General features: G+C 42.7%; 1 protein-coding gene and 1 long non-coding RNA gene across 4 annotated transcripts; both read right to left on the reverse strand.

Moving 5' to 3' along the window:
• Nucleotides 1-7436: 7436 nt before the first annotated feature.
• On the reverse strand, nt 7437-8365 carry LOC124263447. The gene is made up of 2 exons (XR_006894844.1): nt 8085-8365; nt 7437-8030 (listed from the first exon to the last, which is right to left on the reverse strand). It is a non-coding gene; the product is annotated as an uncharacterized LOC124263447 (long non-coding RNA).
• A 2080-nt stretch (nt 8366-10445) lies between these two features.
• Nucleotides 10446-36714, reverse strand: LOC124263448 (probable methyltransferase-like protein 24). 3 transcript variants are annotated; one of them, XM_046698095.1, is made up of 9 exons: nt 36487-36714; nt 35523-35657; nt 29015-29086; nt 28439-28516; nt 20303-20370; nt 15678-15806; nt 14606-14680; nt 13044-13179; nt 10446-10804 (listed from the first exon to the last, which is right to left on the reverse strand). In XM_046698095.1, exons 2-9 carry the CDS (start codon nt 35601-35603, stop codon nt 10508-10510), a joined length of 936 nt encoding a protein of 311 aa, XP_046554051.1. In that variant the 5' UTR covers nt 35604-35657; nt 36487-36714; the 3' UTR covers nt 10446-10507. The 3 variants fall into 3 exon arrangements, with proteins under 3 accessions (XP_046554051.1, XP_046554050.1, XP_046554049.1); XM_046698094.1 differs by having other exon boundaries at nt 29015-29089; nt 35523-35635; nt 36489-36713; XM_046698093.1 differs by having other exon boundaries at nt 29015-29089; nt 36487-36712.
• Between the last annotated feature and the right edge of the window lie 33840 nt (nt 36715-70554).

A 70554-nucleotide genomic window follows, 5' to 3' on the forward strand; every position in this document is an offset into this window, starting at 1 on the left:
CTGACCACCTAGTCCTGTCAGTGACATCTTGTTTAACGCCACATTGAGTAATATCTGGACCAGACAATCCAGTAATCAACAGCATGAACATCCGTCTGAGTGATCAGGGAACGATGACATGTGTCAACCAAGTCAGCAAGTCTAACCACCTAGTCCTGTCAGTGACATCTTGTTTAACGACACATTGAGTAATATCTGGACCAGACAATCCAGTAATCAACAGCATGAACATCCGTCTAAGTGATCAGGGTACGATGACATGTGTCAACCAAGTCAGCAAGCCTGACCACCTAGTCCTGTCAGTGACATCTTGTTTAACGCCACATTGAGTAATATCTGGACCAGACAATCCAGTAATCAACAGCATGAACATCAATCTAAGTGATCAGGGTACGATGACATGTGTCAACCAAGTCAGCAAGCCTGACCACCTAGTCCTGTCAGTGACATCTTGTTTAACGCCACATTGAGTAATATCTGGACCAGACAATCCAGTAATCAACAGCATGAACATCCGTCTGAGTGATCAGGGAACGATGACATGTGTCAACCAAGTCAGCAAGCCTGACCACCTAGTCCTGTCAGTGACATCTTGTTTAACGCCACATTGAGTAATATCTGGACCAGACAATCCAGTGATCAACAGCATGAACATCCGTCTAAGTGATCAGGCTACGATGCCATGTGTCAACCAAGTCAGCAAGCCTGACCACCTAGTCCTGTCAGTGACATCTTGTTTAACGCCACATTGAGTAATATCTGGACCAGACAATCCAGTAATCAACAGCATGAACATCAATCTAAGTGATCAGGGTACGATGACATGTGTCAACCAAGTCAGCAAGCCTGACCACCTAGTCCTGTCAGTGACATCTTGTTTAACGCCACATTGAGTAATATCTGGACCAGACAATCCAGTAATCAACAGCATGAACATCCGTCTGAGTGATCAGGGAACGATGACATGTGTCAACCAAGTCAGCAAGTCTAACCACCTAGTCCTGTCAGTGACATCTTGTTTAACGACACATTGAGTAATATCTGGACCAGACAATCCAGTGATCAACAGCATGAACATCCGTCTAAGTGATCAGGGTACGATGACATGTGTCAACCAAGTCAGCAAGCCTGACCACCTAGTCCTGTCAGTGACATCTTGTTTAACGCCACATTGAGTAATATCTGGACCAGACAATCCAGTGATCAACAGCATGAACATCCGTCTAAGTGATCAGGGTACGATGCCATGTGTCAACCAAGTCAGCAAGCCTGACCACCTACTCCTGTCAGTGACATCTTGTTTAACGCCACATTGAGTAATATCTGGACCAGACAATCCAGTGATCAACAGCATGAACATCCGTCTAAGTGATCAGGGAACGATGAAATGTGTCAACCAAGTCAGCAAGCCTGACCACCTAGTCCTGTCAGTGACATCTTGTTTAACGCCATATTGAGTAATATCTGGTCCAGACAATCCAGTGATCAACAGTATGAACATCCATCTAAGTGATCAGGGTACGATGACGTGTCAACCAAGTCAGCAAACCTGACCACCTAGTCCTGTCAGTGACATCTTACGACAAGCATGGTTGGTAAGGCTAATACTAAGACAGACCTTCACGAGTGACCTGGGAGTGGATTAATATCACACTGGAGGATGCGGAATAACAATTCAAATACAACGTGTCAGTGCTAAAAACAAAATATTTATTTCGGCTTTGACATGCATTTCATACTGCAGCGAGGGGCGTATACAAGGCTTATTATATACGATATATGATTATATAAGAACGTATCCACAGTCTCGAATGTTCAGCGTTTCTTCGAGTAATTATACCCCAGAAAGTCTGCTGGTTTGGGATGTGTTTTTATTTGTTGTTTACATTTTAGAATTTGATGCAGTCTCGACTTTTGTCTTGGATACGAAACTTTCACACTGAAAGGAGGCGTATGTGCTGTTTGATCTGACCCCATATATTATCACACACTAGTTTCAGAACAACCTGTGATAATCAGTAATGTTACTGTCCTTGATGGGGACATTGTTATATAAATGGTGTTTCTTTTATTACTATATAATATATATTATGTTTACAATCACAAAAAGATGAGGTTAGTGAAGCTGTTTACAATCACACAAAGATGAGGTTAGTGAAGCTGTTTACAACAACACAAAGATGAGGTTAGCGAAGCTGTTTACAACCACACAAAGATGAGGTTAGCGAAACTGTTTACAACCACACAAAGATGAGGTTAGCGAAGCTGTTTACAATCACCCAAAGATGAGGTTAGTGAAGCTGTTTACAATCACACAAAGATGAGGTTAGTGAAGCTGTTTACAATCACCCAAAGATGAGGTTAGTGAAGCTGTTTACAATCACCCAAAGATGAGGTTAGTGAAGCTGTTTACAATCACACAAAGATGAGGTTAGTGAAGCTGTTTACAATCATACAAAGATGAGGTTAGGCCATGATCATACTATTGTAAGCTGCTGTACCTGCAGTCATACGATGATGTATATTGCTCTGGACTGAAGAGCCTTTATAATACAATTGTAAGCTGCTATATGTGCAGTCATACGATGATGTATATTTCTCTGGGCTGAAGAGTCGTTATAATACTATTGTAAGCTGCTGTACTGTATATTGCTGTATATTTCTCTGGGCTGAAGAGCCTTTATAATACAATTGTAAGCTGCTATATGTGCAGTCATACGATGATGTATATTTCTCTGGGCTGAAGAGTCGTTATAATACTATTGTAAGCTGCTGTACTGTATATTGCTGTATATTTTGTCTGGGCTGAAGAGCCATTATAATACTATTGTAAGCTGCTGTATTGTATATTGCTGTATATTTCTCTGGGCTGAAGAGCCATTATAATACAATTGTAAGCTGCTATATGTGCAGTCATACGATGATGTATATTTCTCTGGGCTGAAGAGTCTTTATAATACTTTTGTAAACTGCTGTACTGTATATTGCTGTATATTTCTCTGGGCTGAAGAGCCTTTATAATATAATTGTAAGCTGCTATATGTGCAGTCATACGATGATGTATATTTCTCTGGGCTGAAGAGTCGTTATAATACTATTGTAAGCTGCTGTACTGTATATTGCCGTATATTTCTCTGGGCTGAAGAGCCTTTATAATACAATTGTAAGCTGCTATATGTGCAGTCATACGATGATGTATATTTCTCTGGGCTGAAGAGCCATTATAATACTATTGTAAGCTGCTGTACTGTATATTGCTGTATATTTCTCTGGGCTGAAGAGCCTTAAATAATACAATTGTAAGCTGCTATATGTGCAGTCATACGATGATGTATATTTCTCTGGGCTGAAGAGTCGTTATAATACTATTGTAAACTGCTGTACTGTATTTTGCTGTATATTTCTCTGGGCTGAAGAGCCATTATAATACAATTGTAAGCTGCTATATGTGCAGTCATACGATGATGTATGTTTCTCTGGGCTGAAGAGCCATTATCATACTATTTTATGCTGCTGTACTATATATGCTGTATATTTCTCTGGGCTGAAGAGCCATTATAATACAATTAGAAGCTGCTATATATGCAGTCATACGATGATGTATATTTCTCTGGGCTGAAGAGCCATGATAATACTATTGCAAGCTGCTGTACGTGCGGTCATACGATGATGTATATTACTCTGGGCTGAAGAGCCATTATAATACTATTGTAAGCTGCTGTACGTGCAGTCATACGATGATGTATATTTCTCTGGGCTGAAGAGCCATTATAATACTATTGTAAGCTGCTGTACGTGCAGTCATACGATGATGTATATTTCTCTGGGCTGAAGAGCCATTATAATACTATTGCAAGCTGCTGTACGTGCAGTCATACGACGATGTATATTACTCTGGGCTGAAGAGCCATTATAATACTATTGTAAGCTGCTGTACGTGCAGTCATACGATGATGTATATCGCTGTGGGTTGAAGAGCCATTATAATAATATTGTAAGCTGCTATATTTGCAGTCATACGACGATGTATATTGCTCTGGGCTGAAGAGCCATTATGATACTATTTTAAGCTGCTGTACGTGCAGTCAGAGCATAGTGCGTGGACTGGACGCTGTCATGATACATGAGGCGCTTGTGTCCTAGTAGAATATGTCAACGCATGTGTCAGTATAAATGTACTTATTGTGGGTTTCCAGGTTGCGATATACAGATACTCGATTAAGTGATGCAACTGAAATCTACTGGTTTAGTTTAATTGTGTCAGTCACCTATGTCATGGTTATATGAGTACCAAGTACCCAGGATATATGAGTACCAAGTACCCAGGATATATGAGTTAGATCACATGTATACTGTAAACCCTCAGGTAGTTGCTGTCTGCATTCGTTGAGGGAACACTGTGTTGAATTTTTCCAGCATAAGGGATAAATATTTCAAAGTAAAAACTGTTAAGGATCTTTTTTAATAATGTCAATTATCATTTTAAAGAAATAGAACTGATAGATGAATTGTGATTCATATGTTTTGTACATACAGGCATTTTGAGTATTGGTGATTTAAATGAGAAACTGAATTTGTGAGTGGCTGTACCTTCGAATATTGTCGTCTTGAGATCGTACGTAAGTCCCAAAACATTTCAAGTAAATTTAAGTCTACCAGGTTTTTAATCGTAGTATTTTTGTCATTTTAATGTAAGGCTAAATCTCAGCATAAACGCCAATGGCTGAAGGGATGGTGTAAATCCAACTAGGGTCCATGCAGGTAGCAAAGGCACTGTAAGTCCCCATGGTCCCTAGTATGGTGATCTACCTTTAGTGGTTGGCGATTACTAGCCCATTTTTACACTGTATTGTCCAAAAATAGTTTTCTACTTTTAAATATATATACTAGCTAGTTTAAACTGATTTTGTGATAATCTAGTAATTTTGCTGTGCTTCGTTGACAGGGTTTTATATAGTATATGTATGTATTATGAATTAAGAACTAGTTTTAGTCACGATATGGCTGAGATATTGCCGATGTGACTTTAAATTTTAACTCACTCACTCGTTGAGGGAACACGGTTCCAGAGTATTTTCTCCATGAGGGTTGTTTTTCTCTGGTTTTACGTGGCGGGCAACAGGCAGATAATGAGGTGAGGTGAGGTGAGGTGAGGTGAGGTGAGGTGAGGTGAGGTGAGGTGAGGTGAGGTGAGGTGAGGTGAGGTGAGGTGAGGTGAGGTGAGGAGGTGAGGTGAGGTGAGGTGAGGTGAGGTGAGGTGAGGTGAGGTGGAGGTGAGGTGAGGTGAGGTGAGGTGAGGTGAGGTGAGGTGAGGTGAGGTGAGGAGGTGAGGTGAGGAGGTGAGGTGAGGTGAGGTGAGGAGGTGAGGTGAGGTGAGGTGAGGTGAGGTGAGGTGAGGGAGGTGAGGTGAGGTGAGGTGAGGTGAGGTGAGGTGAGGTGAGGTGAGGTGAGGTGAGGTGAGGTGAGGTGAGGTGAGGTGAGGTGAGGTGAGGTGAGGCGGAAATTGCGGTGCGGTGCGGTGCGGTGCGGTGTGGTGAGGTGAGGTGAGGTGAGGTGAGGTGCGGTGAGGTGAGGTGAGGTGAGGTCAGGTGAGGTGAGGTGAGGTGAGGTGAGGTGAGGTGAGGTGAGGTGAGGTGAGGTGAGGTGAGGTGAGGTGAGGTACTGCTTGTACTAGCCCAGACTGAAGCTGGTTTTATAGTGCTAGCCCACTGAGATACCATGCCGCAGTGAAGCATGAATACCCCACTCAGACACATTATACTGGCTCCGAGCCGACCAGTCCTTGTTGTACCCATTATTGCCGAGCGCCAGGCAGGGACCAACAAGTACCATATTTTAACGTATTTTGGTATGACGCGGTCGGGGATCGAACCCGCGACCTTCCGCTCTTCTATTGTGATGAGACGTATGTAATGAATGTATGTTGCAGTTGTCAATAAATCTCGGTCATGCAACGCACAGCGTGTCCATACTGTTGCATGTGTTTTTGTTATGTTGCGTAACGGTTGGGTATAGGAGAATTTACATCGAAAAGGAGATCTAGTGAAAAAGAAATTGAAACGAGGAAATTGTAGACTTGCTTCATTTAGACTTTTGCATCTGAAACATCTGCAATTTCTAAAGCAGGTCAGGGAAAGTCAACACACATCTGAATGGTCTTCGGGGAGGGCTTATAAAGTTATAAAGTTATCTTTAAAATTTACAAACTTTATATTGCACACTGGGACAAAGCAGCATGTGGTCACTCAAACAATACAACTGCCGCATTTATACTCGATTATATCATTTGTAAACGTCCACATGTATTCATATCCTGTTTTAAAATTACATTGAATTCAATTTAAGAACTTGTGGTGTCCCTATGCTTCTGAACTTCCAAATCTTTTCTCGAATGAATTGAAAACCGCGAAATTGGTTCTTATCGTAATGGATCAGATTTTGGAGTCATTGGGAAGTCAAATTAAATATTCTTCTAAAAATTCATATTACTCCTTTTTGAAGATCCATTTTGTTTTATTACTTACAGAAAACATTTTTAAACCTTTACTTTATTTCAGAACAAACAATCACAAATAACCAACTGAGAAGTGATGAAAAGTTGTAAAACATTTCTCAGAGATTCTGTACATTATGTACATTACATGCCCATCATGTTGTTCACTGAATTGTCTGGTCCAGACCCGATTACTTACAGACCCCTGGAATATAGCTGGAATACTGGAGTTCAAACAAACAAAACAACAATCATTATGTAACAGGTTGGCTACAACTTGCATCATTCATTAGGATGAAAAATACGAACGGGTTAACGTTATTCATTAATTTAGTATTAGGTGAAATGACTTAATATGTTTCGACGCAACGACATTAGAATCTATGTCGAAACGTCGCCTCCACTGAATAAAAGAAGTTGTATATCCATAAAAAAAAGTCATCATTCTTCATCAACTCAAACCCGTTAAGGTCCGGGTTAGAAAATTGTTCTTCAGTAACCCATGCTTGTCGTAAAAGGCGACTAACGGGATCGAATGGTCAGGCTCGCTGACTTGGTTGCCACATGTCATCGGTTCCCAATTGCGCAGCTCGATGCTCATGCCGTTAATCATTGGATTGTCTGGTCCAGGCTCGATTATTTACAGACCGCCGCCGTAAAGATGGAATAGTGCGGCGTAAAAATAAACTCACTCACACTCACTCAACAACTCAACTTCTAACATGCCCATCAAAGAAACGTCAAGATCGTGTTGGGAATAATTGGATACATGTTCTGAAAACATTACCCAAATTTCTAAACCATGTAACTTGGTGATTCCTCTGAGTAAAATAAAGGATAATTACAGAAAGAACTGGGTGGAGGGGGAAGTAATATGGTTTAAGGATGTCAGACTCCTCCCCCGTCTAGTGTGTCAAGTCAAGTCAAGCCAAGTAAAGCCAAGTCAAGCCAAGTGTGTTTATTCACGTCTTTAGACCGTTGGCCAATATACATGTTCATTGCAATAGGTATATCATACATAATATTTAGAATAGTTACACATTCAATAATGTTTGCCTTCTTTTAAGGCTATGAGACATATGTTTACATACTTTGAGCATTAGTGTATCATTGTCTGTCACCATGAGGAACTTAAACTTGAAGATGTTCGGATTATTACAAAAATACAATGTCCTACCCACCGTTCACATCCACTCAAATATAAACAACGAAACAATACTAATACTAAATTCAAAACTGCAATGGCGTTGTCATATTGCAAACCATTTAACAGGCACTTTAGGGACGTGCCTACACTTAACGTTTTCGGCAATTCACCACTATGCCCGTGACATCAGCATCAAGCAATGAGCAGAATCAAGACGTACAATGGGGGATGTCCGTATGTCATCACTTGCACTATCAATGTCCACAGAGACAGTAAACACAGACCTTGTCATTGAGCAATTTGCTTCTCGGAAGACGAAGCGCATGGGTTTCATTTAAGACTGTACATAACGTGCTGACAGCAATAATGAATGAGTTTACTTTTACGCCGCTTTTAGCAACGTTCCAGCAACACGACGGCGGGAACACCAGAAATGGGCTTCACACATTGTGCCCATGTGGTGAATCGAACCCGGGTGTTCGGCGTGACGAGCGAACGCCTTAACCACTAGGCTACCCCACCGCCCCGCTGACAGCAATAAAGTTTTTCTTTCTATTTCATCCACAAAATTGTCATTTGTTCAAATTATGTTATTGGGTTATCATGAGCAAGTATTCAATATGCATTCACTATATGCAACACTACATATGACAGACCCGTGAGGATCCGGGGTAGAATATGTCTTCAGCAACCCATGCTTGCCACAAAAGGCGACTATGCTTGTCGTAAGATCGGATCGGGTGGTCAGGCTTGCTGACTTGGTTGACAAATGTCATCGGTTCCCAATTGCACAGATCGATGTTCATGCTGTTGATCACTGGATTGTCTGGTCCAGACTTGATTTTTTACAGACCGCCGCCATATAGCTGGAATTTTGCTGAGTGCGGCGTAAAACTAAACTCACGCACTCACTCACTACATATAACAACTGGCTTCAGCCAATGTAACTAGCACTATAGGCTATAATGTTTATCTTATATGAATATAGATTGTATACTGACTTCTGTCAACCCCATAAACGCCCCCAAGAAAATGCATGGAAGGTTGTTTTTTTACATCTGGTACATAATATTTTATAACACAATAGAATAATGACTTTTGCTGAAAGAGCTATTTTGTCATTGCTTAAATATGGTATTAAATATTTGTTTGAATACTAAAATATAATCAATTAATTTCAGTAATTTCCCTGTGAAAATATATTTTTGTGAAAAGTTTGAAATATGTTTTCAGGAAAATATAGCAGCAAATGCTGTAAAGAGCAACCATTTTTGCAAAACATTATTCTGGACGGTCCAGCGATAGGAGTAAACCAGGTGAAGTCCTTCGTCAAGTCTGCCCAGACTCGGTCATTTGTGGAGAAACCATTGCATCGTGTGTACGTGCAATACGCGGAACAGAATAGCAATCCCACCGACTCCTTCGCCGGGATGAAGTCGCCTGGTCTTAAATGTGAAACTGAGGGCTTTCTGTTTGCGGCTCAGGGCCAGTCACTTCCCATTCGTTATCGCCAAAATGTGATTCTTAAAGAAAATATCAATATGAAATGTCTACTTTGCAATGAATTCACAGAGACTGTCTTACACCTTGTCAGTGGATGCCCTTCCTTGGCACAAACTAGCATATCTTAAACAACATGATGGCATGGCTCGTTGCTTCTACTACCGTCTCTGCCATGTCTGTGGCTTTGACTCCGAGGTCCATCCATGGTACGACCCTGAACATGTCCAGGGCATCATTGAAAATGCTGCTTTCAAACTTCTGTGGAATAGACCCATATGCAGCCTCAGAAGAATTCCTGCCAACAAACCTGATCTTGTCCTTTTTGATAAAGCCAATGAATGTATTTATATCATTGAATTGTCTGTCCCTTTTGACAGCAATGTGATTGGCAAGATTCAGGAAAAGCATCCCAAGTACACTGTCGTCAGGCTCCCGATTTTTCTCGGTGCCCTTGGTTTGGTACCTCCTGGTCTCTTGGCGTAGATCTGGAGAGTACCCGGGTTCTCCACCGGGAGGACAACCCTTCTGACACTCTAGGTAATGCAGAAGACTGCAGTGTTGGGATGCCTTCATATTCTCCGGAAAGTTTTTGTTGGGTTCGACAGTGTTTCCTGGGAGAAGTTCCATTCGCTGTTTGGGATGCGTGTAGAGGGGGCTAGGGCCCTGAGCTGATTATGATCTTACCAGCCTGACTGCGCCAGGATCACCCAAACCCTCTCTGCTGCATTTGTCATCTTAATCTGTAAAACAATAATAGTATCGTCTGCTTGTATTCCGCTTAAACGCCATGCATAGCGTGCTATGGTATCAGGGAAAAGGTGGGTAATGATTTTGCGTTCAACGACAGAAGCCAAGGCCGTCGCCTCACCAACGATTACGTCGACGATGAAGAATTGCCGTCCGACTTCTGCATGTGTGTTCGTGACAGAGCGGATCTCCCTGGGAACATTGGCCACTCGGTCCCGGTGTGAGATCTGTCACGTGATAACTATCAACGTCTACCATTTGGACCCTAATTCCCCCAACTATAATAAACATGACTGCTGTCGTTATAAATTCCTCGACTTCTGTCTCCCGTCCGTTGTCCATCACCTGACAACGATACTAACGCTCTTGACCTGACGCAAACTGAAGTGGTGGGAAAATTACTAAACATGGCCGCCGCGATGTTGCTTGAATATTGTTACAAGCGGTGTAAGACTAAACTCACTCACTAAACATGGCCGCCGCGATGTTGCTTGAATATTGTTACCAGCGATGTAAGACTAAACTCACTCACTCACTGAACATGGTCGCCGCAATGTTGCTGGAATATTGTTACAAGCGGTGTAAGACTAAACTCACTCACTCACTAAACATGGACTTCACTTAAGCTTGATATTAACGTAATGAATCTCATAGCAAAATGTCCTTATGACTGGAAATAAAGCATTAGTAAGTCCACAGTTATGATTTTTGTGAACATAAAACTTCCTGAATCCTGCATCATGGACGTCTTTCAATATTTTCAGTTTGCTGACGCAGTCATTCAAGTTGCTACAAGGTCCGTGATATTCCACGAGAAACTGTCCGACGTTCGACAGTTCGCCGGATGACACCATGTTGGGTAGCGAGGGCCATTCTGAATTTTCGATGTCCATCTTTAAAACATCAATATATTTCTGGAAAAGAAACAAAGAGGCTATAATGTATTAAACGACATCCTAACACATTTCCTGACAATATCAGGAACAGCAAAGCAGTGAGTGAGTGAGTGAGTTTAGTTTGGCGCCTCCATCAGCATTATTCCAGTAATATCATGGCGGGGGACACCAGAAATCTTCGCACTTTGTACCCATGTGGGGAATCGAACCCGGGTCGTCGGCGTGACGAGAGGACGCTTTAACCACTAGGCTACCCACCGGCCCCAAATACAAAGGAATGAAATGAAGAACGTGTTTGTTGTGTTCAACATGATTCACTTAAAGGGACATACATCCATGTATAGTTGTGTCTCGTTGTGCTAGTGCTGACTTGTGTGTGTTTGGTAGTGTAGCCAAATTAGAAAGCACCTTAATTTGTCCCTTTTTTCCGGGCGCCAGGCAAGGTAACAACAAGTAACACAGTAATCACAATATAAGTTGTATGCCTCTCTCGAGGGTAATACGGTCTGATGTACGCCTGTTTGTAGCAGTGTCACCCGAGCCGGTAGACGAGGGATGATACTGCTACAAAGAGGCGTACATCTGACCGTATTACCCGAGGGAGAAGCATACAACGTATTTATCTTACCGCCATGTTAAATGTACAAAGCATCATTTTATTTTTATGTTAAAGATCGCGACCGACTATATGACAAGTAAACAAAATGGCGTCTGCCTCTCGACTGGATTTTTAAAATCAGTGAAACATATTCTGACAAGATTAAAACTGCTATAAAAAATGGTTGATTATGTTTAAGCTGAGTGTGCAAACGACTCAATGTATAAAATAGTTTAAATAAAGCAGTGAAAGTCGGTAAAATACATCTGTACAAAGTGAACACAAAAACAGCTGATCGAACGGTTATCGAACTCCGGGCACGGCATGCGTCATATTAATACGTCATACGATTGTTAGCACTTCAGGTTCTTGGCGAAGAGCTTGGCGGTTACCGTGGCAGCGGGTAATATTTTATACAGTTGTCACCACACGGAAAATTGTTAAAGCGTCATTGACCAGTGAAATTAAAGTATTTTACATGAAGGTAAGATAAAGTACGTGATCTGAACTTCCATGTTTTGGAGGCTGAGTGGGTGGGATCGTTCACTTTCTGAGCAGGCGATTTAGGTGCCTCACTCCGAGTGTTTTGGTTCAAATTCAGGATGGGACTCAGCCCACAAATATAATAGAATCTGTAATTTACTAAGAAAGTGTAATTCCAAATATAACATAAGTTCGATATAATTCAGTGTTGAAAATTGTTGATTGCCTGTAGGTTCAATACCGTGTCTTTCCACCATCAAAGGGACCAAGAAACCTTTTGTGATTAAGAGTGCAGGTCCTAGTAACTAACAGTAACGAGGTGACCAAATGGACTGGTTGTTAGTACAGATCACTGTATCCTGATGGCGTGCTAATCACTGGATTGTTTGACCCAGGCTCGATTATTTACTGCTGGGATGTTTCTGCATGTGGCTTTTAAACTGACCCATAGATCATCCTGGTGGGTATGCCAATCACTGGGTCATAGAGCTGGGATGTTTCTACGGTTTATGCACTATTTACTCTGAAGTTATCGCTTTGCTAAGAGCATCAGCAGTCACCTTCTACTCACAGTAGCAGATGAACTCCTTGTTTTGACAACTAACAGGTTGTCCCACACTGGCCCCCACGTTCACATCTTCTTAACGAGTTGTCCCGGAGTGGACACTAAATTTGGTTATTACGTACAGAGGCCACCGATGGAATATACCGTTTCTGCTTGCGGCTTTAAACAACTGACCCATAGATCATGCGAACCTTGACCCCCTTTATGGGCCAATTAATTATATAATTTCTTGATACTTATGTCGCTAAAATGACCTGTGCTGCGACATTAAAAACAACTATAACTAAATTCGAATTACAATTATTACCAACTCTGGAACCTGAGTGAACCCAGCCGAGAGTACGTGATTTAAAATACCAGTTGTGGAAGCCGCGATGGCTGAGGGAGTCGCTGATTTTGCATGGCGATTTGAACTCTGTGAACATGGTTCCGAAGCCCAGATAGGACTCACCCCCAACAAATTAAAAAACTCAACTTTAACACTTGTTACGTTTGACCACTTTCTAAATGACACATAATTTAGAGAAGAGAGAAAATTCCTAGTTCACGAGGAGCAAATTTCCAAATATTTGTAAAATATATAATTTCAGATTATTCAAAATGTCACTGACCCCGGTGTGGTTCAACATTTTCTTGATGGTTGTCAATGTCTGTAAATCCCAGGAATTGCTCTTCTGGTCTTTTCCGCCAAGGCCTGATTTAAAAAACCGGACACGCGGTGACCTCTGGTAGGATGCCTGGGTCATACTGAAATATGATTATTATCACTATTATTACTATAATACAGCATCAACGATAATAGGCGATGTTTATGACACAGTTTGTCCAAATATCAACAATAATGTTAGATACAAATGGTAAACTCATCGCACGTGAGGTATGTTATTCGAATATTAGCTGGTGCGTGTGAAGTGATGTACATATGTCAGCCTAACGGCTGAGGGTACATAAGGATACATACTGGTACACACAGGGTACATCACATATGCGCGGATTGATCAGATGACCACGAAGTTATTTTAAGGACATTCTTTCACCCAGTTCCAAAGCTACATCCGCAGATTCGTTGCGTTACCAAAATCCGTAGCAGGCGACGCAAAACGAACGGGAATACCATCCTGTACCCAAAACATTTTGATACAACTAAAAGAAGGAAAACAAAGCAGTTGTTAAACACATATTCTTATGTAACTATTATCGGCCGTTCACCTAAAATTTCCAAATGTATATTTCTGAATAGGGTTTAAGAATCATACATGGGATTTGCTTTGTAGAATATGCAAATGATATAATCTTTTTCAGCTACATAAAATTTAAAAAACACAGATACTCAAAAATGACTTGAAATACTTTCCAACTGAACACTCGTGAAACCTTGTGAAACATTCCCAGAAATGTAATATAATGTAGTATAAGCCCAGTGTCAAAGATTAAAGTTGATTACGTATATTAACATATTGTTTTTAAATTCGCAGCGATATATAATTAGATTTCCTAAAAAGCAGACGTACAATCTACAAAACCAGCCCGCAAGAATGTCGTGCGTGTTCTTGAATCTGTTACCTTTCATGGCATTATTCTTATAAAGCTTCACATTAGGGGTAGCCTAGTGGTTAGGGCGCTCGCTCGACACGACGAATACCCAGGTTCGATTCCAAACATGAGTACAATGTAAGAAGCCCGTTTCTGGTGTCCCCCGCCATAATATTGCTAAAAGCGGCGTAAAACCATTCTCACTCACTCACTCATTGTATAAGGCGGATATAGGCCTCTTATTAGACCACCTTGACCAAAACATATAACACCACCACCACCACCAGGGATTTCATAGTGGTCCACAGAAGCCAGTTCTTGTTGTAAGAGACGACATAGTGGATCGGCTGGTCAGGCCTGGTTGATTGCGTCGTCGTAATCCGCCATTGCTCATAATATCAGCCACTGGTTTGACCAGGCTTGCTTACTCAGGACATCCGACATATAATAGGAATATTGCAGAGTGTGCAATTAAGAAACGAACGAACGAACGAACGAACGAACGAACGAACGAACGAACGAACGAACGAACGAACGAACGAACGAACGAACGAACGAACGCCGAACGAACGTACGAACGAACGAACGAACGAACGAGTACATAACGTACCAGCAGACATTAACAAGCGTATATACAAACCTTGGATCAAAGGAAAAGACATTACACTCGTAGTTTTTGGCCGTGTCATCGTCAAAAGAAAAATCGTTGCTGATTCTGAAGTAAAAGAAAAACACCACTACTTCGAAGTTATTTCTAAATTACATACATGCCATATAATTCAACATGAAGGAACATTTGTAACATATGTTACATTAGGGATTACACTTTCTTTGTAAAGAACCGATTCTGGTATTTGTTTTGGGTTGAGTCCCATCCGCGGCCTCGCGATGGCTGGGTGGGTTAAATTGTTGACTTTGTGTGCTGGCAATAAGGTGCCTGACTTTGGGTTCGAATCCCGGATGGGAGTCAACCTGTCAAAAGTACCAGATTTGGTACTTTCCTGAGAAAGTGTGATCCCAAATATAACATATATATATGTTTTAACTGACCACTTTCTAAGCGGCATTGTGTATTCATGAAGGAACATTGCCACAACAGTTTCGCGTAATATCTTTAAAGTCTTTATTTCGGTAGATACATCTATTTGACAGCCAAACGAAAGTGAAGGATGCACGGGCCCTTGAGACAATCACAATTACAAATCTGAAACAGGGCAACGCTGTATAACTGAATATTTGTGGCCATTTGAAAAAAAAAATATCCGTTAATGCTCCACATTCAAATTCGATTTTCCCCATTGCCTGTCATGCATAGTAAAACCACTCACCCAAATGAGTACACGATACAGGGCTTTAGTGGACTGTATTCGGCGTCTGTGTCTTAGACTAATAGGTATTCCAGTCAGTTGATTACTCACCCAAACGAGTACACGATACAGGGCTTTACTGGACTGTATTCGGCGTCTGTGTCTTAGACTAATACGTATTCCAGTCAGTTGACTACTCACCCAAATGAGTACACGATACAGGGCTTTACTGGACTGTATTCGGCGTCTGTGTCTTAGACTAATACGTATTCCAGTCAGTTGACTACTCACCCAAACGAGTACAAGATACAGGGCTTTACTGGACTATATTCGGCGTCTGTGTCTTAGCCTAATGCGTATTCTGTTTAGTTAACTATTACGTATTCTAATCAGTTGACTACTCACCCAAACGAGTACACGATACATGGCTTTACTGGTCGGTAGTTGGCATCGTCACAGATCTCCCAGCCTCCATCTCCCAGTTTTCCCATGCGCAACTTCCGGTAGCACATTGTATCTACGTTGTCAAGGTAACTAAATAGCCAATAGAGTCAGACATTAGTATTCATATAGTCATTAATTATTGAGGTGTCAATCACAGGATTATGGTCAAGATTGCTTACTAGTCCACTTTATACAACTTATATATTTCTGGGCCAACAAATCCCACAAATTGGCACCATAGGTTCATAGTGGCTGCTTCTTCTCAATGTCTCGAGACTCAAAACAAATCAATAAGCGAGAAACATTCTGTGCTGAATATGTCCTTAAAACTGACAATGTCATTTCCGACACGAAGATACCTTGGCGAATGCGTAGAGAGTGTTGTAATACTTTGATATGATAGATCATCTTCGCTAATCCAGTGCATATTATCAATATTTCATGCTGATAAATACAGGATTCATTGTCATTTAGGAATATCAACCGAGTCTTAGCTTATCGGTACTTCCTAAGCCTTTGAATTTCACATTACTGTTTAACTTAATAAAAATATTGCTTCAAAGTTAACATTGAAATCTTACGTATACATCGCATGTAGTGATACATGTTTTCTACTGTGAACCGATGCAAACAACCTGTTAACGCCTTTTGGGTATATTCATTTGGTTAGAAAAGATTTCCTCTAATTATTGAAAAAAACAATACTTGAAAATAATATTGCAGAATAATTGAAACTTTGGTCAACAGAACGATTCGGTGCCATTTGCTTATATCTCTGGTACAAGTTCACTGATGTTTAGATTTTGAGTACACCGGCGAATCCCACTAATCTAATTTACATACACCGTTGCGGTATGACGTAGATGATATTATGTGATACGCTTATGTGTATGCTACGACCGGATTTGCAGACATTTCCAAGTATGAATTGAAAAGTTGGTACTTCAGGAAATGCATGAACATAGAGTATTACCAATACGTGCCTCTCAATTGTAATCGGTAATGAAATTTCTTATCTTTTCTAAGTTTACCAGTGTTACGGTCAAAACACTTATTTACCTGAAAAAATTATTTTATAAATCATTTTCCGTTAAATTTCTATTTTGCATTCAACCATGTGTCATTTAACTCTTATGTCGTTTTATTCCTTTGCCACTTTTCAATAACCCTCCCAAGAGAGGTAACTGCCCCAGGGCATGTCATTGATGCCATGTGCTTTTGCCTTTAGAAGAGTTTGGCAAGGGGCAGTACAGCCACTTGCTCAGTTTATGCAAATTAAATTCTGTTGGTAATTTTATGGCTTTATTATTTCCTAAAACCTATTTAGTTCTTCTATTATTTTCAGTTAATCTACAGTAAAGTCATTCTGGATTGCAAGAGTATGTATTAGAACAGTTTAGAAGAGAGAGAGAGAGAGAGAGAGAGAGAGAGAGAGAGAGAGAGAGAGAGAGAGAGAGAGAGAGAGAGAGAGAGAGGGAGAGAGAGAGAGAGAGAGAGAGAGAGAGAGAGAGAGAGAGAGAGATTATTAAATCATTTTTTTCTTATATCGGATACACACATGGTTATAGGAGGTGTCCTTTCGCATAAAATATACTTACAACAAACTATACTAATGATAACAATTTTTTAACAATACTGTAATATGTAGGCTCTGCATTGAATTGATATCAGGCTTTAACTAAATAAAGTCTTACAGAGAGTATAGGACATATTTGATCTGAAATAGCGGTATAAGTATTTGATCTGACAAACTAATGACAAACGTGTTGGAACACTTCCTATCACGTTAGTGATATATCACGTAAGTGATATAATTATTTGATCTGACAAACTAATGACAAACGTGTTGGAACACTTCCTATCACGTTAGCGATATAAGTATTTGATCTGACAAACTAATGACAAACGTGTTGGAACACTTCCTATCACGTTAGCGATATAAGTATTTGATCTGACAAACTAATGACAAACGTGTTGGAACACTTCCTATCACGTTTGTCTCCACCATAGGGGGCCATTCTTAAATAATCTTATGACTGAGTTGCGTTGATCCATGTGAGTATGTTTCCATCAGCGTACAAATAATTCAAACCGGGACATCCGCTACCTCCATAATATCATAGTCAGTCAAAACGTAAATTTATCGGTATTTTTCAACATAAGGCAGACACATGGTTTTAGTCCGGTTTTGGGTTTTGAAATTGAAGGATACACGCCACGACGTCGTCACGAAGGATACATTAAGATGTAATCGTTATTAAAGGCTAGGTTATGCTGTAACACAACGTCAGCTCTCATGTTTCATTGAATATTTTAACATACTTATAATTTTCATTCAGTGCTTTTCTAGAGTTTCTACAGAACAGTTGTCTGAGATTAAGAAACCTGAAATCCACACATGTTTGGTGATACTTGGTGGAACTGCATGTTTGTTATTTTCAGAAGGATATTTTGTTGTTATAATTGAATGTGTAAGCTGTGCTTCGCCATAAGAATATCACAGGTGATGTTTCAATCGTTTCCCCCAGCTAGATCAAAATTAGTGGAGTACATTTGTCCCCGATTGACCTTTAAACACAGTATATGGGGAGCTTGCAATAAATGTCATAAGATGATTCAGACCCGTGAAGATCCGGGTTAGATTTGATCTTCAGTAATCAATTTGTAGAAAGAGGCGACTAACGGGATCGGGTGGTCAGGCTGGCTGACACATGTTATCGTATCCCAATTGCGTAGATCGATGCTCATGCTCTTGATCACCGAATTGTCTGGTCCAGACTCGATTATTTACAGACCGCCGCCATATAGCTGGAATATTGTTGACTACGGCGAAAACTAAACTCACTCATAAGGATACATACGATTTACTCCACTACTAGTATCGACTACGTCATATTAATTTTTGGTTGGGGTAAAATGACTATAATCATCTTGACTTCTGATTTTGGTAAGGTGTTCCACTGATGCCCGTTGGCTGTTTGGCTGGGTTGTGAGCATTCGGGACCTGGTTGGGGATCTCAAAAGCCTTCGTTTTCGACGTGTTGGCTGCATTTCCAGATAAGAAGAACCACTTACAATTATCAACATGATGTCCCACCCCCTTTAACCAGTTGTCCCCATGAATGTCTATTCTGGTAAACAACTGACTTACCATTGAAAGAGTTTACGTGTACCGACGGTGGGGCGAGGTGACCTTGACTTTTCTCGAGCACCCCGTTTAATCAATGGTTGGGTAATTATTCATGCCTAAGACGCTGAGAGGGTGCAGTTGACCTGGAAATGTAGTATTTTTAATATTATCCCAGGACAGGTTTTGTCGCTTTTGTCAAATGTTAAACAGGAGATAACATTATTTTTTATTTTTTGTCAAGGGAATGCATGTTTTTATGTTAACATGTAATTTATCGTGAAGAGGCCTAACCAATCCTGTAGCATATATATAATTATCAGGTTCATGAACATGAAATGATACACCCTACATCTTTAAGGGTTGACTGAATATGTATTTTTATAATAGGCTGGGCATAATGTACTGGGGTATATTGTACGCCAGATATGTAACGATGAATGTGTAATAACACGATGTGACCACGGGATCTACAAAGTAAACATTAGGTTACAAAAGTAACAAACTGCAGGTAACTAACTGCAGGTAACTAACTGCAGGTAACAAACTGCAGGTAACAAACTGCGGGTAACAAACAATCAGTTTTGGTCAATGAGCTATGTCGTACTGTTATGTTTTGATTTTGATTTTTGGAACATGAATATTTTAATTGCGTGACCTAATGGTTTTCTTCGGGAACTCAATGAATGCTGTTCAAGGAAAGAATCACCTTTTTTGCAACATAAGCATTGGATGTAATGGAGGATGCGAGAAAAACATTTTCTGTTATGAATGAAACAAGAATTAATCAAACAGAAAGCCAGTTCACGTGGGATATGAGCTTGAAAACTACAGGAGATAACAGGGAGAAAACCCGTACGTGCCCTAGTTAGGAGGACTAACTTCATTCGCATAATTGTTTTCAACTGAAATCTAGCTCAGTTTGAAGTTGATCGGGAACAATTCCACTCAGTTAATTGTGATCGACCTGGAGGAATTAATATAGATTGAAACATCACTTGGGTTGGCAAAATCAAAACATGGTAATTTGGCCAAGAAGTTTAACTTAAGCTTCAGGTTTATTGATGATTTAATATCGATCAAATAGCCAATTCACTTCCACTGATTTACCCACCTGAGCTTGAAATTCAGGAGACAGGTGAGACCGCCTTTACTGTTTCATATTTGAAAAGTCTGTACGCTCGGGTAGAATAGGTCTTCAGCAACCCATGCTTGCCACAAAAGGCAACTATGCTTGTCGTAAGAGGCGACTAACGGGATCGGGTGGTCAGTTTCGCTGACTTGGTTGACACATGTCATCGGTTCCCAATTGCGCAGATCGATGCTCATGCTGTTGATCACTGGCTTTTCTGGTCCAGACTCGATTATTTACAGACCGCCGCCATATAGCTGGGATATTGCTGAGTGCGGCGTAAAAAAAATTAAACTCACTCACTCACTCACAAAATGTATACTATACCTGTGGTATGTTTTGAACGCTTGACTGACGGTCATTTTCGCTATAGCATCTTTCTCCGGTAGTACAATCTGAATCAAAGATTCACATATCTTAATATATAATGACGAAAGATACTGGTATAGACTCACTTTCACGATCTATTGAGGCAGAATGCCTGTTGTTCGTCCGCGTGTTACAGCAGTAAAACAATATAGGATATAACTCCGCTTTTAAATTGAAGGTATGTCTGTTGCGAACCAGATAAACCAGTGACTAACATCATTCGCCTCGCAACTGGGATACGATGACATGTGTCAACCAAGTCAGCGAGCATGACCACCCGATCCCGATAGTCGCCTCTTACGACAAGCATGGGTTACTGAAACAACCGGCGCTATAATGTTGATGTTGATTCTATACGAGTCATATCAACATTATAACCGATCCATCATGTTCTTGTGGATGTCTCTGTGAAAATGTATATCATTATTTCTTGGATTGTCCCCGTTATAAAACACATAGAGAAACTTTGTTAGCTAACATAAGTGATATTTTACAAAGTAGATATTTACTAGATATATGTCTTATTTTATATGTCAATGCAGACCTCTCAACCGAAGAAGATCTGAATATCTTCAAATCATTACATCAATCAAACTAAACGATTCCTCTGTTCATACTAATCTGTTATATTCTCAAATCAAGATCTTTCATGTATATGTTCTCTGTTTCTCATGTAAATATAATTGTTGTAAATATTGGGAGAGGGCGTCATTAAGTTGGATAACTTGTGCCCAATCCTTTTCTTCAATGAATAAAATATGTTTTACTCAAATCAACCGACACTATTCAATCTATACAACTGTTATAGAGACTTATTCAGGACAGCCTTCGACCAAATATTTTAAAAGTCCAAAACCTATGTAGTCCAGATATGTGAGACTTTATTGTAATAATCTATATGACGCTAACCTGTATTCTTAATCAATACTGTACATCCTTATCACTACCGCATTGTACATTGACTTGTCAGCCCATTAATTATTGTATAAGACATTTATAACCTTCATTGGTAATCCCCCTTGGCCGTGTCTGCCATCACATCAACTGGTCAAGGAAGTGCTTTTGTTTTTCTGTCTGTCCATTGATGAGTCGTCGCCTGTCCATTGTTGTCAAAAACTGTATATATACTTAGTATGCTCACATCTAGACAGCGAAGGAGTACGAGTTCGGTATTTGGACTGTCTGTTGGGACGACCACGAGCAGGATAATGCCGCTCGTAGGAAACGCCCTGGGATTGAGCAGGTACTCCGCTCACCTCGCTCATGTCTTGTGTATGTGTTTGTCATGTACTAAAGACGTTTGAACTCAACTATGCCTTCGTCTTCATCAACGCACACTTCATCTTAATTATGAGCTAATTCCCCAGTCGACGCATATATACCACGCGTTGACACAAACATTACCACTGCAGAATTATTAGCTGTGCTAACTGCGCTGCACTTAATACCAACTTCACAGCACTCTTGCTTCCTACTCATCTCCGTTGACACAACCATTACCACTGCGGAATTATTAGCTGTACCTCCTGCGCTGCACTTAATACCAACTTTACAGCACTCTTGCTTCCTACTCATCTCCGTTGACACAACCATTACCACTGCGGAATTATTAGCTGTGCTACCTGCGCTGCACTTAATACCAACTTTCCAGCACTCTTGCTTCCTACTCATCTCCGACTCACTGAAGCCAGATACATAACATGCACTCAAGGTCACGAAAGGACACTATACACAACATCATCACTAAAATTCATACTTTAATTCTTTAAATTAAAATATAAACTCCCTGTGGATTCCTGGACACACAGATAATTCTGGTAATCAAATAGCAGACACAGCAGCCAAACTCGCCACAACACATAAATCACCAGTTATAAATTTCACACATAGATGTATTAAACGCCCACCCGGCCAGTCAATATGCATAATTATTTTGTCTACAAAACGACTCAATGAAAAAGACAATTTTTATAAATATGTGTGCATATACATTTCATGAAATATATGAAATATATAAATAATTTGCATTAAAATTGTCTCCACACAACACAAACTTTCAGGACAACATAAACAAAAACAAAACGACACTTCCATCATTACAGCCCCCAACCCCATAAAAATCCCCACATTATCAAACACCAAAGTACTAGACGAATGCATAACGAGACATATCACAGTTTGTTTACTAACTTTACAACGTAAAGACGTCAGTTACTTTCACAATCCGATTCACTCTCGCTACCACTCTCCACACACAGTTCAATTATCACTTTTTCTATTTCATGTTCAACTGGAATATTGCTGTCCTGGGCCAATAGTCGCCTTAAAGCCCAAATCGGAAACATTAAACCATCTTTAGCTTCTTTTTTAAAGAAAGTTGGGACATTGCTGACGATTTCTCCACACTGAGATGTCAAACGCAGACCTTGTCTCGGCTGTCAGACAATCAACTCACAAGGTGCACAATAATAGACCCAACTAGTTGTGACAAGGTCACGCAATCATCAAGTCACGCTGAACAAGCTGTAGCTTTGTGACAAAACCTAACTAGGGAGGGACACATAAAACCCCATATACCCTGAATCAAATGCTGCCACGAATTTATCTTACCGAATGCTTAAATCTCTCTTTAGTAGATATAACATTAAAACAAACTGAAATTCAATAATATCTAATTTTTTTACTAACATGGTATTGACAAGTCGATCCGAACCACCGGTTCACGGTTCATTGACTGCAGTGGGCGAGCGTGCAAAATATACATTATGTTGGAAAGCGCAATGTTGTATCTCCTAATAATCATCTGACTGATTGTGCCTGTTATTGAAGTGACTCAATAGACGTCTTGTGACCGCCTCCGTGGTGTAGTGGTTAGAGAGTCCACCCGGAGAGCGGAAGGTCGCGGGTTCGAAAGACGTTAAAATATGGTCCCTGCCTGGCGCTCGGCATTGATGGGTACAACAAAGACTGGTCGGCTCGGAGTCAGTATAATGAGTCTGAGTGGGATATTCATGCTTCACTGCGGCATGGTATCTCAGTGGGCTAGCACTATAAAATCAGCTTAAGTACAATGTGTGCTGCCGATTTCTGGTGTTTCCCGTCGTGATATTGCTGGAATATTGCTAAAAGCGGCGTAAAACCATACTCAATCTCTCACTCACTTACAAGTCTATTCGGGTCAATATGAGATATCCTTTTCCACAACCGAACGACTTCTATACATTTTTTTTAACGTTGACGATGATACTCAGCGTATCTCCTACACAGATTTTGAGAACGGTCCGCATATAGCATTGTACGGTAAGATGCTCGAGAGAACGTTACGATCAATCACATGGACACAAAGCTACAAACACAACGCGATAGTCTGTGTTGTAATCTGACACGGAAGAGATAATGCTAATAAAGTCTTGCTTGTAACCCAAGTACACTGTCGGCCGACTCCCAATTGTTCTCGGTGGCCTTAGTTTGGTACCTTGTTAATCTGACACGCAAGGGCTGAACAATTAAACCTGAGAAATAGAGATATGAATCAAGAAATGTGAGGAGCTTGATAAGGTGGTTACCTCGCCGGAAATTCCGATGTTACAGAAGGACGTTATTTGGGCGAACAACCGATGGCAAAAAGCGTTAGGTTTTCGCCCATGTAGAGAAAGAAGACGACATTTTTGTGTTTGCGGTGAAATGTTCACATTGATGGCAATTGTAGTAACAACCTAGGTCTATAGTTTACCCGCACTAAACTTTAAACGTAACGAAATTTGTTCGTCAAACTTATCTTTTACAAGGTACAATTATTTCAGAGCAGAGACGACCGCCTCCGTGGTGTAGTGGTTTGAGCGTACGCCCGGAGAGCGGAAGGTCGTGAGTTCGATCCCCGACCGCGTCAGACCAAAAATACGTTAAAATATGGCACTTGTTGGTCCCTGCCTGGCGCTCGGCATTAATGGGTACAACAAGGACTGGTCGACTCGGAGTCAGTATAATGTGTCTGAGTGGGGTATTCCTGCTTCACTGCGGCATGGTATCTCAGAGGGCTAGCACTATAAAACCAGCTTAAGTCTGGGCTAGTACAAGCAGCCGCACATACACATACACACGCATGCACGTCGTCATATGAGCGAATATTCTCCAGCACGACGTTAAACCCAATTCCACCATCATAGCAGAGACACCAGGGCCCTTATTCTTAAAACGTTCGTAGCTCTAGGAATTCTTATCGTAGCCAATGTGTTAAGAATGGGATTAAGAAGTTCGTAGGGCTACGAATGTTTCGAGAATAGCTAGCCAGTACTGATGTCATAATCTCACGTTTGAGCATGCGCTACTCAACAGCATAACTCCATTATAGTGTTGATAGTAGTATCATGTCCATGGGCGAATATGTACCCTTGCTCTGACGTAATGTTTCAATGTATTTTAACTTAATTAAACAACTGTCTGGTGTTAATATCCCGCCCGAAGATGAAACACTTCTAAAGACCCATGTGCAAACATAATGGGCCACGAAAATGGCTTACTTATAAGTCAAACAACGGGAATGTAGAAACACAATTTGCCGTTGACAAGTGATAGTTGTGTCAATAAATTCACCGCTCCAGTAATAGCGATTTATATCAGTGGGGTGCCACGTCTTATCGCAGTACAAAAAACCAAAACAGACCCAGACACAAAATGTACTTCATTGATTATCTGAATATCGTATCAATGTACTTGGCTACACTTACCTCTATAACGTTCTCAGTCCAGACAATTTCAAATAAGTTTAGGATTCAGATATAAAACAAAACCTTTAAAATATTGGTCTAGGATTAAATACTTTTTTGTGGAGTAGATATCAAGCAGATGTCTTACCGGAAGAGGAAGTGCCCGATGCTAATTTAAAGACAGAGATGAGGCAATATTACAAATAGTTAGTGAGCTGTGAATTTGTCTGAATAAATATACCAGAAGAGTGAATGAGTATGGGTTTACGCCGCTTTCAGCAATATTCCAGCAACATCACGGCTGAGGACACCAGAAACAGGTTTACACATTGTACCCATATGGGGAATCGAACCCAGGCCTTCAGCAAGACGAGCAAGCGCTTTCACCACAAGGCCACCACCCCTTTACAAGAAGAAGCTGAAGAAAATCTATGTGGAACCAAACCACTATCCATCCTAACCTCTACATCCTCCTATAATTGATTTCTCCAACATAACACCGTTACATACAGTAACAAGAAAACACAGTCATGATCAATATTGGGACATGCTGCTCATACTGATTATCTTGGGTTTGCATGGCGTGATACTGGTGGTGATATATGCTATTACAAATTCTTAGTCTTACCGTTTGGTCTGACTTCAGCTCCTTAGGTATTCACTAAGGTTACACGTCAGTTAGTGACGAAGTGGCGTTCTGATGGACACAACATTGTTGCGTTTTTGGACGATGGTATTATGTCCGGTGCTTCACAGGATTTAGCTTTATCACAAGGTGCAGTCTTTACAACCAATCTCGTGTCTTCAGGGTTTGTCCCCAAAGTAGAGTCTCTTAATGCGCCAATCTGACTATCAATAGAGGATTGTAGCTCTTCTTGTTGTTTCAAGAGGGCGTCAAGTTTAGCATTTGCGTCCATCATAAAGTGGCCGTGGTGTACTTTCAGCGAGAATGACCAAATCTTCTTCTTCTTCTTCAGTTAGGTGCTTTTGAGGTCGCCTTCGCCTGTTGGCATTTCGGCAGACCTAAATACCAATTCAAATTGAGTAACTCTTATATATCCTTGACAGTGCCACCCCGCGGGGCAGGTAGCTCTCGTTACACACCGGTAGGAGAAAACAATTTCCTACTAATTCATCCTTCAAATGTAGGAAATATAATAATGCAGAAATTGAAAGTGTGGACCGTTACAAATATCTCAGTGTTAGTTTAGATTCAAAACATTCTCGTTTCAAAACATATCAATCACATTTACAAAAAGACCGGCCAACAGCGACTATATTTTCTTCACCGCTTAAGAAAATTTCCTATTGACAAAACCATTATGACCGTTTTTATCAAAACTTTATTCAAAGTGTGTTGACCTACAATTTTCTATGTTGGTATGGGGGTCTGTCTGCTCTCAACATAAACAAACGTTTCAAAAATTTTAATACTGCCAACAAAATTGCTGCAGTGTCTTTCGAGTATATTCCCTTTATCTTTGAGTACCGGATTGTTAACAAATGCAACTAAAAATAGAACTGATGGTTCCCATATTTTATGTCACCATTTTGAACAACTTTCTTCTGGACGCAGCTTTCGTTTACTTTCCCTCAAAACAAACAGAGCTCGGCAGTCGTTCATACAATCCAGTATTCGTGAATGCAACACATGTTTTGAATGATCATGATGTGATAACCACTAGAATTATCCAGCCTCTTTACCTATGTGGTTCATTGTATTGAATCATGTCAGTTTTATTGTGTATATGTGCGTAACTAGCATTCGTTTTGTACATGTAATTATTGTGCATATATTTTGTGAATTATGTTTATATTCATTTTGAGACCATTTTGATGAAAAAAGAATTTGCTCCGGGATATTAAAGTTTTATCTTATCTTATCTTATCTTATCTTATCTTATCTTATCTTATCTTATCTTATCTTATCTTATCTTATCTTATCTTATCTTATCTTATCTTATCTTATCTTATCTTATCTTATCTTTTTTCTTATCTTATCTCAACAGAAACATTGCGGCTATTCTGTCATCTTCCTTTAAAAGACCTGAACCAGATTCAGCCACCCTCAGGATATCCATTCCCTACATTGGCAAACCATCACATTAAATCAGCAGACTCCTAAAACAACAATCAGGCCCCAGTCACCAATAAACTGGACTGACATCAGCATTCTTGCGAACAATCAAATGGAATTCACAAAACGCAAACTCACTGAAGCCATTCACATCGAACGCCAAAGTCCACCTTCAACCGAGCTCAAGGACATTTCATTCTGCTTTTGATGAACTCCTCCACCAAGCCCAATGTTGGGGTACATCGCCCAATAAACTATGTCTCTGGCTTCAGCATTGTTACATCTGTATAAGAATCAGTATCAAAACATCCCACTCACAAAAAAAACGAAGAAGTTGTTATCCATAAGGTTTTTTCAAGATTATACTTGTTCGTACTGTTTTAATTCATGTGCTGCATTACAAATGCAAATTTGGCGGCGAAAATTGTATGTACATTTGAAACGTCGGTCATATGGGCCCCGGATGATACGTTTATTTCCTCCCATCTGGCAAATACTGTTCCTTCCTTTGGTGTAGGTCCCTGACAAGGTATGTTTGTTTCCATTTGAGGATTATATTTAAAATTTATTTATAACGTTATATATATCAACATCGGGCTCCACAGTGCTAGTCTCCCTGTAGGGATTCCGAATGTGGGTCCTTGACAAAGTATGCTTGTCTCCAGATTTCTCCAACATGTTCATATGAAAGGTTTCAGTCACAACATTTCAATATTTGGTAGTTAGGATGTGAATCGATCTGTATTGTTACATATCAGTTATTGCTTGGTTATTTCAAGTATAAAAATTAGCATACCAGACACTAAATGTAATATACCCAACACACACACAATGTAAAAACAATATTGGTTGTAACAGGCAAGGCAGTGAGAAAATGGTTCAACGTGAAACATGCTTTTGCAGAGTTGCTTCCCTTATCTGTGCCAGGATCCACCTACTGAGATAGATCGCTGCACTAACCAAACACGCGGCAATCGTGACAGATCATCCAGTATGTTCAAAGTATCCAAACAACAAGACTATGTGAGCTGTAAGTGAGTGAGCGGATTTTCTCTATCTCGGCTGTGATCAGTGTCGCTTCACAGATACCTATAGCCAAGAGTATACCGGGATTCGAACCCAGGTTTCCTGCACGCCCAAAGTGATGGAGATGTTACAGTTTTACCCATGATGCAGTGCACATGTGTATGTTGCTGACAAACGTGATAAAGTCACGCGGGAACTGGCTCTTCAAAGGGAGGCAACTCTGCACGGCAAATTCGGGCGCAATTTGCTTGGAGATGATGATATGATGCAAGGGGAATTTCATACCTGTCCCTGCTGACGGAGTTCCTTGAGTGGTCCATCCACGTTTCTTTCTGCATTCAACTTCCAGTCTGATTTTCTTTGCTGAAGTAAAGATAGGAATACAGTGCTTGTAGTTCTGGATGTTGAATAGAGAAAACGAATCATATGTTACTTCTATGAAATGATGAAAGGCACATTTTGTTTTTTGGCAACAGAAATTCTGTTTGCAGTAAAATCTTTTGAGCGTCCAAAATCTGGAGCCATTTAATGTTTTTCAACATGATTAATTCGATATACCTGCTCAAGCTCTTACAAACGGCCAATTCAGTTTCATCGTATATACTTCCAAGCTAATTAATATCCTCCTGGAGTGTCTTACCCGTGAAGATCCGAGTGACAATACAAAAAAAACCACCAAAAACAAACAAAATCATGAGCGTATAGAAACTTAATATTGTTTTTAATCAGTATAAACCCCTCTTTGGTAAAAAACCGCGTTGCTTGTGAATTTACCTGTGGTACAAACAAGATGGCTTATCTTAATGACAAAAATTGGATACATAATTTATGATTAATAAAATAGACACTCCTTTAATTTACCATGCTCGGCATTACCACCACGTTAGACACCGTATTATGTTCATTGGGTCCATCCTTCCTATCTGTGACTTGCTGCTGTAAAAAGAATTGATTTTAAATGCTTCAGAACCTTGGGGGTTTTGGGGGTTGGGGGTGGGGGTTGTTGTTTTGTTAAGGATGCATAATTATATGTGATATGGATGTGCATTGGAGTCTGGTTTTAATTACCGGTCTTTGCGGCTGGTTGAGTTCAATTGTTCAGAGATGCTATCCTTCCCAAGCATAATTTGTTTTGTTTTGTTTGTTTCTTTTTGCGTTTTATTGATGTCAATAAGTAAACAATATGCAAAATCAATATTCAATATTCAACCTGATCAATATTCAATAAATAAAGAAAATCATGATGTGGAAAATATAAAGACCAATAATCAAAATTGAGTTTGATTTCAAGGCAGGACAACACAAACTGCCCCTAGTGTCCTTAGAAAACAATTAACTTTTTATCTATTTATACTTTTTAAAATACTTTCTTTTTTGTTTTGTCGCCGCACTCAGCAATTAGATATTTCTAACAAGGGCAATACGAACACTAATAACTTGAAAAGTCACTTTTACTACAAACATTTGTGTCAGTAACATGGTATGGCTTTTTTAGATATTTCTGAAATACAATCTTTCAAGCACTAGAACGTGCTATCACATGCACCCGCAAATATTGAACGAGATATATGTTGTGTCACAGGTTGAACTGTTCATATAGCACAGCAACCCAAACAGACGTCACAAATTCACAATTTTGTCCCTAACAGCTTGCCATACAGATGAGCTGGCTGCCAGCAGGTACATCCTGGTCTCTGGCACATTTTGCTCCTGCAGTCTGTGCACTCAGGTGATGTACAAGCTGCATGTATGTATGTACCTGGCATTCACCATGATGGAAGTGGCAGCCCTCAACGTGTAGTTTCCTTATTTACAGGTATACAAGTTTGTTTGCAAAAAGTTTAAGACTTTTATTGCGCTAAGAAACCCTAGTACCAATCCGAATAAACAGTCTACAATCAATCCATTGAGACTGAACATCTAAACTGATAGTTATTTAAAACCAAGCCGTTTGTAAACATAATGACGATATCGGTTGAAACACTCGTGGTATCTGAAGAGCGAAGGGCATGTCGTGCTTCTTAATGAACAATAATATTTATCATGCTATCATTTACAGCTTCAACATATTGAATGAGATGTATGTTGTATGATTAAATGTATCAGAAAACATTACAATGACCTAAATGATGCTTAATGACACATGTACACTAACAACTAGTCTCTGAAATGAGCAGATTTTACAGGCGAAAAAGTCATAATATAAAAGTTAAATATAATGAATGAGACTTTCTTTCTGAAACTGTGGAAATCTAGACTTGCCACATATCCTAGACTTACCACATATCTAGAACATATCCTGGACATATCCTAGACTTGCCACATATCCTAGACTTGCTACATATCCTACTTGCCACATCCTAGACTTGCCACATATCCTAGGCTACATATCCTAGACTTGCTACATATCCGGACTTGCCACATATCCTAGACTTGCATAGGCTTTTTGGATATGCTTGTTACACGGTCTGTATGACAGACTGTGACACATGTAATGATGGGAAATATATAATTAATATGCATTACAAATTGGTACAGGAATATTAATTTCAGTCAGATACTCAACTGACGAGGTTACTTTATCAGTTAATCCGTTATCACCCCGGACAGGCATTGCCCACCATTACTCAAGGAGATATCCCACTGAGGTATTATGAGGCAGACATTAGCAGGTGGTTGTTTGTTAAGTAAATCCTGAAGAACAATCGTTATGTTAATCCGTTATCACCCCAGACAGGCATTCCCCACCATTACTCAAGGAGATATTCCAATGAGGTATTATGAGGCAGACATTAGCAGGTGGTTGTCTGTTATGTAAATCCTGAAGAACAATCGTTATGTTGGATTTGGCCTGTGTATGCTACACGAATGCCATAATACATTTTAGAAAAGTTCTACTTTATAATACTACTATTTATTACCTACGAGGGCGAACATATCGGGGTTCATATTTTTCGTACAATGCCCTAGGGCAAATATCACTTTGTCATGGTGACGTGACGTGATGAACAATGCTTTGACGTCACGTTTCTTCTGTGACGTTGCGTTCTACACGCGTCGACGGCGTGTAGCCAGCCTATGTTTGAAAGTAGATTCGGGTTTATTTTCCTCAACTTCGGTTATAAACAAAGTATTATATTTGTGTATATTATATTATATGTACTCGTGTAATATCCTCTATATAATAATATAATAATTAATTCCATCTTAATTAATCCTAAATTAAATAACAAACATGTGACCCCTGACACTACCGCATCCCTTTGATTCAAGCCGCACCGTCTGTAAACGTGTGGAAACAACCTCAGTTTAGAGGGATACTTGCCCATAAAAGGTAGGTGAATATCGAGTTTCTTTGCAAATATCGAGTTAAAAGGGTAATTTAGCTGGTTCGGACCGAGAAATTATATCGAAATATCCGAAATATCGAGACATCTGTATCGAGTTAAAAGATATTGAATAATGATACATTATGAAAGATTTTACCGGTACAGAGATCACCATAGATGTTATATCGAGACAACCGAGATATCGAGTTATCCGAGTTCGACACAACGGTGCTCGACTGTACTGTACAGTTTATTTATCAAGGCAAGAATTGTATGGATGTCAACTTCTTAATTGTGATTTATATGGTATTTATATGGAGTGAGAGTTGTCAGTCGCGTCATTGTAAAAATTGGAATTTTAGTGTATGCTCTTTTTTTACCCAGCATGGTATGGAACTGTATTGTAATGTAAATGTATTTTTACCTTGTTCAACTGTTGATCTTATGATAGAAATGTACTCTGCAAAGCTTGTTCAATCGTGGTCTGAAGATGTATCCAATACCACGGGTAAATTACGTACATATAAACTTTTTAAAACTGGTTATTTTACTGAAAAATATGTTGATATTCTTATGCCAAGATGTTATAGAAGCGCTTTTGCCCAATTTAGATGTGGGGTTGCTCCAATTAGACTTGAAACGGGGCGTCATGAAAAATTACCTGTGGAAGAACGCACCTGTCCGTTGTGCAGTGATAACTGTATTGAAGATGAAGTGCATGTTTTACTGAAGTGCTCGATGTACGATGACCTGCGATCGGAATTGTTTACCAATATTTGTACTATCTATGGTGAATTTTTCAATCTTATCGAAGAACCGAAATTTTGTTTTTTAATGTCAAATTATGAAGTTGTTAGTAGTGTTGCCAAAACCATATTCCTTATTCTATCTAGGAGGTGATGGTTGCTGTATAGCAGTTAAATTGTGTATAGACATATATTTTATTTTTTATTTTTTTAGCGCAAGCGCTTTCCTATGATTTTTAGTAGCTTGTATATATTTTAGATTTAGTCTCTCATAATTCCATAAGGAATGTAGCATGTGCATTTACTGGTCATTTGTTATTTTGTCTAAAAAAAATTATGATGCACATGCAGTGAGACGTTAATAAATTATCTGTCTGTCTGTGGTGGACACGACGTTCCGGGGTATATCCTTACTCCTTTATCAGGTGAATCAGATTCCATACCCCCAAACGTCGTGTCCATTACAATTAAGTTGACATCCATACAAGTCTTGCCTTTATGTGTATCCCTTCTAAATGCCATTCAAAGACTTAATTGTATTGGAAATCCTATACAATCCTACACAAAAGATCAGCTTCTTCACATACATGCCTGCACACATGCATAAACACAAGGCTCTTGTTCAGGATTATGCATGCAATACCACAGAACAAAAGGTTCCCGGAAGAGCACTCGAGCTTGAGACGAGCAGCGATATAGCGAGACAGCGAGCGCGCTATAGTGATATAATTGCTCCGCGGCGGTCAGGTTTCGCTGGTTGGGACGACGCCCAGTAAACTGCATTGTACCCAAATGTCAAAAGATTGCCATTCACCAACTGAAAACATGAACATTCCCGGGTAGATGTCACTTATACTGCAACAGACAGTATGGGGATACATAACGAACATTTAGGGATAAAAACTCCTTGCTTATTGCATTGAGAAACGTTTTGGAGACGAAAACCACACTAATTGTATTGTATTGTATTGTGTATTGTGTATTGTGTATTGTATATGTATTGTATTGTATTGTACGCCATATAGCTGGAATATTTTATGCCTGAAAGAGAAAATGATTTTCATGAAAAGATTTTTTGCATGTACAGGTGTTTAATACATAATTATTTAACTGCCACTATTTATTCATGTCTTTATACAGCCTTGCAATTGTAAACAATATGTTTGTCACATTGAATGTGATATGGATATCGATTGACATCTACAAATTAACTCCCGAATATTGATAAATTTATATCAATTTACTTGCAGGAGTCCGGGAATACCGTTATGCTGTGTTTAAATATCGTTGCAACCTTGGCCCTCAGCCAATCTCGCCCCTACACCAAGAGACAGTTTCGTGAAAAAATGACATGGCAATATGGACAAATATGTAAACCTGTGCCTCACTTTCACGCATAAAACATCATTTAATGGATGTATACGTGCCAATGATATCTGTATTCAAAACAACACGTTGATCTGATCCAGTGATGTGCCGATGTTGATATTTGTATTCAAAACAACACTTTGATCTGATCCAGTGATGTGCCGATGTTGATATTTGTATTCAAAACAACACGTTGATCTGATCCAGTGATGTGCCGATGTTGATATTTGTATTCAAAACAACACTTTGATCTGATCCAGTGATGTGCCGATGTTGATATTTGTACTCAAAACAACACGTTGATCTGATCCAGTGATGTGCCGATGTTGATATTTGTACTCAAAACAACACGTTGATCTGATCCAGTGATGTGCCGATGTTGATATTTGTACTCAAAACAACACGTTGATCTGATCCAGTGATGTGCCGATGTTGATATTTGTATTCAAAACAACACGTTGATCTGATCCAGTGATGTGCCGATGTTGATATTTGTATTCAAAACAACACGTTGATCTGATCCAGTGATGTGCCGATGTTGATATTTGTACTCAAAACAACACGTTGATCTGATCCAGTGATGTGCCGATGTTGATATTTGTACTCAAAACAACAGGTTGATCTGATCCAGTGATGTGCCGATGTTGATATTTGTATTCAAAACAACACGTTGATCTGATCCAGTGATGTGCCGATGTTGATATTTGTACTCAAAACAACACGTTGATCTGATCCAGTGATGTGCCGATGTTGATATTTGTACTCAAAACAACACGTTGATCTGATCCAGTGATGTGCCGATGTTGATATTTGTATTCAAAACAACACGTTGATCTGATCCAGTGATGTGCTGATGTTGATATTTGTATTCAAAACAACACGTTGATCTGATCCAGTGATGTGCCGATTTTGATATCTGTAATCAATACAACACGTTGATCTGATCCAGTGATGTGCCGATGTTGATATTTGTACTCAAAACAACACGTTGATCTGATAGAGTGATGTGCCGATGTTGATATTTGTACTCAAAACAACACGTTGATCTGATCCAGTGATGAGCCGATGTTGATATTTGTATTTAAAACAACACGTTGATCTGATCCAGTGATGTGCCGATGTTTAGGTTATTCGTGTGGATAACAGTTTGATAAAATCGAGTAGCTATCACAGTTGATATTTTCATGGTGATCAAAGCCACGACTAAGTCTTAAGAAGTTCGTATCAAAATACGAGATACACACCATTTTAATCTCACAGGACAATGGTATATTTATCGTAAGCTACGTTTTTAACGAAATCAAAGGGACGATTAATTTTAGTTAGTTATAATCGTGTCCCTAACACGAATTTGACTGATGTTGACATATATGCCTCGTCAATATTGAACAATATTTGATATATTTTCATGTTAAACAGCTGGGCTAAGTAAAATCTATACTTCAAACATTCATTAATACAACTCAAAACCATTGTGATACTGAATCCCCTTGTAATATTACTGCGGGCGAATCGTATAATACTGACCAGTGTTATTCCCTTGAATAAACGATCATATATACAGATATATACAGATATATACAGATATATACAGAAATGGGTTTGACAATTGAGATAAAATAAACTAGCTTTCATATAAATATTTCGAAAACGATCGAATAGAATCGCACATTCCAAATCACTAACAAAACGACCACATGTGTCACAATTTTGGCGTGTAATATGTGTATAAACTGAAAAAAAACTGTAATTCTTTTCCATAGCGAAAAGTGTTAAAATTATGTGTACTCGCTGCCGCCACTTACATGTAAAATGCTCTGTCATTTCGCTTTGAACATTCAATACGCCCTTGACAAATAAGCCCAAATCATACACAACATAATACACAGCATTATGTACACGTCAACACAAAGATCGACAACTCACCAGCGGGGAGTAGATGAGAAGAAACGTGGCTGCACAACCAACCCCAACTATAAATCCGGCAATCCTTTCTTTAGACGTCATACTATCCTCACAACGAGACTTCAACTGTTGGCCTGTGACAAGGACATCAGAACGGTTGTATCAGAAATCGATGCCATTTCCAAGCAACGCAGAAACATTTACAAAGCATGTTGTCCTTATAGAAATGTCACGCTATGGAATATCCAGACTAGTTAGACGCCGCACTCAGCAATATTCTAGCTATATGGCGGCGGTCTGTAATAGTCGTGTCTGGACCATACAATCCAGTGATCAACAGCATGAGCATCGATCTGCGCAATTGGGAACCGATGACATGTGTCAAACAAGTCAGCGAGCCTGACCATCCGATCCCGAAAATGTTTGAAGTTGTCGGATCATGATGACACTATGTCATAGATATTTCGACTCAACTGAGTGATGGTATTTTGAAGGAATGTCAATCACTTAATGTAACTATGAAAGTGCCCGTGTAACACTGTGAACTATGAAGTTGAAGAACGTATCTCGTGTTGATATCTATGGGACCAGCCACCACTACTTGTCACCTGTATGAAGAAATTTGATTAAATGCAACGTAGAAGTTAACGGTATATGAGGAGGATCTACATTTTGTACAATTTCAGTTTCATTTGGGAATCTCAAAATACAGACACTATCCTGGTCCAATTTCACAAGAGTGCTTTTCTCTTCTGACTATGTGTTTAAATAAAGTATTCGTAATATCAAGGTGCAACTGTACAAAAATCGAAGTCAGAAGGAAGGAAAATGTCACATCATCTCTAATACCTCAAAACAGATTAGTCGTCGTAACTTAAACACCATCCCCTACCTCTCCCCCCTCCCTCTCCCCACCCCGAACAAAGTAAACGTGAAGAAACCCGAAAACATACGGAAAGCAGATGATTAACGGTACGATAAACCTACCTTCAACGCGTGCAAAACAGGCGAGTTTGCTGTTAACGTGAGATCACCGTCCTTACAGGCAGATCTATTGACCAGTGCGTCAAGTGGGCGTTGCTAAGGAACCGGGAGCAGTGAATGATCACGTAAAATAAATAATATCGGCAATGTCGTGTTGTTGGAGCGCAATAGAGACATTGATAACGGGTATGCCAACCCGTGACCCGCTTTCAAATTCCAGATCAATAGTTTCAAATTCAGGAAGGTTGCTCAAGCGACCATACTACTACTGACATGTAGACGTGGTGGTATGTAGGTGGAGACACTGACATGAAGTGGTGGTGGTGGTATGTAGGCGGAGACACTGACATGAAGTGGTGGTGGTGGTGTGTAGGTGGAGACACTCACATGTAGTGGTGGTGGTGGTATCTAGGCGGAGACACTGACATGTAGTGGTGGTGGTGGTGTGTAGGTGGAGACACTGACATGTAGTGGTGGTGGTGGTATGTAGGCGGAGACACTGACATGTAGTGGTGGTGGTGGTGTGTAGGTGGAGACACTGACATGTAGTGGTGGTGGTGGTATGTAGGCGGAGACACTGACATGTAGTGGTGGTGGTGGTGTGTAGGTGGAGACACTGACATGTAGTGGTGGTGGTGGTGGTATGTAGGCGGAGACACTGACATGTAGTGGTGGTGGTGGTGTGTAGGTGGAGACACTGACATGTAGTGGTGGTGGTGGTGTGTAGGTGGAGACACTGACATGTAGTGGCGGTGGTGGTATGTAGGCCGAGACACTGACATGTAGTGATGGTGGTGGTGTGTAGGTGGAGACACTGACATGTAGTGGTGGTGGTGGTGTGTAGGTGGAGACACTGACATGTAGTGGTGGCGGTGTAGGTGGAGACACTGACATGTAGTGGTGGTGGGTGGTGTGTAGGTGGAGACACTGACATGTAGTGGTGGTGGTGGTGTGTAGGTGGAGACACTGACATGTAGTGGTGGTGGTGGTGTGTAGATGGAGACACTGACATGTAGTGGTGGTGGTGGTGGTGTGTAGGTGGAGACACTGACATGTAGTGGTGGTGGTGGTGTGTAGGTGGAGACACTGACATGTAGTGGTGGTGGTGTGTAGGTGGAGACACTGACATGTAGTGGTGGTGGTGGTGGTGTGTAGGTGGAGACACTGACATGTAGTGGTGGTGGTGGTGGTGTGTAGGTGGAGACACTGACATGTAGTGGTGGTGGTGGTGTGTAGGTGGAGATACTGACATGTAGTGGTGGTGGTGGTGTGACATGTGTAGAGGCGGAGACACTGACAGTGGTGGGAGACACTGACATGTAGTGTGGTGGTGGTGGTGTGTAGGTGGAGACACTGACATGTGTGGGTGGTGGTGGTGTGTGTAGGTGGAGACACTGACATGTAGTGGTGGTGGTGGTGTGTGGGTGGAGACACTGACATGTAGTGGTGGTGGTGGTGTGTGTAGGTGGAGACACTGACATGTAGTGGTGGTGGTGGTGGTGTGTAGGTGGAGACACTGACATGTAGTGGTGGTGGTGTGTAGGTGGAGACACTGACATGTAGTGGTGGTGGTGTGTAGGTGGAGACACTGACATGTAGTGGTGGTGGTGGTGTGTAGGTGGAGACACTGACATGTAGTGGTGGTGGTGGTGTGTAGGTGGAGACACTGACATGTAGTGGTGGTGGTGGTGTGTGGGGTGGAGACACTGACATGTAGTGGTGGTGGTGGTATGACATGTAGGTGGAGACACTGACATGTAGTGGTGGTGGTGGTGTGTAGGTGGAGACACTGACATGTAGTGGTGTGGTGGTGTGTAGGTGGAGACACTGACATGTAGTGGTGGTGGTGGTGTGTGTAGGTGGAGACACTGACATGTAGTGGTGGTGGTGTGTGGTGGTGTGTGGGGTGGAGACACTGACATGTAGGGGTGGTGGTGGTGTGTATAGGTGGAGACACTGACATGTAGTGATGGTGGTGGTGGTGTGTAGGTGGAGACACTGACATGTAGTGGTGGTGGTGGTGTGTAGGTGGAGACACTGACATGTAGTGGTGGTGGTGGTGTGTAGGTGGAGACACTGACATGTAGTGGTGGTGGTGGTGTGTGTAGGTGGAGACACTGACATGTAGTGGTGGTGGTGTGTGTGTGTGAGTGGAACACTGACATGTAGTGGTGGTGGTGGTGTGTGGAGGTGGAGAACACTGACATGTAGTGGTGGTGGTGGTGGTACACTGACATGTAGTGGAGACACTGACATGTAGTGGTGGTGGTGGTGTGTAGGTTGGAGACACTGACATGTAGTGGTGGTGGTGGTGTGTAGGTGGAGACACTGACATGTAGTGGTGGTGGTGGTGTGTGGAGTGGAGACACTGACATGTAGTGGTGGTGGTGGTGGTGTGTAGGTGGAGACACTGACATGTAGTGGTGGTGGTGGTGTGTAGGTGGAGACACTGACATGTAGTGGTGGTGGTGGTGTGTAGGTGGAGACACACTGACATGTAGTGGTGGTGGTGTGTAGGTGGAGACACTGACATGTAGTGGTGGTGGTGTGTGTGGGTGGAGACACTGACATGTAGTAGTGGTGGTGGTGTGTAGGTGGAGACACTGACATGTAGTGGTGGTGGTGGTGTGTAGGTGGAGACACTGACATGTAGTGTGGTGGTGGTGTGTAGGTGGAGAACACTGACATGTGAGTAGTGGTGGTGGTGGTGTGTGTAGGTGGAGACACTGACATGTAGTGGTGGTGGTGGTGTGTAGGTGGAACACTGACATGTAGTGGTGGTGGTGTGTAGGTGGAGACACTGACATGTAGTGGTGGTGGTGGTGGTGGTGTGTAGGTGGAACACTGACATGTAGTGGTGGTGGTGGTGGTGTGTAGGTGGAGACACTGACATGTAGTGGTGGTGGTGGTGGTGTGTGGTAGGGAGACACTGACATGTAGTGGTGGTGGTGGTGTGTAGGTGGAGACACTGACATGTAGTGGTGGTGGTGGTGTGTAGGTGGAGACACTGACATGTAGTGGTGGTGGTGTGTAGGTGGAGACACTGACATGTAGTGGTGGTGGTGTGTAGGTGGAGACACTGACATGTAGTGGTGGTGGTGGTGTGTAGGTGGAGACACTGACATGTAGTGGTGGTGGTGGTGTGTAGGTGGAGACACTGACATGTAGTGGTGGTGGTGGTGTGTAGGTGGAGACACTGACATGTAGTGGTGGTGGTATGTAGGTGGAGACACTGACATGTAGTGGTGGTGGTGGTGTGTAGGTGGAGACACTGACATGTAGTGGTGGTGGTGGTGTGTAGGTGGAGACACTGACATGTAGTGGTGGTGGTGGTGTAGGTGGAGACACTGACATGTGTAGTGGTGGTGGTGTAGGTGGAGACACTGACATGTAGTGGTGGTGGTGGTGTGTAGGTGGAGACACTGACATGTAGTGGTGGTGGTGGTGTGTAGGTGGAGACACTGACATGTAGTGGTGGTGGTGGTGGTGTGTAGGTAGAGACACTGACATGTAGTGGTGGTGGTGGTGTGTAGGTGGAGACACTGAGATGTAGTGGTGGTGGTGGTGTGTAGGTTGAGACACTGACATGTAGTGGTGGTGGTGGTGTGTAGGTGGAGACACTGACATGTAGTGGTGGTGGTATGTAGGCGGAGACACTGACATGTAGTGGTGGTGTGTAGGTGGAGACACTGACATGTAGTGGTGGTGGTGTGTAGGTGGAGACACTGACATGTAGTGGTGGTGGTGGTGGTGTGTAGGTGGAGACACTGACATGTAGTGGTGGTGGTGGTGTATAGGTGGAGACACTGATATGTAGTGGTGGTGGTGGTGTGTAGGTGGAGACACTGACATGTAGTGGTGGTGGTGGTTTGTAGGTGGAAACACTGACATGTAGTGGTGGTGGTATGTAGGCGGAGACACTGACATGTAGTGGTGGTGGTGTGTAGGTGGAGACACTGACATGTAGTGGTGGTGGTGGTTGTGTGTAGGTAGCGACACTGACATGTAGTGGTGGTGGTGGTGTGTAGGGGGAGACACTGACATGTAGTGGTGGTGGTGTGTAGGTGGAGACACTGACATGTAGTGGTGGTGGTGGGGTGTAGGTGGAGACACTGACATGTTACCTTTGGAACTGTATTTCGCCTCAAACAATTAACAATTGCTATTTTCGCAAAATAGAAACAGGAAGATAAGATACACATATTAATATCCCCATGGATACAAGGCCGTGTACTCTGTGGCAGCGGTCTCGAAGCTGCTTCGCCCGAGAAACTAATAACGAGACTGAGGACTTTCTCCTCCTTACACTAATCGAGAGATTTCAAGAGGACTTTCTCCTATACTTACACTAAACGCGAGATTTCAAGAGGACTTTCTCCCATACTTACACTAATCGCGAGATTTAAAGGGGACTTTGTCGTATACTTACACTTATTCCGAGATTTCAAGAGGACTTTCTCCTATACTTACACTAATCGCGAGATTTCAAGAGGACTTTCTCCTATACTTACACTAATCCTTGAGATTTCAAGAGGACTTTCTCCTATACTTACACTAATCGCAAGATTTCAAGACTTAATCGCGAGATTTCAAGAGGACTTTCTCCTATACTTACACTAATCGAGAAGATTTCAAGAGGGACTTTCTCCTATACTTACACTAATCGCGAGATTTCAAGAGGACTTTCTCCTATACTTACACTAATCGCGAGATTTCAAGGAGAGGACTTTTCTCCTATACTTACACTAATCGCGAGATTTCAAGAGGACTTTCTCCTATACTTACACTAATCGCAAGAGATTTCAAGAGGACTTTCTCCCTATACTTACACTAACTTCTAATCGAGAGATTTCAAGAGGACTTTCTCCTATACTTACACTAATCGCAAGATTTCAAGAGGACTTTACACTAATCAAGAGAGATTTCAAGAGGACTTTCTCCTATACTTACACTAATCGCGAGATTTCAAGAGGACTTTCTCCTATACTTACACTAATCGCGAGAGATTTCAAGAGGACTTTCTCCTATACTTACACTAATCGCGAGATTTCAAGAGGATTTACACTAAAGAGGACTTTTCCTATACTTACACTAATCGCGAGATTTCAAGAGAGGACTTTCTCTCTATGCTTACACTAATCGAGAGATTTCTCTCCTATACTTACACTAATCATGAGATTTCAAGAGGACTTTCTCCTATACTTACACTAATCGCAAGATTTCAAGAGGACTTTCTCCTATACTTACACTAATCGAGAGATTTCAAGAGGACTTTCTCCTATACTTACACTAATCGCGAGATTTCAAGAGGACTTTCTCCTATACTTACACTAATCGAGAGATTTCAAGAGGACTTTCTCCTATACTTACACTAATCGCGAGATTTCAAGAGGACTTTCTCCTACACTAATACTTACACTAATCGCAAGATTTCAAGAGGACTTTCTCCATACTTACTTACACTAATACACTAATCGCGAGATTTCAAGAGGACTTTCTCCTATACTTACACTAATCGCGAGATTTCAAGAGGACTTTCTCCTATACTTACACTAACACTAATACACTAATCGCGAGATTTCAAGAGGACTTTCTCCTATACTTACACTAATCGCGAGATTTCAAGAGGACTTTCTCCTATACTTACACTAATCGCGAGATTTCAAGAGGACTTTCTCCTATACTTACACTAATCGCGAGATTTCAAGAGGACTTCAAGAGGACTTTCTCCTATACTTACACTAATCGCGAGATTTCAAGAGGACTTTCTCCTATACTTACACTAATCGCAAGATTTCAAGAGGACTTTCTCCTATACTTACACTAATCGCGAGATTTCAAGAGGACTTTCTCCTATACTTACACTAATCGCGAGATTTCAAGAGGACTTTCTCCCATATACTTACACTAATCGCGAGATTTCAAGAGGACTTTCTCCGACATTTCAAGAGGACTTTCTCCTATACTTACACTAATCGCGAGATTTCAAGAGGACTTTCTCCTATACTTACACTAATCGCAAGATTTCAAGAGGACTTTCTCCTATACTTACACTAATCGCGAGATTTCAAGAGGACTTTCTCCTATACTTACACTAATCGCAGAGATTTCAAGAGGACTTTCTCCTATACTTACACTAATCGCGAGATTTCAAGAGGACTTTCTCCTATACTTACACTAATCGCGAGATTTCAAGGAGAACTTCAAGAGGACTTTCTCCTATACTTACACTAATCGCGAGATTTCAAGAGGACTTTCTCCTATACTTACACTAATCGCGAGATTTCAAGAGGACTTTCTCCTATACTTACACTAATCGCGAGATTTCAAGAGGACTTTCTCCTATACTTACACTAATCGCGAGATTTGGGGCTTTCTCTTTACTTACACTTATCCCGAGATTTGGGACTTTCTCTTTACTTTCTCTTTACTTACTCTAATCCCGAGATTGGGGACTTTCTCTTTACTTACTTTTATCCTGATATTGGGGACTTTCTCTTTACTTACTCTAATCCCGAGTTTGAGGACTTACCCTTTACTTACTCTAATCCCGAGATTGGGGACTTTCGCTTTACTTACTTTAATAACGACATTGAGGACTTTCTCTTTACTTACTCTAATCCCGAGTTTGAGGACTTTCTCTTTACTTACTCTAATCCCGAGATTGGGGACTTTCTCTTTACTTACTCTTATCCCGAGATTGAGGACTTTCTCTTTACTTACTCTAATCCCGAGTTCGTGGACTTTCCCTTTACTTACTCTAATCGCGAGTTTGGGGACTTTGTCTTTACTTACTTTAATGATGAGTTTGAAGACTTTCTCTTTTCTTACTCTAATCCCGAGATTGGGGACTTTCTCTTTACTTACTCTAATCCCGAGTTTGAGGACTTTCTCTTTACTTACTCTAATCCCGAGTTTGGGGACTTTCTCTTTACTTACTCTAATCCCGAGTTTGAGGACTTTCTCTTTACTTACTCTAATCCCGAGTTTGAGGACTTTCTCTTTACTTACTCTAATCCCGAGTTTGAGGACTTTCTGTTCACTTACTCTAATCCCGAGATTGAGGGCTTTCTCTTTACTTACTCTAATCCTGATATTGGGGACTTTCTCTTTACTTACTCTAATCCCGAGTTTGAGGACTTACTCTTTACTTACTCTAATTCCGAGATTGGGGACTTTCTCTTTACTTACTCTAATAACGACATTGAGGACTTTCTCTTTACTTACTCTAATCCCGAGTTTGGGGACTCTTTACTTACTCTAATCCCGAGTTTGAGGAATTTCTCTTTACTTACTCTAATCCCGAGTTTGAAAACTTTCTCCAACTGATAACGAAGTCAGCACGCCCTCGGATGCCACCGTATCACTGTTATAAGACTTATTTAGGCCTTCAGATAGACTGGGGTCACCTAAGACAGACCAAGAAGTGGACGTCCACGCATCACAACGCCAGCTGAAGATAGGTACCTCCGTCATTAAGGAAGGAGGCAGAGCGGTTGCCCAAACCCAGGGAATGAGCAGTTCCGTGAATTGGGCACGACATATACATTTATGTATGACGATTATGACATTGGAGATTTTTATATAAATATTTCGAACACGATCGAATTGAATCACACATTCCAAATAACTATCGAAAACCCCCAAAGATGTTACAATTTTGGCGTGTAAGAGATGCATAACATGATAACGAAATCTTTTGAAATTCATGGGTACTCTCTGCCGCCGCATATGTGTCAGTGTACCCCGCCTGAGAGAAGTGCAATGTCATTTCGCTTTATCAATTGGATACTGCCTCAACAAATATTGTAGATTATTTTATTGTGTATTTAACGGTAGCTACGTCTGCCTCTAACTTCACAATGCCTCTCAAGAAACCAGAAGGCCACCATTGTGATGATCATATCTTGGTTTCAGGCTTACTTCTTGAGTAACTAGTTAGTAGCATCCAAAATTAGTAGCATCCAAAACATTACAAGATTGAAAAACATTGTTGAAATTCATGGATACTCTCTGCCGCCGTTCATATTGAGAGAAGGCAGTGTCATTCCGCTCTCAAAATTGGAAACACTCTTGACAAAATAGCATAAAAGCATACACGGCAGAATACACAGCATTATCTACACAGTGTTTACGGGTTGAATGCACCCGACACCCGTTCTCCATAGAGATAAACAACTTACCTGCTTTGAATAGATCAGCAGAAAAATGGCTGCACAATCAATTCCAAATATAAATCCACTAAGTCTTTCTCTAGACGGCATTTTATCCTCAGAACGGGAATTTAACCTGGTGGCCTGTGACAAAGATAGTAGAACGACGATTGCAACAGAGACCGTCTCCAAGCAACGAGGAGACTTTAACATAATAATTGTCATGAAGCAGAGTCATGCAGACCAAAGTCCATATAAAATGCAGTAGGGTTTTGTAAAGACCTGGACACAGTTCTATGAATAACGAGTAGCATTCAAGTTGTCATAATGCAGTCAGCCATTGTTGGAACCTGGGCGAGACGTCAATAGTGTGTATCAATGACTTTGTGTGAACAGTAGTTATTTACGTGTTTAATCCAGGTCAATACAGAAAGTGACAAATCGAGGAGAGTTGCGAGTGCGATCATTTTCACCTTCGTAACAAGTGACATTTGTACAACTCCTGTACAACCCCTGTACAACCCCAATATGTAAAACAATATGTAAAAACGTAATGTAAAACGTAAAATATAACGAAATATGTACAAAATTAACGCCAAATGTAAAAAATTGTCTTTAACTCAATATGTAAACACCTAACGCAAAATGTAGACACAATTTCAAACGCAATTTGTAAAAGATTAACAGAATCTGTAAAATACAGCTTTATTGTTGTTTATAAGTCTTGGCGACTGAAATTCATTTTTTAGAAACTTTACTTTATTGTTTTTCAAAATAACTAGGCTATTGCAATATTTCTGTCAAAATTAACCTCATTTCTAACTTAATCAAAATCTGATCTTTATGGTCATTTAACATCAAAGTAAAGCCGATAATTGTGTAATATACATTGTATAGCGATACTTGATATCATAATCTATATTCGACAGTATCCAAGGGTGTATTCATTATGTCCTATTCAAGGAGGTTTTACCTATTGGCCTTTTCTTTATGCCACAACGTACATGTGGCGCAAAGTTTGGGATATAAAATTACCCTCCATCCATCAGTCTGTCCGTACAAACAACTGGTTTGCGCGATATCTCAAGAAGTGGTTTTTATATGATATTAAATGATATTTGGTACAGTAACCAAGGTTCAACTTGAAATTCTGCAGATATCAATTTTTTGTATTTTTTTTTTTCTTTTCATTGTTATTGTTGAGAGACCAGTGTTGTTTTCAGATTTGTCCTATTTAGTGGTGAATTAATAGCAAAAGAGTCTCCTTTATGGAATTAATGTATTAGTTACTTTTCTTGGTAGACAGACAAATAGGGATTTTTTTAATCTCAACTCAAATTACACAAATGATATGCAACAAATCCTGATAAAGAGTTTGAGCCATCCCATAGAAATTGCGAGAGACATTGTAATTAGTTTCAGAAACTCTTTGTATGAATTTTAGAGAAAATATCATATTCATCATTATCTATTTTATATACTATATTACTCCAAAATGTGAAAATTACTGTTTAAGTATCAATGCGTCGCTGGACATAAATATCTTTGATCTAGAAATGGTAAATCCATCTTGCAGTTTTAGGTATAATGGACATGTAAGATGCACCGCAGTGATTCGGGTATTTCCATTCCTGTCATATCTGAATTCCTTCAATCAAGTCACAGCTGATATTGCTGCTAAAGAAATCGGGTAATACCAGAGACAGTTGAGATTGGTTCCCGATGTCAATCGCTAAAATTTAATTAAATAAAATTATTGTATGTAAGTAATATGGAATATTGATGTAAATGGGTAACAGGACTTGTTGTTCAAGGTTTAACAAAGCTGAATCCATCAAACATGCCAATGCCGATGATCAATGATACCTGCATAGACTTGAAAATCACAAAACACGCCTAAGACATTTTAATCGTAATTCACCCATTTAATCAGATATATTGCCATTCGCTGTGTGTTCTGTGACATTCATGCGATGATCTGACGTAGTATTAAACATTAGTGGAACCAGTTATTCTATTGTTTATCTAAATGGAGACATCTCAGTGTAATTAACGTCTTGAATAGCTGAAAAATTGCTGAAAGGGTGTTTAACCTTATTAACTCATCCACTCACTCACTCACGGGACATATGGTGATCACCTGGTTCTCACGATTGTATCAAGAATTTTATGATACAGGTCAGAATCTTTGATGTAAACGGAACCGTGACACAAGTTCTCCCCAAAGACGGACTGAGTTTAGTTTTACGCCGCTTTTAGCAATATCACGGCGGGGGACACCAGAAATGGGCTTAACACATTGTGCCCATGTGGGGAATCGAACCAGGGTCTTCGGCGTGACGAGCCAACGCTTTAACCACTAGGCTACCCCAACGCCCCTCTCCACAAAGAGATTCTAGTGATATATCTTGGCTACTTCCCTGAAAATGAAGGGGAACACTACATGAGTCTAAGTTCAACTTATCAGTTTTAAGAGTAGAACAGATACAATGGGCACAGAGAGGGGTAGAACAGTCCAGGTTCACAGTGTGACAAGAAGGTTGTGCCGAGCAATCAGACATTGAGAGAGAAAGTGGTTCAGGACAATGAGACAGTGTATACATTTTCCAAAAATGAATAAAGTTCAGGTCAGGGAGAGAACTTGTTGTCCAGAGCAAAAGGACAGAGAGACAGAAAGTTGTCAACAGCAGAGGGACAGTGAGACAGAATGTTGTCCCCAGCAGAGGGACAGTGAGACAGAAAGTTGTCCACAGCAGAGGGACAGTGAGACAGAAAGTTGTCCAGAGCAGAGGGACAGTGAGACAGAAAGTTGTCCAGAGTAGAGGGACAGTGAGACAGAATGTTGTCCAGAGCAGAGGGACAGTGAGACAGAAAGTTGTCCACAGCAGAGGGACAGTGAGACAGAAAGTTGTCCACAGCAGAGGGACAGTGAGACAGAAAGTTGTCCAGAGTAGAGGGACAGTGAGACAGAAAGTTGTCCAGAGTAGAGGGACAGTGAGACAGAATGTTGTCCAGAGTAGAGGGACAGTGAGACAGAAAGTTGTCCAGAGTAGAGGGACAGTGAGACAGAATGTTGTCCAGAGTAGAGGGACAGTGAGACAGAAAGTTGTCCAGAGCAGAGGGACAGTGAGACAGAATGTTGTCCACAGCAGAGGGACAGTGAGACAGAAAGTTGTCCACAGCAGAGGGACAGTGAGACAGAAAGTTGTCCAGAGCAGAGGGACAGTGAGACAGAAAGTTGTCCACAGCAGAGGGACAGTGAGACAGAAAGTTGTCCACAGCAGAGGGACAGTGAGACAGAATGTTGTCCACAGCAGAGGGACAGTGAGACAGAAAGTTGTCCACAGCAGAGGGACAGTGAGACAGAAAGTTGTCCACAGCAGAGGGACAGTGAGACAGAAAGTTGTCCACAGCAGAGGGACAGTGAGACAGAAGTTGTCCACAGCAGAGGGACAGTGAGACACAGAATGTTGTCCACAGCAGAGGGACAGTGAGACAGAAAGTTGTCCACAGCAGAGGGACAGTGAGACAGAAATGTTGTCCACAGCAGAGGGACAGTGAGACAGAAAGTTGTCCACAGCAGAGGGACAGTGAGACAGAATGTTGTCCACAGCAGAGGGACAGTGAGACAGAAAGTTGTCAACAGCAGAGGGACAGTGAGACAGAATGTTGTCCACAGCAGAGGGACAGTGAGACAGAAAGTTGTCCAGAGCAGAGGGACAGTGAGACAGAAAGTTGTCCACAGCAGAGGGACAGTGAGACAGAATGTTGTCCACAGCAGAGGGACAGTGAGACAGAATGTTGTCCACAGCAGAGGGACAGTGAGACAGAAAGTTGTCCACAGCAGAGGGACAGTGAGACAGAAAGTTGTCCAGAGTAGAGGGACAGTGAGACAGAAAGTTGTCCAGAGTAGAGGGACAGTGAGACAGAATGATGTCGACAGCAGAGGGACAGTGAGACAGAAAGTTGTCCACAGCAGAGGGACAGTGAGACAGAAAGTTGTCCAGAGTAGAGGGACAGTGAGACAGAAAGTTGTCCAGAGTAGAGGGACAGTGAGACAGAAAGTTGTCCAGAGCAGAGGGACAGTGAGACAGAATGTTGTCCACAGCAGAGGGACAGTGAGACAGAAAGTTGTCCAGAGCAGAGGGACAGTGAGACAGAAAGTTGTCCACAGCAGAGGGACAGTGAGACAGAAAGTTGTCCACAGCAGAGGGACAGTGAGACAGAAAGTTGTCCACAGCAGAGGGACAGTGAGACAGAATGTTGTCCACAGCAGAGGGACAGTGAGACAGAATGTTGTCCAGAGCAGAGGGACAGTGAGACAGAAAGTTGTCCACAGCAGAGGGACAGTGAGACAGAATGTTGTCCACAGCAGAGGGACAGTGAGACAGAAAGTTGTCAACAGCAGAGGGACAGTGAGACAGAATGTTGTCCACAGCAGAGGGACAGTGAGACAGAAAGTTGTCCAGAGCAGAGGGACAGTGAGACAGAAAGTTGTCCACAGCAGAGGGACAGTGAGACAGAATGTTGTCCACAGCAGAGGGACAGTGAGACAGAATGTTGTCCACAGCAGAGGGACAGTGAGACAGAAAGTTGTCCACAGCAGAGGGACAGTGAGACAGAAAGTTGTCCACAGCAGAGGGACAGTGAGACAGAAAGTTGTCCAAAGCAGGACAGGGGACAGTGAGACAGAAAGTTGTCCACAGCAGAGGGACAGTGAGACAGAAAGTTGTCCACAGCAGAGGGACAGTGAGACAGAAAGTTGTCCACAGCAGAGGGACAGTGAGACAGAAAGTTGTCCACAGCAGAGGGACAGTGAGACAGAATGTTGTCCACGGCAGAGGGACAGTGAGACAGACTGTTGTCCACAGCAGAGGGACAGTGAGACAGAATGTTGTCCAGAGTAGAGGGACAGTGAGACAGAAAGTTGTCCACAGCAGAGGGACAGTGAGACAGAAAGTTGTCCACAGCAGAGGGACAGTGAGACAGAAAGTTGTCCACAGCAGAGGGACAGTGAGACAGAATGTTGTCCACAGCAGAGGGACAGTGAGACAGAATGTTGTCCACGGCAGAGGGACAGTGAGACAGACTGTTGTCCACAGCAGAGGGACAGTGAGACAGACTGTTGTCCACGGCAGAGGGACAGTGAGACAGACTGTTGTCCACGGCAGAGGGACAGTGAGACAGAAAGTTGTCCACAGCAGAGGGACAGTGAGACAGAAAGTTGTCCACAGCAGAGGGACAGTGAGACAGAAAGTTGTCCACAGCAGAGGGACAGTGAGACAGAAAGTTGTCCAGAGCAGAGGGACAGTGAGACAGAATGTTGTCCACAGCAGAGGGACAGTGAGACAGAAAGTTGTCCAGAGCAGAGGGACAGTGAGACAGAATGTTGTCCACAGCAGAGGGACAGTGAGACAGAATGTTGTCCACAGCAGAGGGACAGTGAGACAGAAAGTTGTCAGAGGGACAGTGAGACAGAATGTTGTCCACAGCAGAGGGACAGTGAGACAGAATGTTGTCCCCAGCAGAGGGACAGTGAGACAGAATGTTGTCCACAGCAGAGGGACAGTGAGACAGAAAGTTGTCCACAGCAGAGGGACAGTGAGACAGAAAGTTGTCCACAGCAGAGGGACAGTGAGACAGAAAGTTGTCCACAGCAGAGGGACAGTGAGACAGAAAGTTGTCCACAGCAGAGGGACAGTGAGACAGAATGTTGTCCACAGCAGAGGGACAGTGAGACAGAATGTTGTCCAGAGCAGAGGGACAGTGAGACAGAATGTTGTCCACAGCAGAGGGACAGTGAGACAGAATGTTGTCCAGAGTAGAGGGACAGTGAGACAGAAAGTTGTCCACAGCAGAGGGACAGTGAGACAGAATGTTGTCCACAGCAGAGGGACAGTGAGACAGAATGTTGTCCAGAGCAGAGGGACAGTGAGACAGAATGTTGTCCACAGCAGAGGGACAGTGAGACAGAATGTTGTCCACAGCAGAGGGACAGTGAGACAGAATGTTGTCCACAGCAGAGGGACAGTGAGACAGAATGTTGTCCACAGCAGAGGGACAGTGAGACAGAAAGTTGTCCAGAGCAGAGGGACAGTGAGACAGAAAGTTGTCCATAGCAGAGGGACAGAGAGACAGAATGTTGTCAACAGCAGAGGGACAGAGAGACAGAATGTTGTCCAGAGTAGAGGGACAGTGAGACAGAAAGTTGTCCACAGCAGAGGGACAGTGAGACAGAAAGTTGTCCACAGCAGAGGGACAGTGAGACAGAATGTTGTCCACAGCAGAGGGACAGTGAGACAGAATGTTGTCCAGAGCAGAGGGACAGTGAGACAGAAAGTTGTCCACAGCAGAGGGACAGTGAGACAGAATGTTGTCCAGAGTAGAGGGACAGTGAGACAGAAAGTTGTCCACAGCAGAGGGACAGTGAGACAGAATGTTGTCCACAGCAGAGGGACAGTGAGACAGAATGTTGTCCAGAGTAGAGGGACAGTGAGACAGAAAGTTGTCCACAGCAGAGGGACAGTGAGACAGAATGTTGTCCAGAGCAGAGGGACAGTGAGACAGAAAGTTGTCCACAGCAGAGGGACAGTGAGACAGAAAGTTGTCCACAGCAGAGGGACAGTGAGACAGAATGTTGTCCAGAGCAGAGGGACAGTGAGACAGAAAGTTGTCCACAGCAGAGGGACAGTGAGACAGAATGTTGTCCAGAGCAGAGGGACAGTGAGACAGAAAGTTGTCCACAGCAGAGGGACAGTGAGACAGAATGTTGTCCACAGCAGAGGGACAGTGAGACAGAATGTTGTCCAGAGCAGAGGGACAGTGAGACAGAAAGTTGTCCAGAGTAGAGGGACAGTGAGACAGAATGTTGTCCAGAGTAGAGGGACAGTGAGACAGAAAGTTGTCCACAGCAGAGGGACAGTGAGACAGAAAGTTGTCCACAGCAGAGGGACAGTGAGACAGAATGTTGTCCAGAGCAGAGGGACAGTGAGACAGAAAGTTGTCCAGAGTAGAGGGACAGTGAGACAGAAAGTTGTCCAGAGCAGAGGGACAGTGGAGACAGAAATGTTGTCCACAGCAGAGGGACAGTGAGACAGAATGTTGTCCAGAGCAGAGGGAGAGGGACAGAAAGTTGTCCAGAGTAGAGGGACAGTGAGACAGAATGTTGTCCAGAGTAGAGGGACAGTGAGACAGAAAGTTGTCCACAGCAAAGGGACAGTGAGACAGAAAGTTGTCCACAGCAGAGGGACAGTGAGACAGAATGTTGTCCAGAGTAGAGGGACAGTGAGACAGAAAGTTGTCCAGAGTAGAGGGACAGTGAGACAGAATGTTGTCCAGAGTAGAGGGACAGTGAGACAGAATGTTGTCCAGAGTAGAGGGACAGTGAGACAGAATGTTGTCCAAAGCAGAGGGACAGTGAGACAGAAAGTTGTCCACAGCAGAGGGACAGTGAGACAGAATGTTGTCCAGAGCAGAGGGACAGTGAGACAGAATGATGTCGACAGCAGAGGGACAGTGAGACAGAAAGTTGTCCCCAGCAGAGGGACAGTGAGACAGAAAGCTGTCTACAGCAGAGGGACAGTGAAACAGAAAGTTGTCCCCAGCATATGGACAGTGAGACAGAAAGTTGTCCAGAGCAGAGGGACAGTGAGACAGAAAGTTGTCCACAGCAGAGGGACAGTGAGACAGAAAGTTGTCCACAGCAGAGGGACAGTGAGACAGAAAGTTGTCCCCAGCAGAGGGACAGTGAGACAGAATGCTGTCCAGAGCAGAGGGACAGTGAGACAAAATGTTGTCCACAGCAGAGGGACAGTGAGACAGAAAGTTGTCCAGAGCAGAGGGACAGTGAGACAGAAAGTTGTCCACAGCAGAGGGACAGTGAGACAGAAAGTTGTCCAGAGCAGAGGGACAGTGAGACAGAAAGTTGTCCACAGCAGAGGGACAGTGAGACAGAAAGTTGTCCACAGCAGAGGGACAGTGAGACAGAAAGTTTCGGTGCGTTTGACTTCCGCAACAGAGTATTTAATGCCTATAGAACAGTAAAGTCTGCAAACCACACCAGTTGACATCATACGGCCAAAGATAAATTGCCCTCTACCCAAAATCCCTGACACTGTTAGTGTTCGAAGGTTTCTTCTACTGTATGGAAAGGGCAGTGGACTGGCAATTGAAATCCGAAAATTAAAGATGAAACCTGGATAAATGCCTGGCTTAAGGTTGAATGCCTGGCATTTGGCAGAGAAAGTGAGAGAGGCAAGGAACAGAACAGCCATATTATTTTCCAGATGTCCTTATTCATACCTTTATATCATTTAAACGTAATTTAATAAAAGTACACATATGAATATCTTCTTTCATATTCTCAGTTGGTTTATGTGAAGTTGTTCCCCACCGCTATTGAAACTATGGCAGGTCAATATGCACGCATTTAGGAACCATTCCAGTATTCCCTTAAACCGCCCATCGTTGTATATACATAGTCAATTCATAACTATTGGCGCTCTCTCCTAGATCAGTTGCTAGGTCCGCAGTCCAATGGTCAGAGCTACCATCTCGATGCCAAGTACTAATTGCAATTAATTCGAACCCTTCAGACCGATTAAGAAGGATCAATAAGTTTGATTACACAATGCCATTTAGAAAGTGGTCAAATGCAACATATGTTTATATTTGGGATTACACTTTCTTAGTAAAGTACAAATTCTAGTACATTTTGAGTTGAGTCCCATTTTTTTCTATTTATCTAAAGTTCATCAAAAGTTAATCAAGAGGTCCCACGCACTTGGCACTTCCTTAATATCTCCTACGTAGGAGATTATAAATATATATTAATATTGTGTATTTACACCATAATGTTCCGCGAGGTGAAAGGGAAATTTATAAGAATCCTGCAGTTATGTGGATGGGTCATACGTTATTATTAAGTCGTGCAACCACGTCCGGACTTGATAATAATTTCTTCCATTGTTTTAATATTACATTTTATGTCTACTAGGTTCTGGTAATGGCTACAAAGTATTGACATTTCGAATCGGGGTACTGAATGGCGCTTAGTGTTGTAATTACGATCATTGACATGTGTATGCCAATGGTAGCAATTGAATTATTGCAGAAAAAGTTCCCTTTTTAAGGTTCGGATATGAAGTATGGGTATTAATTTGAGAAATGTTTGGTTATGCAGGACGTTAGATAGTAGAATGTGAGTAAGTGAATATTCATTACACTAACGCACTGTTACTATACAGTGTTATTGTGTATGTATATTACGTTCGGGTGACGTGTCCCTTCTATTGATAAGTGCAGTTATGACGATTAGGGTATGGTTATGTTTGATCCATCATCCATGCATCTATTCATACACAAGTGAAAGTATTGATTACACAACAGTCTCGTTTCCTGTTGTCTGGGTTCCGTCCTATTGCGCAACTAAGTACAATTACCAGTCCAGAATTTTGAGACCTATTCATTTAACTGGATACATAAATATTAATCAGCAATATTTTATACAGCTAAAGCATTTGTATATTGCAACACTACGCTCCTTCTAAACCTTGCAAACACGTCGTGCAGCGTGCTCTGTCGTACAGCTACCTCTGACAAAGGGAAACCTGGAAATCGTGGAAATCTCAAAACGAGGCTCTGCCGCTAGAAACGTTTGGCGGTCTGGTACGGAATTGATATTATATCAATCACATTGTGCGTTACAGAACTACACTGCCTTAAGCGCAAGAAACACATAACAGGTTTTACCAGTGAGCCAGACACATTGTGAATCATTTTACGACCTCATCAAACTTGGGTAGTCTGTGACGTCTTTGTTAAGGTCATGCTGCCTACACCTCGCGATAGAATATAGAAATACGTTATAATATGTTATTAAAGTTTAAAATTAAAATTCATTTGTAAATACCATTTTCTAATGAAACAAGGGTTGGAATTCAGTGTAACCATAGTTGTTTGTGATGTCTATTTTCAGTTTCACACGAGAAAATTCGGATCGGCTGAAAAGTAGGTCATTGTCTGAATAGGTTTTTGAGACTCATGTTTCGGTTTGAGAGGGAGAGCGAGAGAAGGGTGTGGGGTGGGGGTGTGGGGGTATGTTGGGGTTTGTTAAGATATGAAACTCTGGTTATAACACGTCCTCCGCAAGTTGTTGCTTGTCTTCAGAAGGGGCTAGGTTGGCTCGGATACAACGCTCGGATCGGGTCGGATTAAAAATGTCGCATAGCCTACCGACCGGATCCACTTGAAGTCCTCTCGGACCACAAGCATAGGTTTCTGTGGTCTCGTTGTAAGACAGAATCCTTCTGATGTGAAATGCCACAAACTCGACAAGCTGCAATATCTATTCACACGAAGATGGTGACGTTGTCTTTTATCATGGCGGAAGATCAGATAAATTATTTTTTGTGTCGACTTAGCTACTACACTCGCCCGGCTTCTAAATCGTGGGAATATGCATGCATAGACTGCCACCGATAGTCTAAGACAGGCCTGTCCACGCAGATTATGACCCATGTGCAGCGACCTCTGAAATATCCCAAGCACAACAGTAAAGTGTAACGGAAAGTGCAACACATAACAGTGAACTAACTGCAGTTCGTAATAGTAGAGCAAACTGAACACATGGCAGTAATGTGCAACACTTAGAACATTTTAAATCTTGTCATATATTCCTCCATAAATAATTCTTTACTAACTACTGTTTGTGACTCCCATAAACAGCCAAATCCAAGTCCTAACAACAAATGAGTGAGTGAGTGAGTTAAGATTTAAAGTCACATCGGCAATATTTCAGCCATATCGTGACTAAAACTAGTTCTAAATTCATAATACATACATATAATATATAAAACCCTGTCAGCAAAGGACAGTAAAACCACTAGATTATCACAGATTGAGTTAAAACTAGCTAGCATATATCTGTAAAAGTAGCAAACTATTTTTGGACAATACAATATAAAAATGGGCTATAGATCGCCAACAACTGAAGGTAGATCACCATACTAGGAACCATGGGGACTTACATTACTTTTGCTACCTGCATGGATCCTAGCTGGATTTACACCATCCCTTCAGCCACTGGCGATTGTAGGAAACAACAACAAATGCTTCAATTTGGAAATCCATTTATTTTTGCCACTATCAGCTGCTTGTAGAAGCATGCTACAACACTTCTTTCGTTATCTTACATTAGGAGGGCGGTGGGATAGCCTAGTGGTTAAAGGGTTCGCTCGTCACTCCGAAGACCCGTGTTCGATTCCCCACATGGGAACAATGTGTGAAACCCACTTCTGGTGTCCCCCGCCGTGATAGTGCTGGAATATTGCTAAAAGCGGCGTAAAACCATACTCATTCACTCACTCACTCTCACATTAGGCATATATGCAATAATCCAATTCAAAATTTTATACAACCTTTAAATGCAAACATGTGAATTGTTTCTATATTTGTTACACTATCTAACCCGTGTTACCAACATGCATTGCAATACAAGTACCCATGTAGCCATATAGGTCTTCAAAGGAGACACTGATCAACATATTGGATGCGTGTTCTAACAAAATCAATCCGGCATTGCTGCTTATACCAAATTCTCATACTTTCGTCTTAAAGCACCTGTTGAAAACAGACTGAAAGAAATCGATCTATAAACCTCGGCCTAGATTTTCGAAGCTCTCTTAGCGCTAAGATAGTCGTAAGTTTGTGTTAATGTATGGCACTTACGACTATCTTAGTGCTAAGAGAGCTTCGAAAATATAGGCCCAGTATACTAAAAACAGACACATCTTCAAGAGCAGCTATTTATAATATTAGTTATAAATTCTGAATTTCAATTAAAACACAGAAACTTCTTCAAAAGGAGGTATTAATAATATTTTTAAACCGTATTACCCTCTTTTTTCTCTCTTTATTAGGTCTCATTGTCAGTGTTGCTCACACATCCAATAAAAGTGAGTCATGTATGGTAGTCATAGCTATCCGAAACCAGAAATAGGCTTCAGGCATTGTACCCATGTCTAATTCCGAATAATGAAGGTGTTAAGTATCTATTCCTGTTGAGTATACTTTTACTTTTGGTGTTTCACAGCTGACTTTAAAGATTCCTCCAGCGAAAATAAACTGAAACGAATGCACAGAGAGCTGCTAACAAAGAATAAAATCGCATTGAGACACGGATACTATACAACAGACTCACTATCGCCACACCTGGGATACCGATAGGGCCAGATTGGGCACATCGCCCGCATTGTGTACACGAACAAATTCTGATGAAGGATTGACGCACCCAGTCACATTAATGTGACGCTTGGGTGCGTGTTTTCGAAACCATGTAATAATGAATATCGCTATGCAGGTATACACGCATCTATCGCCGCTCAAAATACGCAAATCGACAACCAAAGCATGTAGCCCGTTTCAACTCACTTTCACAATGAACAATATTTTACAACCTTAAAAATCAGTAAAGGGTCTCCACCAGTACTAAATGTCAGTGTCTCCACCTACACACCAGCTCCACTACATATCAGTGTCTCCACCTATACACCACCACCACTATATGTCAGTGTCTCCACCTACACACCACCACCATCACCACTACATGTCAGTGTCTCCACCTACACACCACCACCACCACTACATGTCAGTTTCTCCACCTACACACCACCACCATCACTACATGTCAGTCTCTCCACCTACACACCACCACCACCACTACATGTCAGTGTCTCCAACTACACACCACCATCACCACTACATGTCAGTGTCTCCACCTAAACACCACTATCACTACATGTCAGTGTCTCCACCTACACACCACCACCATCACCACTACATGTCAGTGTCTCCACCTACACACCACCACCACCACTACATGTCTGTGTCTCCACCTACACACCACCACCATCACTACACGTCAGTGTGTCCACCTACACACCATCACCATCACTACATGTCAGTGTCTCCACCTACACACCACCATCACCACTACATGTCAGTGTCTCCACCTAAACACCACCATCACTACATGTCAGTGTCTCCACCTACACACCACCACCATCACCACTACATGTCAGTGTCTCCACCTACACACCACCATCACCACTACATGTCAGTTTCTCCACCTACACACCACAACCATCACTACATGTCAGTCTGTCCACCTACACACCACCACCACCACTACATGTCAGTGTCTCCAACTACACACCACCATCACCACTACATGTCAGTGTCTCCACCTAAACACCACTATCACTACATGTCAGTGTCTAAACCTACACACCACCACCATCACAACTACATGTCTGTGTCTCCACCTACACACCACCACCATCACTACATGTCAGTGTGTCCACCTACACACCATCACCATCACTACATGTCAGTGGCTCCACCTACACACCACCATCACCACTACATGTCAGTGTCTACACCTACACACCACCACCACTACATGTCAGTGTCTCCACCTACACACAACCACCACTACTACATGTCAGTGTCTCCACCTACACACCACCACCACCACTACATGTCTGTGTCTCCACCTACACACCACCACCATCACTACACGTCAGTGTCTCCATCTACACACCACCACCATCACTACATGTCAGTGTCTCCACCTACACACCACCACCACCACTACATGTCAGTTTCTCCACCTACACACCACCACCATCACTACATGTCAGTCTCTCCACCTACACACCACCACCACCACTACATGTCAGTGTCTCCAACTACACACCACCATCACCACCAGTTGTCAGTGTCTCCACCTAAACACCACTATCACTACATGTCAGTGTCTCCACCTACACACCACCACCATCACCACTACATGTCAGTGTCTCCACCTACACACCACCACCACCACTACATGTCTGTGTCTCCACCTACACATCACCACCATCACTACATGTCAGTGTGTCCACCTACACACCATCACCATCACTACATGTCAGTGTCTCCACCTACACACCACCATCACCACTACATGTCAGTGTCTCCACCTACACACCACCACCACCACTACATGTCAGTTTCTCCACCTACACACCACCACCATCACTACATGTCAGTCTCTCCACCTACACACCACCACCACCACTACATGTCAGTGTCTCCAACTACACACCACCATCACCACTACATGTCAGTGTCTCCACCTAAACACCACTATCACTACATGTCAGTGTCTCCACCTACACACCACCACCATCACCACTACATGTCAGTGTCTCCACCTACACACCACCACCACCACTACATGTCTGTGTCTCCACCTACACACCACCACCATCACTACACGTCAGTGTGTCCACCTACACACCATCACCATCACTACATGTCAGTGTCTCCACCTACACACCACCATCACCACTACATGTCAGTGTCTCCACCTAAACACCACCATCACTACATGTCAGTGTCTCCACCTACACACCACCACCATCACCACTACATGTCAGTGTCTCCACCTACACACCACCATCACCACTACATGTCAGTTTCTCCACCTACACACCACAACCATCACTACATGTCAGTCTGTCCACCTACACACCACCACCACCACTACATGTCAGTGTCTCCAACTACACACCACCATCACCACTACATGTCAGTGTCTCCACCTAAACACCACTATCACTACATGTCAGTGTCTAAACCCTACACACCACCACCATCACAACTACATGTCTGTGTCTCCACCTACACACCACCACCATCACTACATGTCAGTGTGTCCACCTACACACCATCACTATCACTACATGTCAGTGGCTCCACCTACACACCACCATCACCACTACATGTCAGTGTACACACCTACACACCACCACCACTACATGTCAGTGTCTCCACCTACACACAACCACCACTACTACATGTCAGTGTCTCCACCTACACACCACCACTTCACCACTACATGTCTGTGTCTCCACCCCACACACACACCACCATCACAACACGTCAGTGTCTCCATCTACACACCACCACCATCACTACATGTCAGTGTCTCCACCTACACACCACCACCACCACTACATGTCAGTTTCTCCACCTACACACCACCACCATCACTACATGTCAGTCTCTCCACCTACACACCACCACCACCACTACATGTCAGTGTCTCCAACTACACACCACCATCACCACCAGTTGTCAGTGTCTCCACCTAAACACCACTATCACTACATGTCAGTGTCTCCACCTACACACCACCACCATCACCACTACATGTCAGTGTCTCCACCTACACACCACCACCACCACTACATGTCTGTGTCTCCACCTACACATCACCACCATCACTACATGTCAGTGTGTCCACCTACACACCATCACCATCACTACATGTCAGTGTCTCCACCTACACACCACCATCACCACTACATGTCAGTGTCTCCACCTAAACACCACCGTCACTACATGTCAGTGTCTCCACCTACACGCCACCACCATCACCACTACATGTCAGTGTCTCCACCTACACACCACCATCACCACTACATGTCAGTTTCTCCACCTACACACCACCACCATCACAACATGTCAGTCTGTCCACCTACACACCACCACCACCACTACATGTCAGTGTCTCCAACTACACACCACCATCACCACTACATGTCAGTGTCTCCACCTAAACACCACTATCACTACATGTCAGTGTCTCCACCTACACACCACCACCATCACCACTACATGTCTGTGTCTCCACCTACACACCACCACCATCACTACATGTCAGTGTGTCCACCTACACACCATCACCATCACTACATGTCAGTGGCTCCACCTCCACACCACCATCACCACTACATGTCAGTGTCTACACCTACACACCACCACCACTACATGTCAGTGTCTCCACCTACACACAACCACCACTACTACATGTCAGTGTCTCCACCTACACACCACCACCACCACTACATGTCTGTGTCTCCACCTACACACCACCACCATCACTACACGTCAGTGTCTCCATCTACACACCACCACCACCACTACATGTCAGTGTCTCCACCTACACACCATCACCACCAATACAGTCCGTTTGAGTCAGAAACGGACCGATGAATTGCACATTTTATCATTGTACAAAATTGCCACATAAATATAAATAGTACACATGTTTATCATTTACTAATACCCAACAGCTTTCTTATATTTGAAAATTTTCCGGACTCCACCAAAAAAGTTGTTTAACAAACTATCGTTAAAATATTGACACAGTTCACTATTTGTTACGAGAGAGGAGTGCAGAGACAGGGACAGACAGGTGTGTGGGAAAGGATGGAGACGGCACAGCACAGGTTAATGAATCAATAACTTTGTGGGCACTTGTGCACGTGCTTCTCTAACACCTGGATCTCCTTTCTCTGCACTCCTCCCTCGTAACAAATAGTGAACTGTGTCAAATTTTTTATGATAGTTTGTTAAACAACTTTTTTAATTTTAGGACATGAATTCTGTAGACAAATCACAGAGATGGTCTGATGTTTTGATTATGATCAGCTTTTCATTGAGTATTATATGTTTATCAGTTTTTTCGAGTTAGATTGTAATTCATCGGTCCGCTTCTGAGCCAAACGGACTATACATGTCAGTGTCTACACTCTACACACAACCACCACTACATGTCAGTCTCTCCACCTACACACCACCACCACCACCACTCACTACATGTCAGTGTGTCCTCCTACACCACCACCACTACTACATGTCAATGTCTGCACTCTACACACCACCACCTATCACTACATGTCAGTGTCTCAACCTACACACCACCACCACCACCACCACTACATATCAGAGTCTACACCTACACAACACCACCACCACTACATGTCAGTTTCTCCACCTACACACCACCACCATCACCACTACATGTCAGTGTCTCCACCAACACACCACCATCACCACTACATGTCAGTGTCTCCACCAACACACCACCACCACTACTACATGTCAATGTCTCCACGTACACACCACCACCACCACCACTACATGTCAGTGTGTCCTCCTACACCACCATCACCACTACATGTTAGTGTCTCCACCTAAACACCACTATCACTACATGTCAGTGTCTCCACCTACACACCACCACCATCACCACTACATGTCAGTGTTCCCACCTACACACCACCACTCACTACTACATGTCTGTGTTCCCACCCTACACACCACCACCACTATCACTACACGTCAGTGTGTCCACCTACACACCATCACTATCACTACATGTCAGTGTCTCCACCTACACACACCACCATCACCACTACATGTCAGTGTCTCCACCTAAACACCACACCATCACTACATGTCAGTGTCTCCACCTACACACCACCACTATCATCACCACTACATGTCAGTGTCTCCACCTACACACCACCATCACCACTACATGTCAGTATTTCCACCTACACACACCACAACCATCACTACATGTCAGTCTGTCCACCTACACACCACCACCACCACTACATGTCAGTGTCTCCAACTACACACCACCATCACCACTACATGTCAGTGTCTCCACCCTAAACACCACTATCACTACATGTCAGTGTCTAAACCTACACACCACCACCATCACCACTACATGTCTGTGTCTCCACCCCACACACCACCACCATCACTACATGTCAGTGTGTCCATCTACACACCATCACCATCACTACATGTCAGTGGCTCCACCTACACACCACCATCACTCACTACATGTCAGTGTCTACACTCTACACACCACCACCACTACATGTCAGTGTCTCCACCTACACACAACCACCACTACTACATGTCAGTGTTCCCACCCCACACACCACCACCACCACTACATGTCTGTGTCTCCACCTACACACCACCACCATCACTACATGTCAGTGTCTCCATCTACACACCACCACCATCACTACATGTCAGTGTCTCCCACCTACACACCACCACCACCACTACATGTCAGTTTCTCCACCTACACACCACCACCATCACTACATGTCAGTCTCCACTCCACACACCACCACCACCACTACATGTCAGTGTCTCCAACTACACACCACCATCACCACTACATGTCAGTGTCTCCACCTAAACACCACTATCACTACATGTCAGTGTCTCCACCCTACACACCACCACCATCACCACTCACATGTCAGTGTCTCCACCTACACACCACCACCACCACTACATGTCTGTGTTCTCCACCTACACATCACCACCATCACTACATGTCAGTGTGTCCACTCTACACACCATCACCATCACTACATGTCAGTGTTCCCCACCTACACACACCACCATCACCACTACATGTCAGTGTCTCCACCTAAACACCACTGTCACTACATGTCAGTGTCTCCACCTACACACCACCACCATCACCACTACATGTCAGTGTCTCCACCTACACACCACCATCACCACTACATGTCAGCTTTCTCCACCTACACACCACCACCATCACAACATGTCAGTCTGTCCACCTACACACCACACCACCACCACTACATGTCAGTGTCTCCAACTACACACCACCATCACTCACTACATGTCAGTGTCTCCACCTAAACACCACTATCACTACATGTCAGTGTCTCCACCCACACACCACCACCATCACTCACTACATGTTCAGTGTCTCCACCACACACACCACCATTATCACTACATGTCAGTGTGTCCACTCTACACACCATCACCATCACTACATGTCAGTGGCTCCACCTCCACACCACCATCACCACTACATGTCAGTGTCTACACCTACACACCACCACCACTACATGTCAGTGTTCCACCCTACACACAACCACCACTACTATATGTCAGTGTCTCCACCTACACACCACCACCACCACTACATGTCTGTGGTTCCACCTACACACCACCACCATCACTACACGTCAGTGTCTCCATCTACACACCACCACTCACCACTACATGTCAGTGTCTCCACCTGCCACACACCATCACATTCTCAATACAGTCCGTTTTGAGTCAGAAACGGACCGATGAATTGCACATTTTATCATTGTACAAAATTGCCACATAAATATAAATAGTACACATGTTTATCATTTACTAATACCCAACAGCTTTCTTTATATTTGAAAATTTTCCGACTCACCAAAAAGTTGTTTAACAAACTATCGTTAAAAATATTGACACAGTTCACTATTTGTTACGAGAGAGGAGCAGAGACAGGGACAGACAGGTGTGTGGGAAAGGATGGAGACGGCACAGCACAGGTTAATGAATCAATAACTTTGTGGGCACTTGTGCACGTGCTTCTCTAACACCTGGATCTCCCTTTCTCTGCACTCCTCCCTCGTAACAAATAGTGAACTGTGTCAAATTTTTTATGATAGTTTGTTAAACAACTTTTTTAATTTTAGGACATGAATTCTGTAGACAAATCACAGAGATGGTCTGATGTTTTGATTATGATCAGCTTTTCATTGAGTATTATATGTTTATCAGTTTTTTTCGAGTTAGATTGCAATTCATCGGTCCGCTTCTGAGCCAAACGGACTATACATGTCAGTGTCTACACCTACACACAACCACCACTACATGTCAGTCTCTCCACCTACACACCACCACCACCACTACATGTCAGTGTGTCCTCCTACACCACCACCACTACTACATGTCAATGTCTGCACCTACACACCACCACCATCACTACATGTCAGTGTCTCAACCTACACACCACCACCACCACCACTACATATCAGAGTCTACACCTACACAACACCACCACCACTACATGTCAGTTTCTCCACCTACACACCACCACCATCACCACTACATGTCAGTGTCTCCACCAACACACCACCATCACCACTACATGCCAGTGTCTCCACCAACACACCACCACCACTACTACATGTCAATGTCTCCACGTACACACCACCACCACCACCACTACATGTCAGTGTGTCCTCCTACACCACCACCACAACTACATGTTAGTGTCTCCACCTAAACACTACCATCACTACATGTCAGTGTCTCCACCTACACACCACCACCACCACCACTACATGTCAGTGTCTACACCTACACACCACCACCACCACTACATGTCAGTTTCTCCACCTACATACCACTATCACTACATGTCAGAGTCTCCACCTACACACCACCACCACCACTACATGCCAGTTTCTCCACCTACACACCACCACCATCACCATTACATGTCAGCGTCTCCACCTACACACCACCATCACCACTACATGTCAGTGTCTCCACCTACACACCATCACCACCACTACATGTCAGTGTGTCCACCTACACACCACCATCACTACATGGTAGTGTCTCCACCTACACACCACCACCACTGCTACATGTCAGTGTCTCAACCTACACATCACCACCACCACTACATGTCAGTGTTTCCACCTAAACACCACCATCACCACTACATGTCAGTGTGTCCACCTACACACCACCACCACCACTACATGTCAGTGTCTCCACCTACACACCACCACCACCACTACATGTCAGTGTCTCCACCTACACACCACCACCACCAGTTGTCAGTGTCTCCACCTACACACCACCACCACCACTACATGTCAGTGTCTCCACCTACACACCACCACCACCAGTTGTCAGTGTCTCCACCTACACACCACTACCATTACATGTCAATGTCTCCACCTACACACAACCACTACATGTCAGTGTCTCCACCTACACACCACCACCATTACATGTCAATGTCTCCACCTACAGATCACCACCACCACTACATGTCAGTGTCTCAACCTACACACCACCACCACTACATGTCAGTGTCTCCACCTACACACCACCACCACTGCTACATGTCAGTGTCTCAACCTACACACCACCAACACCACTACATGTCAATGTCTCCACCAACACACCACCACCACCACTACATGTCTGTGTTTCCACCTACACACCACCACCACCACTACATGTCAGTGTCTCCACCTACACACCACCACCACCAGTTGTCAGTGTCTCCACCTACACACCACCACCATCACTACATGTCAGTGTCTCCACCTACACACCACCACCATCACCACTACATGTCAGTCTCTCCACCTACACACCACCACCACCACTACATGTCTGTGTCTCCACCTACACACCACCACCATCACTACATGTCAGTGTGTCCACCTACACACCATCACCATCACTACATGTCAGTGTCTCCACCTACACACCACCATCACCACTACATGTCAGTGTCTCCACCTAAACATCACCATCACTACATGTCAGTGTCTCCACCTACACACCACCACCATCACCACTACATGTCAGATTCTCCACCTACACACCACCATCACCACTACATGTCAGTTTCTCCACCTACACACCACCACCATCACTACATGTCAGTCTCTCCACCTACACACCACCACCACCACTACATGTCAGTGTCTCCAACTACACACCACCATCACCACTACATGTCAGTGTCTCCACCTAAACACCACTATCACTACATGTCAGTGTCTCCACCTACACACCACCATCATCACTACACGTCTGTGTCTCCACCTACACACCACCACCATCACTACACGTCAGTGTCTCCATCTACACACCACCACCACCACTACATGTCAGTGTCTCCACCTACACACCATCACCACCAATACAGTCCGTTTGAGTCAGAAACGGACCGATGAATTGCACATTTTATCATTGTACAAAATTGCCACATAAATATAAATAGTACACATGTTTATCATTTACTAATACCCAACAGCTTTCTTATATTTGAAAATTTTCCGGACTCCACCAAAAAAGTTGTTTAACAAACTATCGTTAAAATATTGACACAGTTCACTATTTGTTACGAGAGAGGAGTGCAGAGACAGGGACAGACAGGTGTGCGGGAAAGGATGGAGACGGCACAGCACAGGTTAATGAATCAATAACTTTGTGGGCACTTGTGCACGTGCTTCTCTAACACCTGGATCTCCCTTTCTCTGCACTCCTCCCTCGTAACAAATAGTGAACTGTGTCAAATTTTTTATGATAGTTTGTTAAACAACTTTTTTAATTTTAGGACATGAATTCTGTAGACAAATCACAGAGATGGTCTGATGTTTTGATTATGATCAGCTTTTCATTGAGTATTATATGTTTATCAGTTTTTTTCGAGTTAGATTGCAATTCATCGGTCCGCTTCTGAGCCAAACGGACTATACATGTCAGTGTCTACACCTACACACAACCACCACTACATGTCAGTCTCTCCACCTACACACCACCACCACCACCACTACATGTCAGTGTGTCCTCCTACACCACCACCACTACTACATGTCAATGTCTGCACCTACACACCACCACCATCACTACATGTCAGTGTCTCAACCTACACACCACCACCACCACCACTACATATCAGAGTCTACACCTACACAACACCACCACCACTACATGTCAGTTTCTCCACCTACACACCACCACCATCACCACTACATGTCAGTGTCTCCACCAACACACCACCATCACCACTACATGTCAGTGTCTCCACCAACACACCACCACCACTACTACATGTCAATGTCTCCACGTACACACCACCACCACTACCACTACATGTCAGTGTGTCCTCCCACACCACCACACAACCACATGTTAGTGCCCCACCTAAATACTACTATCACTACATGTCAGTGTCTCCCCACCCACACACCACCACCACCACCCACTACATGTCAGTGTCTACACCTACACACCACCACCACCACTACATGTCAGTTTTCTCCACCTACATACCACCATCACTACATGTCAGAGTCTCCACCTACACACCACCATCACCACTACATGTCAGTTTCTCCACCTACACACCACCACCATCACCACTACATGTCAGTGTCTCCACCAACACACCACCATCACCACTACATGTCAGTGTCTCCACCAACACACCACCACCACTACTACATGTCAATGTCTCCACGTACACACCACCACCACCACCACTACATGTCAGTGTGTCCTCCTACACCACCACCACAACTACATGTTAGTGTCTCCACCTAAACACTACTATCACTACATGTCAGTGTCTCCACCTACACAACAACCACTCACTCACCACTACATGTCAGTGTCTACACCTACACACCACCACCTCACCACTACATGTCAGTTTCTCCACCTACATACCACCATCACTACATGTCAGAGTCTCCACCTACACACCACCATCACCACTACATGTCGTTTCTCCACCTACACACCACCACCATCACTATTACATGTCATGTCTCCACCTACACACCACTATCACCACTACTACATGTCAGTGTCTCCACCCTACACACCATCACCACTACTCACATGTCAGTGTGTCCACCTCACACACCACTTATCACTACATGGTGTGTCTCCACCCACACACCACCACCACTGCTACATGTCAGTGTCTCAACCTACACACCACCACCACCACTACATGTCAGTGTTTCCACCTAAACACCACCACTCACTCACTACATGTCAGTGTGTCCACCTTACACACTCACCACCACCAGTTGTCAGTGTCTCCACCTACACACCACCACCACCACTACATGTCAGTGTCTCCACCTACACACACTACCACCACCAGTTGTCAGTGTGTCTCCACCTCACACAACACCAACCTCTACATGTCAGTGTCCCCACTCTACACACACACCACCACCACCACCATGTCAGTGTTCCACCCACACACACCACCACTCACCACTACATGTCAGTGTCTCCACCCCACACACACCACCACCACTAGTTGTCAGTGTCTCCACCTACACACCACTACTATTACATGTCAATGTCTCCACCTACACACAACCACTACATGCCAGTCAGTGTCTCCACCTACACACCACCACCATTACATGTCAATGTTCCACCTACACACCACACACACCACTACATGTCAGTGTTCCACCTCTACACACCACCACCACCATTACATGTCAATGTTCTCCACCACACACATCACCACCATCACTACATGTCAGTGTCTCAACTCTACACACCACCACCACTACATGTCAGTGTCTCCACCTACACACCACCACCACTGCTACATGTCAGTGTCTCAACCTACACACCACCAACACCACTACATGTCAATGTATCCACCAACACACCACCACCACCACTACATGTCTGTGTTTCCACCTACACACCACCACCACCACTACATGTCAGTGTCTCCACCTACACACCACCACCACCAGTTGTCAGTGTCTCCACCTACACACCACCACCACTGCTACATGTCAGTGTCTCCACCTACACACCACCACCACTACATGTCAGTGTCCCCACCTACACCACACCACCACCAGTACCAGTCAGTGTCTCCACCAACACACCACCACCACCACTACATGTCAATGTCTCCACCTACACACCACCAGCACCATCACTACATGTCAGTGTGTTCTCCTACACCACCACCACCACTACATGTCAGTGTCTCCACCTACACACCACCACCATCACTACATGTCAGTGTCTCCATCTACACACCACCACCACCACTACATGTCAGTGTCTCCACCTAAACACCACCATCACTACATGTCAGTGTCTCAACCTACACACCACCACCACCACTACATGTCTGTGTTTCCACCTACACACCACCACCATCACTACATGTCAGTGTCTCCATCTACACACCACCACCACCACCACTACATGTCAGTGTCTCCACCTACACACCATTACCACCAGTACATGTCAGTGTCTACACCTACACACCACCACCACTACATGTCAGTGTCTCCACCTACACACCACCATCATCACTACACGTCTGTGTCTCCACCTACACACCACCACCATCACTACATGTCAGTGTCTCCATCTACACACCACCACCACCACTACATGTCACTGTCTCCACCTACACACCACCACCACCACTACATGTCAGTGTCTCCACCTACACACCATCACCACCAATACAGTCCGTTTGAGTCAGAAACGGACCGATGAATTGCACATTTTATCATTGTACAAAATTGCCACATAAATATAAATAGTACACATGTTTATCATTTACTAATACCCAACAGCTTTCTTATATTTGAAAATTTTCCGGACTCCACCAAAAAAGTTGTTTAACAAACTATCGTTAAAATATTGACACAGTTCACTATTTGTTACGAGAGAGGAGTGCAGAGACAGGGACAGACAGGTGTGCGGGAAAGGATGGAGACGGCACAGCACAGGTTAATGAATCAATAACTTTGTGGGCACTTGTGCACGTGCTTCTCTAACACCTGGATCTCCCTTTCTGCACTCCTCCTCGTAACAAATAGTGAACTGTGTCAAATTTTTATGATAGTTTGTTAAACAACTTTTTAATTTTAGGACATGAATTCTGTAGACAAATCACAGAGATGGTCTGATGTTTTGATTATGATCAGCTTTTCATTGAGTATTATATGTTTATCAGTTTTTTCGAGTTAGATTGCAATTCATCGGTCCGCTTTGAGCCAAACGGACTATACATGTCAGTGTCTACACCTACACACAACCACCACTACATGTCAGTCTCTCCACCTACACACCACCACCACCACCACACTACATGTCAGTGTGTCCCTCCTACACCACCACCACTACTACATGTCAATGTCTGCACTCTACACACCACCACCATCACTACATGTCAGTGTCTCAACCTACACACCACCACCACCACAACCACTACATATCAGAGTCTACACTCACACACAACACCACCACCACTACATGTCAGTTTCTCCACCTACACACCACCACCATCACCACTACATGTCAGTGTCTCCACCAACACACCACCACTATCACTACTACATGTCAGTGTCTCCACCAACACACCA

This window comes from Haliotis rubra, unplaced genomic scaffold (genome assembly GCF_003918875.1).
Source record: "Haliotis rubra isolate DU_JTF1 unplaced genomic scaffold, ASM391887v1 Scf883, whole genome shotgun sequence".
Lineage (NCBI taxonomy): Eukaryota > Metazoa > Mollusca > Gastropoda > Lepetellida > Haliotidae > Haliotis > Haliotis rubra.

Excerpts from the sequence above, each read along its gene's own strand:
- LOC124263448 (XM_046698094.1), bottom strand. The coding sequence starts at position 35,603 with ATGACGTCTAAAGAAAGGATTGCCGGATTTATAGTTGGGGTTGGTTGT. Across the intron at positions 14,681-15,677 it reads TGTATCGTGTACTCGTTTGG|AATCAGCAACGATTTTTCTT; the intron begins GTGAGTAGTCAA and ends CTTTTACTTCAG. Across the intron at positions 10,805-13,043 it reads AAATGTTGAACCACACCGGG|AAATATATTGATGTTTTAAA; the intron begins GTCAGTGACATT and ends TTTCTTTTCCAG.